The sequence below is a fragment of the Etheostoma cragini genome, chromosome 9 (assembly GCF_013103735.1).
Source record: "Etheostoma cragini isolate CJK2018 chromosome 9, CSU_Ecrag_1.0, whole genome shotgun sequence".
NCBI lineage: Eukaryota > Metazoa > Chordata > Actinopteri > Perciformes > Percidae > Etheostoma > Etheostoma cragini.
In genome coordinates, this window is record NC_048415.1 from 12,382,845 (window position 1) to 12,454,933 (window position 72,089).

The 72,089-nt window shown below is 39.5% G+C and overlaps 2 protein-coding genes and 1 long non-coding RNA gene across 3 annotated transcripts; 1 reads left to right on the forward strand and 2 right to left on the reverse strand.

Annotated features, from left to right (window-relative positions):
- Positions 1–8,511: 8,511 nt before the first annotated feature.
- Positions 8,512–11,360, reverse strand: ptger3 (prostaglandin E receptor 3 (subtype EP3)). The gene is made up of 2 exons (XM_034882434.1): positions 10,509–11,360; positions 8,512–9,658 (listed from the first exon to the last, which is right to left on the reverse strand). The coding sequence occupies exons 1-2, from the start codon at positions 11,358–11,360 to the stop codon at positions 9,332–9,334; spliced, it is 1,179 nt and encodes a 392-aa protein (XP_034738325.1). The 3' UTR covers positions 8,512–9,331.
- Positions 11,361–13,293: 1,933 nt separating this feature from the next.
- zranb2 (zinc finger, RAN-binding domain containing 2) lies at positions 13,294–18,497 on the reverse strand. The gene is made up of 10 exons (XM_034882188.1): positions 18,276–18,497; positions 17,557–17,609; positions 17,354–17,462; positions 17,069–17,151; positions 16,908–16,984; positions 16,656–16,805; positions 16,387–16,565; positions 15,083–15,142; positions 14,417–14,566; positions 13,294–14,191 (listed from the first exon to the last, which is right to left on the reverse strand). The coding sequence occupies exons 1-10, from the start codon at positions 18,329–18,331 to the stop codon at positions 14,134–14,136; spliced, it is 975 nt and encodes a 324-aa protein (XP_034738079.1). The 5' UTR covers positions 18,332–18,497; the 3' UTR covers positions 13,294–14,133.
- A 29,398-nt stretch (positions 18,498–47,895) lies between these two features.
- LOC117950581 lies at positions 47,896–51,563 on the forward strand. The gene is made up of 3 exons (XR_004657947.1): positions 47,896–47,905; positions 48,303–48,308; positions 51,388–51,563. It is a non-coding gene; the product is annotated as an uncharacterized LOC117950581 (long non-coding RNA).
- The last annotated feature ends 20,526 nt before the right edge of the window (positions 51,564–72,089 follow it).

The following is a 72,089-nucleotide window of genomic DNA, read 5'->3' on the forward strand; positions in this document are numbered from 1 at the left end:
TTGGTAACTCCTTAGAAGTTACTGACGTCAACACGCAACAGTGTTACCACCGCAACATATCGGGGCTGTGAAATCGATATCTACCTGTTGTGCTTACTATGTGCAGCAAAGTGAGTGTTGGTGTTACACTGATTTTATTAGATGCCACACTGAGAAATAACATTGAGAGGGTGTATTGAATCCCATCCGATTCGTGTCTTCATTCCAGGTTTGTTTGGTGTCGCTGTTATCTTGATATTAAATGACAAAAAGTCATTAAAAGCTTAACTGGCAGGCTAAGAAAAAAAAAAACAGCCTTTTAAGCACAACCTTGCAAGTTTCCCTTTTATAATTCTGAATGAACACACACATATAGGCTACACATCCCTGGTTACAGTTTGCCATTCTAAACACTGACACGTTCCAACCAAAACCATTTAATTGCCATTTTAGTGGCCTTCCAAAATTACCTTTTATGTTGTTTATCATCATGGCTTTCTATTGCAGCCATGTAAACAAAAATACAAAATGCACACAATATGCTATTGAATTTCCTAGAAAAAGGAAATCTTCAAGATGTCTAAGGGTTGCTAAATTCTCAGCATCTGTCCTTTTCCTGAAAAGAAGCAAGTGCCACTTCTATTTGTCATATTCATCTTATGTATTATTACATTACCATTCAGTATCACTGATGCTATGTTACAGGGTGATAACTTGTTTGTTTTTTTGTTTTTGGGATACAGATTTGACTGCAAAAATGAGAGAACTGTTGGCCATAGATTAGTGTTTTTGCTGGACTGGATGTTCAAAGCATGTAGGCGTGGGATAGATTTACGGCCTCATTAGTTTGTGTTTGAACAACAGAGAGCACCAGTCACAGTCTCGCAAAGACTGACCACAACTCTCCCTATGTTAATAAAACACATAAATCAGTTGAGAGATTGAGAGTTGCAATGGCGTAGTGATTACAAATACGGCAGTATATATATATCAAATCGTGACAGTGTTGAGGGGATTTAAATGTGCTAAATGATCTACAGCACCTGTTGACAATTCATGTTGGACACGTGCATGTGTTAGGTAACGTCTCCATTTACTGACGATTGAGTATACAAGCATTACATCTGTCATACTTATAGTCATTTAGTAGACCATACACCACCATCACATACTAACCACTATGTTTGGAGCCATAATGGATAATTGTCTGAGGACATACAGCCAAACCTATTCCACAGCAGAATAACTGCGTTCAGAGGCAGGGAGGCTGCTGGATCCTCTCTGCAGCCAGCAAGTGAGCTGTTGACTCACCCTCTTTGTTTATCTGACCTGAGGATACTTTGTCCCAACACAAAGCCCAGCAGCATTGTCTTGACTTATTCCCACAGTTTGTGAAAAAAAACACCTTGTCCATACATTTAAATTATACATTAAAAGCATTAGCAAGGTAAAGTAGAAGCATTTATCGCCAACCTGATTGATTCAGTTAAAGGCATGCCTCTACTTCTCTGACAGGCCCTAGCAGAGCAATTATGTCATTTAGAGCAAACAGACATTTATGTTTCTTAGCATAATGATCCATGGAAGGAGAGCTTTCAAGAAGCAATGACAGTAGTCCTTCAGGCCACAGTCCAAACATCAGAACATTTTGCCACATATTTCTATGAATCAAAGAACCCCTTGATGATGATAAAATTAATAAAACCAATGTTTTTGCTGTGTGAGTGTTTTGCTGCTGAGAGCCATGAGACTTACTGAATCATTGAAACAGACCTTGCCATCAAGACGCTTTAGGGAAATTAACTAAATTTAAAACACTTGGTGGTAACAGAGAAACGATTATGGTCCTCAATATTTCTTGTTATCATCACAGAGAGCAACTTCTGCTTCGCAAAAAAATGATAGACTACAATTTAAGGACACATTTGGAGCACCACACCAGCATGGTTTATTCTGACAAACTGAAAATTGCCATTTCAAATTGCATCCCATTCACCTTCACAAGCTAAATATACAACTGGCGCAGTTACCTGTAAATATGGATTTTTGTTTATTATTTAAAGAGCCTTTGCAACACTTCACAGTGAGCTTTATATCTATAATTCATTTTAACACACACATAAGGCACAATATGTTTCTTCTCTCTGTTCTGTCTACATATGTAATGTACATCCTCAGTCAAGTCAGTCCTCTAGCTAGATCTTAACAGCGATAAATAATGGGAGGATAAAGCCTTTAATGGACCACTAGAATTGATCAGATGCAGACAGTGCCCTTACTCAGCAATAAAATGACTACATGGTGTGCAGAGCCAGAAGACCGAGCCAAGTAATTTACACAATTAATGACTTACTGAATTAAAGCCTCAAAATAAGTCACAAATTTCATCTATAAGGCAATATAAGGGCATTTTACCTTTGATTTACTGAGTGTACTGTATGTTCAATGAGCACTTCAGGTTTACCACATTTTAGTGTGCTACTGAGCAGATTAACCATTTCAGTACTTAATATTTCAAATTTTGACTCATCAGTCCAGAATACCTGCTGCCATTTTTCTGCACCCCAGTTCCTATGTTTACGTGCATAGTTTAGTTGCTTAGCCTTGTTTCCATGTCTGAGGTCTGGCTTTTTGGCTGCAACTCTCCAATGAAGACCACTTCTGGACAGACGTCTCCGGACAGTAGATGGGTATGCCTGGGTCCCACTGGTTTCTGCCAGTCACTCTAAAAGTCACTGCTGGACATCTTCCGATTTCGAAGGGAAATAAGCTTGTTTCCTTGGCCAACCACTGCGTCTACGATCCTCTACGTTGCCCTACTTTTTACAAGTGTACCTATAAGAATTAATGCTCGTTTGAAGGCAAAGGTTAGTAACACCAAATATTGATGTGATTTAGATTTCTTTTGTTTGCTCACTTTGCATTTAGTAAATTAATGGTAATAATAATTAACTAAATTTATAGTTTTGAAAGCATTCTTAGTTTGCAGCATTTTTTTCCACACCTGCCTAAGACGTTTGCACAGTTTAGGTACTGTGTAGCATAAAGCATAGAACCATGCATCACACCTCAACAAAATCTACATATTTCAGACCACTTTGTTCAATTTATTAGCCAATGGGAAACACTGTCCAAGGTCAATATAAGACTATGCATGCTTGGAAATGGTGACCAGTATTTAACAAGATTCAGTGATCAAAACATTCACCAGTAAAAAACAATGAAATCCTTCTCAGTTAAATCGTTCTCATATGACGAAGCCGACCGCGGCATGATTGATTACATGGTATGAGTCTTAGAACATTGGACACCAGAATCATTCCTCAGTTTTTCAAAATGTATTTATTGGCGCAGCCTCACCAGAGTTCATTTATGATGCACAATAGAAACTAAATATTAATGGGAAGCACACTCCTTGTAAAAACACTGTGTGCTCCACTTACATTAGTCATAAATTAGCATGATAGTGAAGCGGTATTAATATTTAATTAGAAAACATGCTTGAGCAGCCACAAAAGCCCAAACACCTACTGAAAAAAATATATAGCATGTTCATATCCTCTAAGGGAATTTCAACATTACACCTCCACACAAGCCACAGAATAAACAGTATTAAGATACAAATGAATCAAAAGTGCATTGCATGTTACAAGTCAAGTAAAGGACTAAGATACAAAGTACCAAAAGGACACTGACAGGTAAATCAAAAGATAAGATATCTCATCTCAGCAACATGTTGCATAAGCCTATCTATGACAGATCAAAATATCTCAAATAAAAGAACATTACAGCATTCCTCACCTGAACACAGGGTGAAGAAACAAGGGCAGTGTGTAGAAGGCCCTCATTTGAGAATTGTGTCTCAGAGTTCAGAGCTTGGAGACATTCAATAGCAGAGGCGTAATGTGAGCAAAGGATATGATCTGATAGACATGTGGTATGTATTTACATTCAGTCGAGCCTTGGATGGTTGGCCTATTGTACTTTGTGCACACGTGACACCATCATATGCCTGAGACATGGCACTTGAGACACTTCCATGGCGTCAGGTTCATGTCATATCTCCGGGGTTCGACAAAACATCCTCACAAGCAAATTATGTAATTTCACACATGCAGATATGACTATTTACGCAAAAATTCAACAATCGAGAGTTATACAGTCAGCTGCGAGCAAAAAAACAAAATTAGGGAGAGAAAAAGTAAACTAAGCATCACGTGCACAGAGCAGTCACAACATGCTTGCAAGTGTTTGCTTTGCAGAAGGTAAGGTCTGCTCTTGAACTTGATTTCTGCTCGCTTGAATTAAACTGACTTTGTACACTTGGGGGCAGAAACCAAAGAGGCACTGGCCTTCCTATTATTGGTCACTTTCAAGGCAATCTCAGACACAGACCCCCTTAGTTTACCTTGATTAACAGCTATTGTTCAGGAAGCCCGGAGTGTACCTGGCGGAAAACTGTTTGTGTTGTTAAATAAGGCTCTATAAGTGTCTAATTCGTTCTAATACTGGGATGTGTGCGATGCTTTTAAAATGTTAGTAAATCCTTGCCGATGTATGTAACATACTGTACCTCCAACATTAGAGCCAACGTAAGCCTTAATCACTGCTGTAAGACATTATAATGTTATTATAATGTGATGAGTGGGACTTTATTGATGTGGAGCGCCCTTTTGGCCCGCTCAACGACCAGACCCAAGGCAGACACCGGCAACGCCACCCGGGAAATTTCACCCCGAGAATAGGATTGAACTAGCTCGATAGTTAATCCACCAAAATACAGAAAACAAATAGGTTTGATTTATGCATGAAGCCGCCAGGGACACCAACACCACCACCATCAGCACTCAATAACTGTGGGAAACAGAGCACTAGATTATTGGGGGGGGGGGGGGGGGGGGGGGGCGATAGTCGCTGATAGCTGCCTAGAACCAAACACAAATGAACTAAACAAACCAGAAAGTTTAAACAGAAATAAAAGTCGTCAAAATTTAAAAAGAAATAAACCACAAAAATAAAAATCACTTAACTCTAATTTACCAAAAGAAACCCATTAATAGAGACACCAATCTCCACACACATTAATTAACACGGGCAGGCCAATGAAAAGCAAAACTATGCCTGTGTCACAATCAGTCAGTCAAGCTGATAGGCTACAGTCCTGTAGGGCATCCAATTGGGCAACAGCTTCCGACGCTAAAAAGCGCGTGGATGTGGCGCGTGGGGGCCCTCAAAGCCTAGAGGGAGTTTATGCACACAATTGGACGGCCGGTTAACTAAACATGCAGGGAAATAACCAAGAAGGTGAAAGTGTGGCTCAACCTACCAGCAGCAAAACTCAACCGGTTCAGTTGCAGGAGTAGTCTGTTTTATGACAGGGAGACCCTGCAAGAAGACAATGCACGCCAATTCTAACACATACGGTATCGGTATAGGTATCAAACAATTTAGCAACACTGCATTACCTGCCGAATTACTGTGACCGCAGACGCAAGGAGAGCCTGAGCAGAACAGTGGCTCTCACGACAAAGAGTAAAGAGGGTCAAGAGGGCAAAACCCCCTGCCCATATAGCATCCAGTTACTTCCTAATTGGTCCAGAGAGTGAGTGAGATTGAAGACATAGCAACCAATCAACCTGCTGCAATCAGTTACTCTAAGTGGTCATTGAGTGCTTTAAAGGTCCAACATGTAATATACCATATTTACTGTACATAATCAATAAATTAACTATGTCATCAGAAAGGAAACATGCAAAGTTGAAATACAATCTTCTCTGACAACATTTTTAAAGCCTGTGTATTGTAGTCAACTGCCCATTTTGTCACCCCGGTTGCCAGACATGAAACAAAAACATGCAAGGACAACGGGCTGCAGCCATAGTAGCAGCATTAACAGGATTAACAGAGATACTCAACTTAAACAGTTGCATGACCAGAGAAGTGGTAAAACACTGGTAAATATTGGAGATGCATTGAAAAGATTGAGACAGCTAAGAGCTCAAAAGGAAGCAGAGTTTGCTAATTTCCTTCTAAACAAGTGAGAGTTGAGTTTTATTCATTATAACTGTGTTTATAATGAATTTTAGACCAACAATTATAATGATATGTTACTTTACCTTATAAGTAGTTATTAAAATGCTTTATAATGTGTCATGATTATAGTTGTAATGCATTGTGATTATTTATGAGTGTGTATTACTATACTTATAGAGCTTTATAAGCAGATTAAAACACATTATAACTGTTTATAATGCATATTACAGACAGGCTTCATAGAAAATGTTACCCAAAATTGTGAAATGCATAGGTCTAAAAGTTGAGCACAAATGCAAGATGAACATGACATTTAAAAAAAAAAATTGAAATAACCTCTATTTGCTTTGTCATCATAAGGCATCACATGATTCCTCAGCTTATGTATTAGTGACTTGAGTGACTAGAGAAATAGTGCCAGCTGACAAAATCTGATTCACCAGATCTCGTACACTCCCCTCCATGGCTGTTGCAGGACTCTCGTGTGTAATTACCTGCTGAAATAGCCTGCTCCATATAAAAATGAAACACATTTAGGCACATAAGCAAACATTCACAGGCCGGACAATCAAAGCTTGACACTTAATTAGCAACAGTGTGTTTGTGGCAGAGAGCAAACAGTATCCTGACAAACCTCTTAATGAAGCTATCTTCTACCATTGCATTTGAAGATTACACCCTGTGGATCAATAACTGGAGTCTGCAGATATTTAAATCTAATATTACTCTGTATTTCCCCTGGTTCTGATAAACATTCGTATTTAAACTGTACTGCAGAAGCACAGAAAGCCCTCTTTGTCAACATTGTGCCTTTACTAGGTCCATTAAAGAGGGTGGAAATGCATCATGTTTTCTTTAAGAAAGAGGAACTGTTTTTCTTCCATTTTCCAATCCAGTGTGGGGTTTGGGTGGAATGTAACACACTGGAAAATTCTCAACCAAATATAGGGCCAGTTGGCTTTAAGGGGGTATTCCTTTGCGTAATTATCTTGTATTAACTGAAGAACAGGAAGCTTCAGAGTCTCCTGGACAGAGAACTGAGATAATTACATGACGCAGATTGAAGTGGAACTTGGAAGTTGAGAAGTTAATGATTTTGGTGCAACACACTCCTCCAACTCCTGAACAAAACAGATCCTGAGCTGTTTGCCCATTAATCTCAGAGCAAGGTTGCTGTTTTTCTCATCTGTTTTTGTCCTGCTTTGCTCCTATTCTTTTATACCTTTTTTGCTCATATCCTATGCAAATAACTTTGGCACTTTGTTAAGGTGTATTGCAGAAAGTGATATAATGGAAAACTTGAGCTAATTGTGCCGCTTGGGCTTGACTCCAAGAGATCTGTCAGATGTTGTTGAGGAAACCATGTACCAGTTAGACTTGACAGAGTTTTAAAGGCGGGGAGGTTGAGGTGAGGACAGAAGGAGGTGGCGAGGATAGAAAACACTACATAAAGGGAAAGGTGGATGAAAAATATCAAAACAGAGACTTACACTGGAGGCTATGTTAGAGATAGTTATCATGAGAAATAAGTACAACCATTATCTTTCAGAATGTTTAGTTCACTAAATTTGGAACATGTTGGGTAAGCAATTATATCACATTTAACTCTTCATAATCTGATTTTTTTAATCCAGTATTGTATTTTCTTCATTCTGATGTCAATGTTCTCTATATTGCAGCAAGTTGTGTACTCGTTACAGTTTCTTTCTACATTTTTGCTTTTGTTAACCAACCAAGGTTAATCCTTTAAGTGCTACAAAGACAGAGGTTCACAATCAATACAAGATAAACTCTTCCATCTGGAAATAGAAAGTGTTCATCTTTCACATGGCTTTTTTCAGTTAACAGTTTCCTTTAGGGTCATTATCACTGAGCATGTATTCTCACATTTGAAAGGCAAAAGCAATACTGGCAAAGCAGAGTGTACATGAGCCTCTTTTTGTTGATGCGCTGAGAAGGCAGAGTTGTGTTGGTGTGAGAAATTTCCCATAACCTGAAGGCTACTATGACAGCAAATATGTCCATCCTTGAGATGTCTTTGACTGAGATGCTGGACCTTTTTAAATACATTTACAGTGCTATACATGACAACGTTAGATTATATTTGCATCATTGCCCTTGCCTGTAAACGTCACTGTTGGTTAATAACATTTAGTCATTTGGCACTCAGATTTCAACGAACAAAAAAGCTTTTTGCTCTTTTTTTGTGTTTTGGACAGGACTTCATTTCATCACATTTCTGCTCATCAATCTTTTATCAAAAGAGCATACCTACATCTACATCTACTTACAATGACATAACTGATCAAAAGCCTGCACAAACTATTATAATTTTTTATTAAATAAAGATTTTGTTGGTGAAATTAGGTTCACGTTTCATCATACACTTTTAATATGATGAAAAGGCAAGGCTTGCTCAATGACACCTTGACACCATATTAGGCACTCATGCCATCCATAATCTCTTATTGTTGAACACCACAAATCTACAGTTATTGCCCCTCACACTTCATTCATGACAGGCCTCAAAGTTATTCTGAAGAGAAAATTGCTGAAAAAATAATTGCACAATACACAAGTGCATTCATATTCAGGAGGGAAAATGGCAACAAACTTAAAATTTCACATTTTATAGTCCTGGCTGCTAGCCAAGGCGCACCACGCACGGTATATCATAAAATCTACAACTGATACCCAGCAGGTAGCATTATTATCAGCATTTAGCCAACAAACTACTAACTTCATGTTACCACAGACACCAATAAATACTTTTACAATCAACAATTGGCTCCAGTTTAGGATTTGCATTTTTCTTTTGAATGACCGCCATGATTACATTTCATGTAAAATATAGCAACACTATTTATAACTTCACATAAGCAAATTTACAGTTTCTTTCTTAATTTAATAAAATTGTCTTTTAGCTGGCTTATGGCTTTAAGTTGTTGAAAGGATGCTTCCGTTCTGGTCTGGGAGATGTTATCAAAACTGACTTACAAAATAAACTGGAATTGAGGGAGTTCCTGTCAACCAAGCTGAAGCCAAATGTGAGTAGTGACACGGTCATGCATCCACATGCTGGTTAGGTGACTTTGAATGGAATGTGTTTTAAGCAAACCAAATGTTCCCAGAGCAGACATGGCTAACACAGAGACAACTTGTGTGTCCAATAGCACAACATTCTGAGTAGCATTTGGAGAAAAACATTTTCTCCATATTTCCCACGACACCTCCATGACAAAAGCGTATACCTATTTTCACGTGTCCAATTTATCCCAAGCTCAAAGCCACAAGATAGAAATTCCTGTCAAAGGTTGACTTAGCTACATTGTAGTTTATGAAGGTTGTTGCCATCTTGGTTCTGCTTGTTAAGGGCTGCCAATGCTGCTTGGGTCTCATTCTGTTCCTCTATGGAGCAGTTGGACACTGCAGTCGCCATGATGCAGAACTTGCGGAGGAGGATCTCCCTAAAGAGCAGATAGACCCATGGGTCCAGGATCTGGTTGAGGGAGGCCAAGCGGATCGCTGTTAGAAAAAAGTTACAGTCTAACTGGACGTCCCGGGTTGAGGTGTGATTGGAGGTCACTGCTGTTGAATTGCAGTCGTGGGAGGATACCTGATTGGAGATCATCCTCAGCATCAGCACCTGAAGGAGGGAGGCAGGCACACGCTGTTTGTACCAATAGAGGTTAATGGAGATACATTATGTTCTTTAGTGTGTTCATTAGTGATTCACTTTTTTTTAAACTTTCATAGGCTGATGTTATTGGCTGAGGGGCAATAGTTTAACAAGTAATTTCACTAGTCTTCAGACAATCCTGAGTAGCTATACTGTCTCAAATTACTAAAGGAGAAAAGCATAATGTTTACGCTCTAACTACTCACTCTCTGACATCTTTTCTACCACAGTGCTGTGGCTTCTATTAATATCCTTGGTGGGAGTATTTAATATGTGCCTGACAACGCATTACCTCATAGCACAATAAGCAGACCCCCTAAACAGGACTCGGATAAGTGGATTGCTTCTTAATGGAAAATGGTAGCAGGATTTCAAAGGAATCATACACGTCAGCATGTATATGACTGGCAAGTAGGATTTGTGTGTGTTTGTGTGTGCATATGTGCACGTGCGAGGCTGAGAGAAAATGAATAAAAGAGGGTGAATGACTTAATGAGTGATTGAGGAAGACAGAAAAGTGTGGTGTGTGCGGCGTCTGTTCTTGCTTCCTTTCGTTATCCTGCCAACAGGAGATGAAGCATCTCCAGAGATTAAAAGATCTGCAGCTGTTTGTGAGAGGCAGCTGACAATAAAATCCAATTAAACTGGGAAATGTGACACTGAACAATTTATCATATTAGTAGATGGGTTTATGACACTATAAGGGAAAATAATTAAGCATAGCCTACCTATTTTGTATGATAGCCTCACTTTATTCGACCATAATGGATGTATGCTGTAAGAAAAGTAAAGGCTGAAGACGCCCGTAGTAACATACCAGCAGAGGAGACCAGCATATAAGGAGGACGCACATAATCCCTAACAGTTGAATGACGGTCTCCGTGGTGAGCCGTTCCCACTGCTTTGAAGACTGAGACGTGCCAGACTTTGTTTTACACCGCATAATTAAGCCCCGGATCGTCATAACATTGCAGGAAAGCGTAACAAGCAGAGAGAAAATCCCAAGTACAGCGAAAGTAATAGCAAAAAACATATTGCCTGGGACTTTCCTGTCCCCCGTGCTGATAAAGCACCAGGTGCCCGGCCACTGGCGTGTGTATTCCCCGACCCCGGCAATGGGCAGCAGCGCAAAGAGCAAAACAAGACACCATACGGCAACCAAAGTCTGTTTTGTCACACTTGTCTTCATGTGGCTGGAGTACCAGTGGGGATTTGTTATCGCCATAGCCCTTTCAAGTGCCATGGCACTGGCCAAGAAGAGAGAGCACAGGCCAAACGTTGTCATGCACACACCGAAAAAAGCGCACAATTTACCCGATGAATCTATATGCTCCCATTTCAGATCAGCTCGGTAAACTGATATCACAATGGGACTTGTCAAAAGCTGTCCGAACAGGTCAGTAAACGCCAGCGACCCGATGCAAAGCAAGAACGATTTTTTCCTTTTATTTTCCTTCTTTTTGTAAGAGATGTATACCAGAATAAGAGCTAATGAGTTGCCCACTATGCCAGTGATCATCATGGATATAGGGAAACCAACTGAAACGTATCCACAACTGGAATTGTTGGTGGCATTGTCTTCGCGTAATGACTTGGAGACGTTAAAGTCCAGCATCTTTCCACTGTTGGTTTGCAAGTCCAGAAAATCACAACTCTCCGCAGTCATCATTTCGGAAAGGATAAGCCTACATGCATTAGATTGCCCATGTGGTCCGGCATAGGTTACTGTTGCGCTCCAACTGAATGCAGTGCGTAAAAGCGCGTCGGGTTCTTTGCGAGCGGGAGGCGGGACTACCTAGAAAAGCGCCCGGAGGAAAAAGAACAAGAAAAAAAAACAGCAGAGGCGCGTGGGTTTCAACTACACGTAGGCTACTAAATATAAACCGGATTTTTCAAAATGTACATGGCATCTACAATGACGATCTCAGTTCATTAACTTCCTATTTATAACTAGGTCTACGGCACTTTAGATAAGTTTAACACTACAGCAGACGCACCTGCTTTGGACCCACATGCCACAGATTATCATCTCATTTTGATGAAGTGAGCACACGGGCGGACTCGTCTGATGAGATAAGGGAATAAACAAGTCCTTCCCTGCGCATTTTAAGCAGAGAAAACACTGAAACATTGTCATTAAGTACCTGAAATCAGAGCTAGGGTTTACTGATTAAAAATAAAAGTGGGATGTATTAAATAATTCGGTGACCTCCGGTTGGTGAGGATTATGGGGAAATTCAAATTTGGAAATAGGTATACATTGCCGAAACAAATGTAAGCCACTTGAGTTTAGACTCATATAAGGGAAAATTGCAAAATTATATAATTAGGCCTAGGTACCTACAAATAGACTACACAGACAGCATGTGGTGTTATTTTTCCCAGCACCTTGAGCCAACCCATACAACCTAGAATTGGTTTTATTGCAAAGATTTGCAGTAAAAGAATAGCCAACATTTCACCCCTTTCGAACGCGGTAGCTTTATCAGACGGTGTAGTTCTGTGTTTCTAAAACTTTTTTTGAATATTGTACCCTCTTTGAATGTTTTTTTTTTGTTGCAAAGTACCCCCGCCAGCGCAAAACATTCGTAGAACAAATATGAGGAACAATACAGCGATTGATTTACTAATAAACTTTTTTTTTTTTTTTAAATACAAAAACCATTTAAATACTACATTTCAAATGTTTAGAATCTATCACTTTACTCATTCATTATTATAGTATACTTATTTTAGGAATTATGCATGCAAGAGATATTTTTAAATTAGCATTTTTGCAAAACCTTCACGTAACCCCATTTGAGAAACACTACTCTAACAGGTGAGCGTGACAATACTTGATCAACGTGACTTCTTGCCTGATATATCCCACGATATATTAATTATATTACACACCAATGTATCGCTCACTCCGTTCAACTCAGCATAGGCTACCAGTAGGAACAGTGCCATCTGTTGACCACGGTGAAAATGACAACACTGAAGTGTGGCGCACAATGTTCAGTAATCAACGACCAAGTGCCCTAACTTAGTCGTTGAATACTGAACATTGTTTAAACAAACATTGTTAGTTTCGACCTTATGTTCATTATTTAAAGCCTACATAACGTCGAAACTAACCAGGCCATAGCTGTTAACATGTCGTCAGTCAGATAGGGAATGTGTATCTCTGGTGCTGCGAGCTAGTTTTTATAACCGCAGCTAAACCTTTAGTTTAAGGCATGCAAATAAAGATACTATATTAATACTGTAATAAACTAAATAGTAACCGGCTACATCATTAGGTTGTCACTGAAAAGCTAACGTTACTTGAGAGAACGGTAACTTGGTAACGGTTCACGACAGGTTACGTGGCAAAGACCTCATTCCATGGACTACTGGCAAATTGACCATCAACCAAACCCTGAAGACATCTTATAGCACTGTTACGTAACATTCATGTTACCGTTACCATACTTGATTCAAGAAGTTATATTTAACGGCTAAATAGTGATACGGGGATTAATCAAACACACCTGTCGGATTTAGCAAATATTTATACAGTGCTAGATGTGACGTCTCCAGTCTTGGATTAATCAAACGAACAACTAAGGAACAGGAAACAATGTCGACAAGAGTTTATTTACACGTGTACATTAGAGTTGTTTCACCAATAAAAAGCCTGTACTGCCACATTTTACCATGAACGGGATTTACTACTGTATGGTTATATTTCTGGATATACTAAACTGGATTATGAATATCAGTCTTTTCTTTATGTCATTGGTTTTCCAAATGAAGAGGAGTAACTTGGTGACAGGTGACAATTGTGTAATAATTAACTAACAAACAACTAAACCAAAGAATGTTGAATTTACTGCAACTTAGTTAAAACAGGCAATATAAAAAAATAAAAAATACTTACCGTGAAAATAAAAAGCAAAGTATGTATTTATCAAGAAGAAGAAAAAATTCATAACTACATCCCTGTTATTTTAAATTGGTGCTTAAGTACTTCACCTTTATTTTAAAAATAATCTCAGATGGTTCCTAGGGGTAAAAAAAAGTAATCAAAAATGTTTACTTCAATTTCCCTACAGATGAGTAGACTAAAATGTATTGCCACGAAGAAAAATCAGCAGAAAGGGTTTAAGACGGCATACAGCCTCTTCACAGTATATTTGACTTTCTCTTGGGAATATGTATGTTTACTGGACACCTGCGGTTACAGACACTTTGACACTTTGTCACAGATTGGCGTGTATGTGGTTTTAAAATGGGAGCTTGTAATGATGGGTACGGCAGAGAGGAGTCATGTTGACGTTGGCCCTCCCTTTTTTAAGGGAAATGAGACTTTTCTATGAAAATGGACAGCTTATTGAAATGATGTGGTTGTTTTCCTTGCAACACAACATGCACTTTCTACTTATGTTCCTATTCTTGTTTTAAAGGCTGTGATTAATTTATTTCTTTTTTGAACTCGAGTCAGAATGGGAGGATCCGGAGGAATTGCCGCGGCCCCTGAAATCACACAAACACCATGGGAAGAAGAACAAGGTCAGCAGGCTTAGCTATTAACATTCACTTATACATACTTAAAACAAGTACAAGGTCAAAGTATATAAAACAAAAACAAGTTAACGAGGCAAAATGTAAACATATTTCATATTTCTAAATTCCAATAAGCGAGGCGACAGATGGCTAATAATAATAAGTGCCATTGTGGTATTCCACAGAAACCCAAACCTTTCGGACGAACGTGATCTAGAACGCCTCCGCTTTCTCTCTCCAGATGAGGACCTGGAGCGACTGCGCTTCTGTCCCCTCTCAGGTGAGGAGGAGGGTGAGCAGGACCTCTTCCGGGGAGAGGAACCCTTTCCAGACTTGGAACTGGATCTTTTGGAGGAATAAACCAAGCACTGAGGTCAGTAAGGTCAAGACAGAGTTTTATCAGCGTGGGTATTTATCAAGCTTCTCTGATTAAGAGCATTTAACTTTGGATTAACGGAACTGAAAAAGCAATTAAGAAAATGTTTGGATTCCTTCTGAATATAATAAAAGCCAGCACCACTGCTGAGAGATGCTTGATGAAGACCCCAGATGTCTTTTCTGTGTTCTGAGCCACAATAAAACTCAGTTCAGGTAGTCAGACTAAGTACCTTTGATAGTCTCTGCCCTAAATTAAACTTTAAATAGCCGTGAATAAAATAAAACAATTTCAATAACAGTTGAGGCAGTTTATTAATTTCAAACCAAAATTACTATCTGCAGATTGAGAAAGAAGCAGAGTAAGCACTATCCAATCTTTGTTCAAACTTAAGATAGGGAATAGGACTGTTTTGCAGCCTTCAGCCCCATATACACACACACACACACTCCCTAAAGGGAGAGAGTGCATGTCACCTCATTCACCTGGAATGGGACCTCGAGCGAGATCCAGACCTGGAACTGGATGAGCTTCTAGAGCGGGACCTAAAAGATAAAAAAACAGAACCTTTCCAATATTTTCTGAACAAGAAGAATAGTTTAATGGTTCACAGGACACATATATTTAACTGACTTTAAATCTTGAGTGTTTGAGAAAACTATTCTTGCCTTGCTGTATAACTGATAACAAAATACTTATAAGGGGGTTTGAAGAAATAACCCAGAAGAAAGACAATTAAAACCTGTAAAAGGTAATAAGTTTAAACAGAGAACCGGAGTGCTTTTCAAGACTACAATATGAAGACTGCATTGCTTCTAGGGTTGGGTACCAACCAAATTACGTCAAATTCACTTAAAATCAAACAGTACCAAATTTTGGTACCTGAGAGGGTGTAAGCACATGCTTTTCTGTCCGCTCTGCATATTGACAGAGAGCGGAGATCCTACACACACATGTGCAGCGCAAACTGCGTAGGCTCCGCAGTTTTGTTAAAGTCACAGTGAGTCACGGCAATGCTGATAAAGTCAATTTCAAGTATGGTTAAAGTTTTTCAAAACACTATTCACTGTGACACGTTAATGGCGAGGCTGTTGATGTTACACTTACTCTGACACAATCAGGCCCACCAGTGGTTTCTATGGGCTGGTGACTGACTGAGGTTGTAAGGCAAGGCAACTTAATTTCTACAGTACCTTTTAGCAAGAAGGCAATACAAAGCGCGTTACATAAAACATTAAAGACCAGTTAAAACTCGCTCATGACGACACTAAAACATGCTAAATAAGACTAGTATACAAATACAAGACTAAAAGTTACAGTAAGTTAGAAATAATTATTTAATAGGTTGTAGGGACGAGTTTGGGAGGAGAGAGGGAGTTTTATTTTTGTTAAATTAAAAATTTGTTTATTTTGTTTTGAGTGTAAAATGTTTAAACTATATAACAAAATGTTAATTGTGAAGATAGGTTTGGAATGTTTTTTTTGGTAATTACAGAGGGAAAATACCAAAAAAGGTACTGTTGGGTACAAGAACAGAATTTCAGGTACTGGTACCGATGCAAATGTATGGTACCCAACCCTAATTGCTTCCATCTAAAGTCATAGGCGTTTTTAAAACAAAAACATGAAAAGATATTACCCAGAAATATAATTCCGTCTGCACATTTAATTTCTAACAGAAAACAACAAATCAGCAGAACAGGACATGAAATTGATCAGTAAATCAGAAGGAAGATTGAGCGGATACTGACATTTTGCCTGGAGTTACCCTTGACCTGTACCCTTTTACCTGGACCTCGACCGTGAACTGGAGCTTGAGGAGCGCGAGGATGAACGGGACGAACCCGAGTGGCTGCCCTTTTTCTTAGCTGGCTTGTCCTCATCATCACTTGCGTCAAGGTTGTACTTCGACAGGTCGCCCTCATCTTCTTCTTCATCATCATCATTATTATTATCATCATCATCATCCTGGAGAAAAAGTGTTTAATATTACATTGTTATTGGCTAGCATTATAAAATTTGATCTTTTTAATTGCCAGCTCCAGCCACCAATCTTACATCCAGTTTGTATTTGGAAAGGTCACCCTCTTCCTCATCTTCCTCATCTTCCTCATCATCTTCAACTTTTGCTACTTCTTTCTTTTCAGTTTCTTTTGAGGAAGGTGTGCTGTTACTCGTTCCACGGAACTTTTTCTTTTTCCTACCAAACTGTAACATTGGGGGGAAAAAAATAAATCAAGATTCTATCTGCCAAACATGTGTACGCTTTCAGTTGAATGTGTTGCCAAAATACTTGCAGGTATGCCTCACTTCATCATATTCACCATCAGATTCCTCCCGTTCAATGTATTCCACATTCTCCCTTTCATTGAAACCTCCACCATAACCTTAAAGATGGAAAAAAGGCAATCAATACCTGTTTTTTTTAAAACACACAAAAAATGGCAAACTATATTTATTTGTAGGGATACCTGTTCTCTCCTCAAGCTTGGCGTATTTCGGTGTGTTACACATGTTACACTCTGACCTCCTAGCCCAATTGACATTGCCACATCTGTATAAGAACAGGAGGAAAGGTAAATAAAACAATCTGTAAAATCTCAACACACTTAAAATCTAAAAAAAAAAGGCCTTTGGCCTATTAAAATGCATAGTTTTCTGATGTAATCCACTCATAAGGAAACATCTTTTTTCTACTTGCTCCAGTGTCTGGTTAATCAAACATTCTGTCAATCCCTTATTTACAATCCCCGTACGTTTTGCATTGCCAATCATTTGCACTGAATAGGCCTCTACTCTTCTCAGCCAGAGTTTTCCCAATCTCTGTTCCACCAGCTTTCATCATCTTTGCCTCTGTGGTTTTCTCTGTGGAAGCAGACCAATGTTTTTTTTAGTACAGCGGAATTTTGTTAACATTAGTATGCTTCAGCAAGATGTATTATTTGCATAAATGACTCACCCCGCCCACATCGGTTACAACTAGTTCTTCTAGCAAAGTTCACGTTTCCACACCTGCAAAAGTATAAACAAATTATGACATTGCAGATAAAGCTTAACTTATTTAATCATTTAGGCATAACCTGAATGTGCTACAAGCATGAGTAGTAGTGTAATTGTATTTATTTTTCATGTGGCAAACCATTAGCTTGTAACGCCTTTCGTTGCACAACTTGTGTCAAAAGCCTTTAAAGTGCGCAATTAAGAAATGCAGCTGGCCTGTCCGTCACTTAATACGACTTGATATTACAGACTACTTAAGTTAGACTCTACGCACATGACAACTTGGCTTCTACAACATTGTAAACACCTCCCCTATACCAAGTGTGGCCTCTCACTCGACCCACAGAAGCTAACTTTAGCTAGCTTGATATCTTATAAGTCTGCACACACTGACAACCTTTATTAAAACTTCCTGACACGTAGCTAAACCAAAACACGTCCCCTTAAAGGAACACTTTATATGGCGTTTATTTTGCATACAGTGAAGATAATGACGTAAAGATAAGGTAAAAGTGACCTGGTTTCCTTAGCTAACGTTAGCGTGAAATGCTAGAAGGCCTGTGCTAATGTTTGCACGTTAGCAAGACCAGCAAATTCAGCAAACATGCAGTTACATTTAAACAGCTAGCTAACTAGTTTGTAAAATGGTATTGTATTAAAAATGTCAGGAACACTTACTTTTTATCAGGACAAATCCAATCCCCGTCGCTAACTCGAAAACTCTTCCCCGACATGTTAGGCCTGTTAACACTGGCTCGTTGGCAGGGTGGTGTATCGTGTGGTCAGTGTTCATGCGTCTCCTCCCTCTCATGATGCGTTCAGGAGCTTTTCGGTAGAACGTTGAACTCTCAATTCTCTGCTCGTAATTTAGATACACGTCTTGTGACATACATAGTATGTGCATGGTTACAATGCCCCACCACAAGTAGGTTTTGGAATACCAAAACCACTTTGTGCAGCAGTATAAGCCCACATGTAGCCTAGTATTCTGTAAATAACCGAACGAATAAGGATCACACTACAGCCACTTTTTGCCTTCCGTGTTCTAAATCAATTCAATTTGGGTATAAAATGATCCCTTTAATAGAAGTTTTTAATGAAACTATTGTCACAACATGTTTTTAAAGTTCCACATTGCTCCCATCGACAACTGAATGCAACATTGAAAAAGGGACAAACCATGTATATTATCTCTATGGGATAAACTTGTTTTTCTTGACAAAAGTTGTACCATGCAAACAGAGTATAATAATCCCAAGACACTCGTTTCCTGCAAATGTGGTGGTATACTATTAGGTTTACATGGTTCAGTTCTTCTCAATCAATTAAAGATAACATTAATAAGTTAAATATAATACAAATGTCCCAGCAAATGCCCAAGTTCTTGGGAATGCAGAGATGATATACAGTAGGAATGTTACTATAAACCTGCTTGTAGATACCAGACACAAGTTACATCCCTTTAGGAATAGCCCGCCAAAAAAACGTCTCTATCAAACTTACTACTTTTATTTAATTATTTAAAAAGAGGACATGATACACTTTATTTTACAATAGACAAGTTTACAGTTTACAGTAAAAGACTAAATGACAAAAATATACTAAGGCAACTATCACAGTGTGTGTGTGTGTGTTTGTGTGTGTGTTTGTGTGTGTGTGTGTGTGTGTGTGTGTGTGTGTGTGTGTGTGTGTGTGTGTGTGTGTGTGTGAGTGAGCTGCAGCATTCTGGACCAACTGCAAGCGTATAAGGGAGGCCTGGTTGTTGATTCACAATCTAAACCTTTAAATATAAAGATATAGAAGACATTGAGACTGAGGCCGTGGATGTCCCCATGACAGTAATTTCGTTATCACATTCAATCATGAACATTGTTTACTCAGACTCCAAATTTAGCATAGGCACAAGGGTTAAATTTGCCTTCAGGGCTTTCCGAAAGAAAAGGGTTTATTTTAATCCTAACCAATATATTTTACTAAACTTAACCAAGTAGTCCCTTTGCAGGAAAATGTTCTCCCACGTTTCTAAATTCAGGGGTTTAAAATTCTGTTTTCTTGCAATACCAGTATTAGCCACTAGATGGCAGTTAATGCCAACGTTTAACATGAGACACGTTCATGCACTCTCCTGTTTTGTTTTGGTCTGTGTTGTCTCCTCAAAGGTTGCCAATGATAATGATTTTTTAAAATCTAAATCAGGGTGTGTAAGGTTATGGTGTGGGAAAAAAAGTAACTTCAAGAGGGCCGGAATGTGTGTGCTTATACATACTCTCTGAATTCCACATAAAAATGTATCTCATAAATATATACCGCAGGAGTCTGTTGAATAATAGCTACCTAAAGCAGGAGTAAATATGATAGCATTTTGCTTAAACTACATTTTTTTATATTGTTATTTTAGTTTTTGTAGCATGTGCTCTTCTTTTACTGTCACTGTCACAGAAAAAAAGAGAGATCGTTACTATTTATTCGCTAGTAAATTTTAGAGAAAATCAAACGTACCGGACATCTACCGTTAAGCCTTTAGGACGACTGTTTCAGTACAGTAGCTTACATGTCAGTGGTGTTGTTGCCTTGTAAGTGAGCCACTGTGGTTGAGTGTTCCCTAAGTCAAACTTGGAGACAAAAAACCCTAATCATCTGAAGTTTATTCCCCTTTATTCTTTAGTCTCAAATTATAATATCATAAGATAGCTTTTTTACATTTTTTGTGTGCAACAGAACTGTCAATCCAATTTGACCTTTCAAAACCAGGGTCAGACACATAAAGTTTCATAATTCATTGTGAGATAATTTTACTGCCTTTAACATCAGGGTAGTTAAGATGCAGGAAATAAAACGCCACATGTTGTTGATGTGTAAATATTATTAATAAAGGAAGAAGGAAAGGCTTTAAGTTGGAGTTATTTCTTCTGTGATAGTACTTCGCAAAGGCTAAAATGTAGGTACAAAGCAGCGCTTAAGCTGCTAGAGAAGCGTCCTTGTCCACCCAATCTGCTGTCGGTTAACGTCAAAGACTCTTGGAGGTCACCGTCACAGCTGGTCCATGAACCAGAGGCCACACAAGCAGCCGTTTAAATTTTTCAGCTCAAGATGAGGCATCCCCTTAGTTTTCTTTACTTAATGGAAGTCATTTTTAACAACGGAAGCCTATTTTTTTCTCAATGATGCAGGAGCCATCGTTATTCACAGGTTTTAGCTAAGGATGGACTTTCTGCTCACTTTCAATGTTGCACAGAAAAGAGTGAGCAGAGATATGAACCAAATGAAGCCACAAACAACTAACAAGGACACATTGCCAATGCTGTGGTATGTTTGTTGTCGACACAGAGTTGCATGAAAAATTCAGCGAAGCCCAGGCAATTAAATAGCACTCAGGCAAACAATGTCCAATTACATTAAAGTAACTTCACTGGTGGTAATGCTTTTTTAACTTTACTGTGTCCTTTTCTGGCCATTGTACAGCCCACCAGCTGATTTTGTCCTGGGTCAATAACACTTCTAAGGGAGATTTTTCATGGGTGTCAACGAGGCTTTGGCTAGGCCGACACCTTTTTGTAGCTGAGTGGCTGGTTACGGCTGAACGTTCATGCACAGCAGAGTCTCTGACAGGGAAAAGCAGCCATGTATGTAGGTTTGGAAAAACCTGCTGCAAGCCACCAGGGCTTTCCAATACTGACAGATGGCAGGGAGCTGTTCCCGAGAAAAGGGGTACTGCGAGGGCGAGGAATTGGAGGCTGGTGAACATCAGCACTCTCCACCCACCACTCTTATTTCAATTCTATGATTCAGTATTAATCAGGAGGGTGACATGTATTTCCCACGTGCCAAACACGAGTCAAATGTGGGGCTGTTTGTTAACTGAATGTAATTTAATACTGTGCCCTTATGAGGTATGTCTGTTTGTTTCTGCACATTTGGGAGGACAACAAGGCCAGAGAGCTGGCCCTGTCGTCAAACTTTAGCGGTGGGAGGTGAACTGTAAGATGCCAGCAAACCCCACCAGAATTATATAATGCAGACTACTGCACAGTGAAACAGCTCGTTCTGGGAGCTGCTCCGCTGCAATGTGCCGTATCTCCCGTCCTCTCATCCGGTCCTTATCTCAAAAGCACTTTCATTTTGGGAGCCAGAGAGCACACATTTTACAATCCAGTCTCACCACTTGCTGTAAAAGCAATCTACAAAGCATGATATGATGTGAGAGTAATAAATCTACTGTTTAGCAAATTCCACTGGATCATTAGTTTTAAATGTGTAAGTGCACTAAAGCATTGTACGTTATGCATTCATCTGCTGGTGTTGATAGTTTGAAGCCAATTTAATTTTTGTAATCACTACAGATAGTGCTTGTGGTCTTAAGTTCATTGTGGATTCTCCATGAAGAACAACTTCATCAACATACATGCCAACTTCCTAAAGCCAAGTGGAGTGTTATTTGTACGCATTATGGGCTATCCGCGTGGTTGTCTACGCTGTGCGTAGACATACACAACACTTGCCGTGTTATTGCCACTTGCTAATCAACAGTTGAGTTTAGGTAAACGTGACACGTGGGTTGGGATTAGGAGAAGAAGAACGGGGTTGGCTATAGTAAAAAAACAAAAACAAAGGCGACGGTTGAGTTAAGGAAATGTGACACGCGGGACACAAAGGAAAGGTGACACGAACCCTGGTCTCCTGGGTGAAAGTCCTGTGTTTTACCCATCCATCACCCCCCCCGACCACCCTCTCTAAGCAGATTTTTGCCCTTTCATGGCCTAAATTCACACGCTTTCACAAAGTAATGTAAATCAATGGAGGCCAAACAGCGTTGATAACACCCCAATGGCAGACAAATTGGTGTGTCATTTCATGACATCAGTCTGGACAATCATACTTTGAGCTTGCAGGGGATCTCAAGCATTCCACACTGACAATATCAATGTGTCCAGTCCAGCCGATCTTGACAGATCCGAGAATTGAAGGAGTGATGTTGGCACAAAGTCTGAGACAAGACACAGTTCTTTAAATGGAATCAGAGAACCCCTCAGATAAAGAGTTTACGGGGCGAGAGGCGTTTTCACTTGATGATTCCCGATGATGTCTGTACAAAATGCAATAGCTATACCCTTTGCTTCCATTAAGGTGAGGCCAGAGGGACGTTCTCCAATATCATTTCTCAAATGGTTTTGTCAGGTCTGTCTCGCAGACTCTTGTTTAATGGCTGCACATCACTTTTGGGGACCACTTGAAAAGGAAAGAAATCAATGTCCCTCCTGCTCCAACTCCACAGGCAAAATATAGTAAGTCACTCAACCTGCACCCCTTTGTGTCAACAGAATACTAGTTCCATCCTGAAATATCATTTAACACTTTCATTAATGAGTGTAATTAGAGATATTTTAACATGCAATTTCTTTTGTGCCATAGCTGTTCACATTTATTTGAGAATAATAGTATGAAGCATTTTCACTGTTCTAAACGCAGCCTTGAATTTGTTATCAAACATAATTCATGAAATCATCTTCATACATTTAAAAATATTAACAGTGTTCTGTTTTTTGGATGTTTATATAGATATTCATGTGGCAGGAGAGATTAAATTAAACTACATAGAGGTAGATTGAGGGGAAATTGACTGCTGGACAAGGAACAATGAAGAGGAAATGGGTTCACAGTAAACAATACTCAGACTGTAATTAAGGGACCTGACTTCAATTAGAAGTATTATGTGTGGTAAATTGTTTTTGTGATTTGACGCACTCAACCTTGCATTTGATTCCACAATTCTTCTCCTGTTATCTTTTAACTCCTTAAATTCATTGCTCTTTGTTTGCTTCAAGTTTCACGTCACCAGCTCACTGCCGGGGTGACAGTAACTGAGTAGGTTATCTGTTGGCAATATAATAATGGCTAATGCTCAAAAAGGGGAAGCAGCTTCAGCGCAGCCTTGGCCTATGCGTCATCTGGCTCTGCTCTTGGTAGTGACACAGTCCTGGCAGTGGGTGATTAATGTGATAGGTGGAATTTGTCTCGTTATGTTGACACCGGCTAATAAATGCCTTGTAAACAGCCAGTCGCAGCTGTTAATGCATCATCATAATCCAGGATTAGGAGGTGCCAGGCATGGCCAATAAATGCAATTAGGCACTGACAAAATGAATTCGCCCATACTCTGACTTTCCTGGACCCTGTCCATTCTGAGGGAAAGTCAAGTGTGTCGTGTGATTCTTCACAGGGTTGCCAGACGATAAGCGTGCTGAAAATCTTCCCATTAAATAAAGAATTTCCAACTCAATTTGTGTTCACTGCAATGCATAATTTGTAGAATATTAACTCCAAGTTAGATTGAAATAAAAACAAATACCCTTGCTTTGCTCCTCTAATCTATTTGGAATTATGGAATTATGAACAAGGGAGTCTGCTTGGAGGGGGGAATAGAAGGAGAAAACCGTACCTAAAATGTATATTATGTATAATATTAGTCTGAAAATGTCATCAAACTGAAACTCATCATGCAAATGCTGTATTTTATTCTTAAATTTCTCGGGAATGACAAGACAGGTGACTTTTAAAAGTGAGGTCACCAAGACCTTAAGGCCATTAACTCCCTGTCACTCATCTCAGTCACGCCTCATTGGTGGAAGTTGTGATGCATTTCTTCGTGTTTTTACTCACCTCGCTTATTTTTAGCACCTGGGACTTTGGTCTGATGTTTTTCTTAAGATTTAAAAAGACACTTGCCCCTCACACCCAGTCAGCCCGTCCTATTACCAGAGTGATGGTCAATTGAGATGATCAATTTGCATAATGGAGCATTAAATTGGGCCCATCACAACCCACCTCTCAGCAGCTTGCTCCCATGGAGGGCTCACTGAAAGTGGCAATTGCTCTTGAAAGGGTAGCATGTATCCTCCTTGCTGGAGTATTCTTCCACTATGCAGGCTGGTGAATAAAGCACCAGTCACTGAATAGGCTCTTATTCATGAGTAATCTGGTGCCAGATTAAAAGTTCACGCTAAGGGAATACCCGAGTTGAAGAATGAGATTTAAAATATGAATGTAGCTAGAATCTAAACTCAGATTGAAATTTTTCACTAAATTTTTTTCTTTGCCCTATTGTCCTGTCTGCTTTGCTAGAAAAGGAAAACAGAGCTCCATAAATTATTCCCAATGTAATATTACTCTTTAAAAAAAAAATGTCAAAGTGTAAACAATCATTCCACCCTGTGCTCATCCATTCTCATTAGGGTGTACTTAACTGCCATGTCAATCCTAATAGTGACCATTGGTCATTTCTTGGACAATGAGCAGATCGTTTTGATTACCACCCACTAAGGAAATCAACAACCGTTATCTTAGGCAGTTTAGTTGAGCTTTTAAAAAGCATGCCAGAGCCTAAAGACCTATGACAAATTGCATCCAAAAAGCCTCTCAGATCTGAGGCCGGCAGGCTGTGATTGATGTGTGTGCAGCGTGAGTGGCAGGGAGGAATGAGATAGAGCCGTCACGGCCTTCCTCTACTCCGTGTTGCCTTTGTTTGAGGGGTTTCCGCTGGGGAGAGTGCTGTCCAGTGAACAATATGGCAGAAACTCCTTGGTGTGCTGGTTTTGTTAACTGGCCATTTGTAAGTGCCCATTTGGCTGGTGAACCGGTCTCTGGCAGCTAAAGCATATTTCATGAAATTGAGTGCAGCACTAAGATGGGCTCAGATGTTCATACACATTTGTTACACCAAAAAGGAAGCCTTTTATTACATTCACTACATTTTACAACAAGCACTCTTCATGGAGAGGGCAATGGACGTACAAGTGATTTGTGTCATGCATAGTAACTGAAAAACTTTAATTCCCATGAGTAAGTGCTACCTTTTCCTGCCACAGGCAGCCTGCTGGGCTTCTGGCAGTCTATAAGCCGTGGCATGACAGGTGATTGACATTAAAGAACTATGGGATTTATCGGTAGTTGTGAGGCATCGGTCTGAAATGTTTTTATGAAGCTCTTGTCAGATATTTTTGTAACATTGCAAGCAAGCAACAAGTCAGTTTGGTTCCGTCTAATGAGTCTGTGTTTGGAGCCTCACACAGCCTGGTTGTTGGGGGGATTAATTGGTAAGGCTCTTCATGCATCAGTGCAATCTAACTTACCTCCATCAGTTAATACACAGTAGTAAGGTCCCTCAACAGGCATTGGTAAAATCTGAAAGTCTCGTTGCCATTCAATGTCTGGTCTTGTTAGTAGAAGTGCAACCTGGCGCCTCTACTCAAGGCTGTCACTGAAGCCGGAGCAAAAACACAGTGCAGTCTGACTGGAATATAAGACTTTTTAAATGTCACACCCAAAAGACAACATGGCTGAGTATTTGCTCCGGTATGCTCCAGATCCATACCATTAGCATAAATGGAGAATCAATTATTTCAGCCCTGATGGAGCTGATTATGCACAGACAATAAAGGCACAAGGAAGTCATAATTACAAGATGACCTATGTAGCCTTTCCACCATCGCCAGTGTAACACCACCATGTTGGTATTTCAATGGTGAGCCGGTAATTGCCTGATAAGAACTGCTTGAAAAGTGGGGGAAGCAGATTGGCCCTTTTTGCACATCTCTTTGAATGCAGCTGACTGCCATTACAACATGGACAAACTCGTAACTGCTGCAACGTTACCTCTGCTACCCACTCACATGCCCGCTGTCAACACACAAACAAGACCCACTCATCGAACACATCCACAGCAAAAATGTTAACTCTTCAATTTACATTAGACGTCAAATTCAACCAGTGTGTCAGATTCTTTGTACTGCTGCCCATTTGATAATATCCAGTGCAGCCCTCTGTGGGCTGAGCACTAACATATAAATGACTCTATCTCCTGAGGCAGAGGTGCTATGATGTGCTAGCCACTCAGTAGCATAGCCAAAACCAGCTAATGCACATAAGTGGGTCTTACCTCTTCCATGTCATGCCAGTCAGACTGAGAGAGGCAGTAACAGAGAGGCAGATAGAGCGAGGAAGGCCAAAATGTGTGAAAGAGAAGGAGAAGGGGAGGGGCACAAGGTTAATCTCCACTGTTGAATAAAAAAAAACAGCTCATAAAATAATTTCTGCTGGATACAGGGGAAATGTCATAGAGGTAATATTAAAGAGAGACAAGTGACTAATTGCTAAATGAGAATTGGGCCCACATCTTTTATACAGATCAGGGCCAGTAGAACCCTCAGAGCTATTAACCCTTTTACTAAAAATCCTCCATAAAATCAGCCCACAGTCCTGTGCCTCATCTATGAATCAGAACTTTCTATAAGTCCACCAAACATTTAAAGCAGAATCCTACTTTTTGCGCTGACTTTAAGAGATCCACAGCCTGCTGTAGTCATGCTGCGAAAAGCACTGTGTAGCCCACTAAATTACGAGTGATATTAGCAAATGCATTGCAAGATTTTATAAATTATTTACATTGCAACACAGCATCCTCTTTTCAGGACGTATTTAAAGGCTCTCCTCTCCCAACCCCAACCCTATTAATGTTGATATTAGCGTGAGCAAGCAGCATTCACATATGTATCAGTCAGAGCAGGAAATATATGTGAGATCAGACTCCTCTTCTTCATTTCCATTCTGCCGTCCCACAGTTTGGCCTGGCCACAGGGAAAAATTAGGATGCAAGGTCAGATGAGGTGACTCGGGTACCAGCCCATCCACAATTACACCCCCCTCCCACAGACACACATACACACACACACACACACACACACACAGATAAATGGTAAGAGGAGGTGAAGTTTAAGGAAGCGTTGAGGAGCTACAGAAAAGGATAGAAAGTTATATGTCGAGACAGATGCAGAGAGCAGGCAGAGTCAAATAAAAATGTGCTGTATCCTGACTGTTATTTGACATAATCACAATTATGGGTCAAAGAAAGAAATTTATGAAAACATGGTGCTCTGACTGCTTAGGTATCACTCTTGAATGAATAGTTAGATCCAAGTACAGGAATGAGGTTGCTGAGCAATTGTGTGAAATTTGTTGGGTTTTGCTGAATAGAAAAGATACTGTTAGGAAGATCTCGTTGGTAATACAGTATATGTTACGCGGAATGAAGGAGGACCCAAAAGCAAATGAGAATCACAGGAATAACAGAAATAATGGAGGCTGCGCACACACACACAGATAAACCAAAGAGAAATAAGAATCTGACACAGGGTAAGGAAAGCACAAAGACTAAATACAAAGGGTAATTAGGAAACAAGTGACAAGTGACAAGAGGGCTGGGAAACAGGTGGAAAACATCAGGTAATCACAGAGGTGGGAAAACACAGGATGTAGAACTAACTACAAGACGAGACGGAGACCAGACTACAAAATAAAACAGGAAACAGAACATATGCAAGACCCGACCAAAAAACGCAAGACAAGACAGAACCAGGCTAAGGAACATATACAGGAAAACAGACTAAACAATAACACAAGACATAAACACCAAACCACAACAGTATAATGTTTTAAAATCAACTAGAGGTTATGCAAAATGAAGGTGACGTGCTTTTTTCCTTGACCGACATAAGAATAAATATGACCTAATGGTGTACCGTTCGATTGTCGAGAGACTGAATTTCTGTCTTGCACATCCGAGATCCAAACTTCCTTGCAAATCATGTCACATTACTGCCACCTTTTGAGACAGCTGGGCTCAATTGTGTCTGGCAGATGTCAAGGCCTCCTTGCAAAGCAACACAAATCAGGGACAGTTGGTCTCAGGCACCAAGCAGACAGGACATCTTCTAAATCCATGCAACCGCGAGAGTACATTGTTGATATCAGCCCAGAGGCTTGTTAGTTAATATTGACCTTTTTATAATTTCAAACAACTTGAGTTTAACATAACACATTTAAGATGAAAAGATAAGTGGGAATATGCTTTCATCATCATCGGTAAATGGGTTATAGTTATTAAATAGAGGCCCCTTCAAACTCCATCTGAGAGCGGGTGTGTGCGTGGAATATAGTAAAGGGGCTATATGGCTAGCTATTTCACTCTCTAATAACCTCTGTTGAAATGAGAGTTTTGGGGATTGAGATAACAGCCGATTATCACTCTGTGTTATTGTGATAAGCATGCAAATAAAACTACACAGAGACACAGGGCATATGAAATATGAAAACCTATTCATTGAGCCAAGTCCTATTCTTTTCAGACTGTAACAGCTTGACACAATAGATATCCTCTGGTGATTCCCAAATGACTTTCTGTCATGTTGATACAGATACAGGTTTAGTTGAAGTCCATGGGTGTGGTGAATTATAAATGTGGATGCCTAATCATTGAGCAAACACTATAAGGCTACAAGGCATTATTTTCCCATTCCCACAGTCATATTCATGGTCATTCATGCTGCATGAATGCCCATGAGGGTGTATAATTTTCAATGAGGACACCTAGCTAATGGTGAAAGTATACAGATTTCTCTGTTAAAGCTTTCTTATTTGTGCTGACACCTTGTCTCTCTGTATTCCACTCAACACACACACACAGCAACATAATATATTTCAGCTGTGTCATTTTAGGAATGTGATGGCTGAAAACAACGATTTATTCCCTAAGTATCCTATCATGTTGATACAAAAGGGGGTTCAGTTGATGACTGTGATTGTGGTGAGTTTTCAGTGTGAACACTTAAAGGCAGTGTCTTTTCCCAGCAGTCCTATTAACTCACATTTATGTCAATGCATACACAGGTTTTAGGACATCGGTGGTTGAGGTGAGCTATCAATATAGACAGTTAAATACAGTTCTTTTCTGTCTCTCCTGTTGATACAGAGTGGGGTGTTCACTTTCACTATTGACACCAATCAAAAACCCCTCTTCCATACAACATACTAGTTATGTTTATATTTTTTATGATTCTTTTAGCCTAATGATTCCACATTAGTGTACCAAATTTCTATGAACTTAACTGTTTTGTACTAACAGGACAACATACATCAATCAGACGGCAACTATGGGAACCCACTGACCAATGGAGTCTCTGCCTGGCAACCTTTTATTTTTATAGATTATTTTTTGGGGTTTGACCCTTATTTGACAGCAACAGTGGCTAGACAGGAAAGGGGGCGTGAAAGAGAGGGGATAACACGCAGCAAAGGGCTGCAGGTCGGATTTGAACCTGGGCAAAGGACTCAACCCACATGGTGCGCATGCTCTTACTGGGTGAGCTAGAGTTCACCCCTCTGCCTGGCACCCTTACGTCAACTACAAGACTGGGGAGACACTCTTTACAAATGAAATGAGATATTATGTGTTTAATTTGTGAATTAGTGTTCATTAATGTTAATTAAGTAGTAGTGTTAAATAGTGAACGTACAGGCACTGGTAAAAACATTTTGTTACCTTTGGACAGAGCAAAGCTAGCTGTTTCCCCTTGCTCTCAGTCTTTGTGTTAAACTAAGCTAACCGACTGCTGCTGTAGCCTTACATACAACAAACAGATGTGAGGGGGGTATCAATCAAACTGCAAAATACATCTCAAAGCATACACATCTCATAAATTACAACCAAGCAAACACACAACTGGTTTAAAACCTGCAGTAGTGCCTCCCTTCCCTTCTGTCTTTTCTCCAGGAGTTGCCCATTGATAAGTGTAACTGACATAGGGACAAATGAATGCTTGCAATGAGTCTGTGATTTGACAAGGGGACCCTAACCTCCTTCAGATCAAATCATGTTGGCCTGCTGAAAAGTAGACTTCTCAAAAATGTCTTGGGAGGTGAGGGGTGTGTGCGTTTCCGTAATCTTCCCTGACATCATACGTAACTGCTGGTAATACCTGGCTGTAAAATAGATGGTAGCTCTATAAAGAATGAGCACAATGTTCCTGCAGACACTAAAAACTCAGAGTCTCTGACGTGTGGATTCTCCCTCAAACACTTGCAAAAATGTGCCACTGTCCAATGGCATGACTGTGTGGCAACCCAACTATCTCCAATTGATCAGGAACACATTTCTTTTACATATTCATGTGCAAATAATGCTTGTCACACTAGTCCTTGAACCTGTCCACTTCAGCTTTATAGCTGGTAATGTTAGAGTTGCTTGTAAGTAAATTGAGAATAGCTGAGTCACAAGAAACTGATTAGGTTAGGAGCTGACACAATCATTCGTACACGGAGGAAACAAAAAGGGAGAACTGACACATCCTTGAGGAGCCACTGTGCTGATTTGCTTTTTACAGCAAGATGTGTGGATGAATAGAGTTGAAAGCAGAACAAAAAATCAATTAAAAACGGTCTGATATATGCAACATAACTTTCTAAGTGCTTTGAAACAAGGCAGCATTTGGGCTGCCTTTTCTTATTATTTCTTATTATTTTCTTATTATTTTCTTATATTATTGCACTCAGTCTACCATAGTATCTTACCGTATCATGGTCATTACATTTCTGTGAGTGATTTTTGTTTTTATTCTCATGTATGTGATATTCTTACATATGTGTGATATATTTATGTATACGTGTTTGTTGTGTTATGGTTGTCATGCTACTGAATGCCTAAAATTTCCTTCGGGATGATTAAAGTATCTATCTATCTATCTATCTATCTATCTATCTATCTATCTCATGTAAGCAAATTGGCACTGATGTCAGGATGGCTGCATCTCACTATGTAGGGTCTCTGTCATGAGCCTCTCTAAGGATTTTATGTCATTGAAAGTTAAAGCCACTGGCCTGTAATCACTGGCTTTACCAACCCAATCAAGACACTGTGCTTTCTCCCCTGCATTCCCATCAACCTCCACTCACATTAATGCTGATCCTGAAATTAAATGTCAAGATTCACCAGATATCTATTGCCGTCTCCACTGAGGGAAAATAGTCAAAATTGTTACACAGTTGCTCTTTAACATCTGTATAATACTCCACATGCCTCCAATATGCTTTCTGCAAGTGCTCCCAGCTTGCTTTATCTTCATCATAGAGCATATTCCAATGAATGAATGCTGACCCCGCATGCCTCCTCAGTACGCTGAAGATTTGTGTGTGTATGTGTGTGTGTGTGTGTGCGTGTGTGTGTGTGTGTGTGTGTGTGTGTGTGTGTGTGTGTGTGTGTGTGTGTGTGTGTGTGTAGGAGTGTTGGTGTGTACACAGCAGTCAGGGTGGCAAAGCAGAGAACATGTTGTATCCCTAGATGGGTCTTTGTTTGTTAAAGACTTTCTGAAGGCTGCGTAATGTGATATTTTTAAGCTGAAGCTGCAGATAGCTAATACTTGTGGCTGTAAACAAAATAATTAAAGATGAACACTTGTCAGTGCTTCTTCCAAACTTCCATTGTTTGGAAGAAGCACAAATATATATATATATATATATATATATATATATATGTATATATATATATATATATTATATATATTATATATATATATATAAGCGTCTGCAGTACAGAGCAACTGACATGGCTGTCAACTTGGCCCAGGCCCAGGAAGCCACATCCAAACATTTACAGACTGTCCTCTGTGGCAATCCTGACAAACTTTCATTCTGAAATACACACTCATGATTAATTCTGATTCCATTATAGGCTAACTCAATATCATGTTGGTTATGTGGGGGAAGAGCAGTAAATGCTGAACGTTGCATAGTGGTGGTTCCTCACATCTCCATCACATTACGATACCTTTCATGAGTTCATCATGTCAGAGTCGGCTAATGAGTTTGAAAGGCGAGTGTCTGCTTTTCTCAGGGCTCGCTGACAGCCATAAAAGCCTGTGAGACCTCTGTGGTGAGGCCTTACATGTGGAGTGGCCTTGTCATGGGTTGACATCTCTGCACAGTAGAAAAGCCATGCCAAAAACTGCTCTTTGTTATGAGCTAATCAATCTGAAATAGATCAATAATTTAGCTTCAGTCATTTTTGCTGGTCCGATGCCTCTTTTTTTTTTACCTCTCTTTTGTCCTCTGTGTGAGTCTGGGTACATTATTTACACACTTAAATGTCTCTTCATACCTCCCAACTGCTCTCTGTTTTTCTATTCTTTCCTTGCTTTGGTTTGTTTTGCCACGTCTTTCTACTTGTGTTGGTTTTCCATAATGTGATGCTCCAACATGCAAAATGTCCTCCCCATCCTACAGTATTAGTTTCAAATAGTGTCCATAAAAGCTGCCATGTATCATATTTACTATTCTGAGACATTTGACTAGAGATGGCCAGTCCTCATTGCTCATCTGAAATAAATGGCACATGTCAAATCTCAGGTCTTAGTCCAGAGAGGTGGTTAGGTCACTTACTTTTTAATCTGGGGCACTGGATTGCAGTGTACCAAGCAATCTACATGGAAGTAATCTAGGATTATCCCTTTGCGGTCCTATTGCCCACAAATCTGAGAAACATTTCCCCAAGACATCAACAAGCACATGGCGGCAGACTGCATTGACTGCACTACCTGTCGTCTGTGAAGCCATTCTTTTCCATGTGTAAGAATGAGATCGAGGATTGCTTTATGCCACTGAAACAAATCCAACTTCTGACAGCTTCCCTCAGACACTGGACCATGCCAGACAGACATTGCCAGTTAGTACCTCTGTTGCTAGGCTCAAGGAGTGCAACACTGAACTCCTGTGTTCTGCTGACATTGGCTCTATGACCTCGCTCTTTGGGGTTCCACAGATCCCACTCCTGCATGTGTGAAAATCATACTAATCAACCAATTTATTTCCTTCAACTCTATCTATCTATCTAACTAGAACAATTCTTAAAGTATCAAACAGAACGTCTCAGCCTTTCTGTTTCTGTTCCAAGTGGTGTGAGTACAATCCCACGGTGTTACTGTTTATGCTGCCCCTTGAATGACAAGTCAGAGTCAAGAGACCAGGGGGAAGAGATGGATTAGGTTTAGAGGGGGCCTTGATGAACTTTGGCATGGTCCCCATCGCCCATAGTGTTGCGTTGTCCTGACAATCGTGTGGGATTTGTTTGACATGTGTCACTGATTCCACGTGGAGTAAAGGGCTGTCAATGTGGATGTAAACCCACCTGATTCTCTACAGTAGTAAATGTCTGACCTGTGTGGGTTCTGTCGGAGTGAATGGAGTTATCGGCTACCTCTCACAAACCCGTTGGCGATGGGCCTTTTTACAATCTTGCAAAGTATCAGGCTTCTCTGCCTGTCACAGATGAGCTCTGGAGCCTGGCCCAGGTAGAAGATGATGTAGGCTAGCCACAGGCCATCGATGAGCAGCTTTTGCTCCCAGTTCGCTCTTGCATTCCATTTTTTTCTCCCTCCCTCTCTCCTGTACCCACCTCCCTCCAAGTCTCCTAGGCATGCTGCAGCTGTTTCTGCACCAAAAATACTCAGGGATGCCAGCAACCCTGCAATCTGTCACCTCCAGGGTCTCAATGACATTTTTAATCAGAAAGTGATACGATCACTGGTATAGACAATATTTACCCCCTTAGCAAACACACTTCCCCTACTCAAGGGTTACCCAGGAGTGTGATTTGTGGGGATAGTCATTGTGAGAGTGGTACACACTGGTTTTGGAGAAAGGTAACAAACAAATAGACGTGTTTCCATCTGAAAGCTTTTTTTCTGTGGGTTAGACCCAGTTTGTGGTTACCAAGACCGAAATACATCAAAAGGATACATGCAATGGAGTCCAATTATTGTAGTGTCGGGATTAAAAGCCAATATGTAAAACACTCTTTGCACTTCCCAACCCTTTCATGCTTTCTTAGTCTCACACCAAGGGGGATAATGATTTCTCCACAGCAAAAAAACAGAGAGGTTGTTTATGGGTAATGCTGTGAAACCAACACAACAAACGCAGCATATGAGTGCATTTATTAAAGCTAGTAGATTTGATGCTTAATCGGGCTCCAACATTGTTTGTGAGAGTGCCTCATGAAGTCTGATGAGAAATGTTTTGTTCACACCCAATATAATGTATCTTCCTCTGCCAAAAAGTTTGTTACATCCCATTGGCAGTTTTTAAAAATGTACTGGGGGCACATTTCCCTGGCCCTCACTTTAAAAAAATTCTTTTGAATCTTGAGCAAAATATCCTAAACAAATCCCAAACGGAAAATGCATTATGTTTCCTACCTCAGCGATGCTAATGGATAATTAATGCAAGAATGAAGAGTAGAAAATGTTAAGACCCTGCTGAGGAGAAGAACTCACACACAGGCAGATGTTACCCTTAGGCAAGGATCTACTTCAGAATTTTGTCTCTTCTGCCATCTTGCATGGTTCCCTATCGAACTGTGCCCAACGGATTATTTTTTTATCAGCACTCTCAGGGCCTTGGGCCAGGGTGGAGGACTCGCTGTGGTTTTCAGTAACTGCTTTCCAAATCGGACAGTGAGCATTGGGGCTTTCTCCTTATTTGAATTTTTTTTTTTTTTTATTTACCGACCCCCTGGTTTGAACAGTTCTTTTATGTCTGAATTCAGTGTTTTTTATCCACTATCATTAGGTTAGTCAGAGTGGTTTTGGTTGGTGATTTCTTCCAATAAACACATAAATGTAAATGCTTCCCTTAGGTCACATTAGTAGCACATTTAAAGGTCATTTTAAAGTGCCCTTGACATTAAAGAATCACTTATTCTGGGATTTGGGGTGTTGTTTTGTGTCTTGAGTGCTTCCACACGCATACAAACTTTGAAAAAAACACTATCCATGCTGTTTTGAGTGAAATACAGATTTCTGAATGTCCTCGGACTTTCATGTTGGTGAGCTATTCAAAATCTCCACGGCTTTCTACGTCACTAGCCTAGCTAACGGGCTAACCGTAGCACATGCTAGCGCTAGCACGTTAGCTCGTTCTATATGGCAAAACACTTCTACAACACACACTAGTTCACCTTAATCCACAAAAGAACTACTTCCATGTCCCTGTTCTCCAGGTATTCTCAAGGTGCCTCTCATCTAGAAGAAGTCTCCCAGCAAATCCTACCTTGTACTGACCAAAGTTGGAGAAAGAGTTATCTAGCTGATGTGATCTTACCTAGCTACTGCGCAAGTGTGACTCCCAACAAAGATAGTATAGAAGTGGGATGTCTCACTCTGGAGCTAAAACAAGTGAGATGTCTCACTGAAAACAGGATCTGCAGTAATGAGCGGTACAACAAACATATAGTGTTTTTTGAAAATAAAACCATGTAAACCTATTCTGGTACAACCTCAAAATACAATTGTGAACCTGCAAATGAGCATAATATGGACGCTTTAAGATTCTTGTTCTGACACATAGAGCCTTACGAAGTCAGGCACATGTGTACATCTCTGGGCTGCTGTTACCAGTACCAGTCAATTAGGTCTTCTGATCAGCACTTGACTAAAAGCCAAACGTGACCATGCCTTCGAAGTGGTGGCACTTTCCCATTGTCATACATTCTGTGGTCTCTGTTGAGACTTTTAAAAAGCAGCTGAAAAGTATTTACATCAGCCTTTGTCACATGTTTGTAATTTTGTGTGTTTTATTTATTTTCAACAATTAAACACTTGTGAAGCACTTCATGACTAGTATTCTGTAAAAGGTTCTATAATTAATACAAATTATTTTAAATTTCTTACTGTAGACAATAAGAGGCAAAATGATAAAATCATCTCTGTATCTGTAAGAGAAACAGTGTGCACCTTCATTAGTGCAGCTGTGGGCTGTTGAGGCAGACAGGTGAACAGGGCAAGTCATCAAATGAGAAGTTCAAAAATCCACCAACCCCACCAGAGAGATAAGCTGCGCTCCTCCGTTGACTTAGCTGCTGTATAATTAAGGGTTAGGGAGTGTCTCTCATCTCACTATTTTCTATTGCTCTTTGTCAGAAGCAGCCTATATAGTAAGCTGTGGCTGTGTCCCATTTTCCAGATAAAAAATGCCCTGGTAAGAGAATGGCTGCCATCCCCTCTATGGTTGAATAATGGTGCGATGCCCTTGCTGTGCAGCCCCTTGGGGATTATGTTTCAACAGTAACCTGCCAGAGTAAAGGTTGTGGCAGTAATTAAAACCAAATATTTAAGAGTTGGCCAGCAGTCCAATGCTAAATTTTCAGATCAATGTGGGCCAAGCCGAAGGACCTTGTTGCCTGCCCAGGGCTCCATGTGCCCCACAGAGAAAGCCAAACAGATTGAGTCAGCTCAACTGCTGGCTAACTCACTGAGTTGTAAGGCTGCAGGCCTGCTGGGACCTCTTGTTACAGAGCTGGATTCTTTCTCTGAATGTTTACAAAGGAGAGGAATAGGATGCACGGCTGACTGCTCTGAGCACTGGGCATGCTCACTGTGCTCAGTTTTTCAACATTTTACATTCAACAAAAAAAGCATTCTGCTTCATGTCAGTTATTTCCCAGGAACAGCAAGCAAATTTAAAGAAGTTACAGAAAGATGCACCACAAGCCGTGGTCTCAGGGTCTTAAGGGCCTCAAAAGGCGATAACCCACGAACACCCTGATGGACACTGGTGGTCAGGGAAGCCGTCCGATCGAAGAAGGAGTCTTTCTGGAATATGTTATCCCGTTGGACTCCGGAGGCAGTTGCAAGGTGCAAACGGGCCCAAAGGGCTGCACCCTCTGCTGTGACAGAGGCAAAGCAGAGGGTGTGGGAGAAGTTTGGAGAAGACATGGAGAAGGACTTTCGGTCGGCACCAAGGTACTTCTGGAAAACCGCTCACCACCTCAGGAGGGGGAAGCGAGGAATCATCCAAGCTGTATACAGTAAGGATGGGACGTTGTTGACCTCAACTGAGGAAGTAATAGAGCGGTGGAAGGAGCACTTTGAGGAACTCCTAAATCAAGCTGACACGTCCTCTGTGGTAGAGGCAGAACTGAAGGATGATGGGGGATTGTTGTCTTTTACCCTGGTGGAAGTTACTGAGGTAGTCAAACAACTCCAAAATGGCAAAGTTCCAGGGATTGATGAGATCTGTCCAGAAATGCTCTGTGTGGAGGGCTGTCTTGGTTGACACGCCTCTTTAACATTGCTTGGAAGTTTGGGGCAGTGCCTAAGGAGTGGCAGACCGGGGTGGTGGTTCCCCTCTTCAAGAAGGAGGACGAGAGGGTGTGTGCCAATTACAGGGGTATCACACTTCTCAGCCTCACTGGTAAAGTCTACTCCAATGTGTTGGAAAGGAGGGTTCGAACCTCGGATTGAAGAGGAACAATGCAGATTCCGTCCTGGTTGTGGAACAAGACCTTTACTCTCGCAAGGATCTTGGAGGGAGCCTGGGGGTATGCCCCACCAGTCTGCATGTGTTTTGCGGATCTGGAGAAGGCGTATGACCGGGTCCCCCAGGAGACACTGTGGGAGGTGCTGCGGGGGTACGGGGTGAGGGGGTCTCTTCTCAAGGCTATCCAATCTCTGTATGACCATAGCGAGAGCCGTGTCCTGGTTCTCTGCAGTAAGTCAGACTCGTTCCAGGTGAGGGTTGGCCTCCACCAGTGCTGCGCTTTGTCAATGATCCTGTTTGTAATATTTATCGACAGGATATTGAGGTGTAGTCGGGGTGGGGAGGGGTTGCAGTTCGGTGGGCTCAGGATCTCATCGCTGCTTTTTGGAGATGATGTGGTCCTGATGAAGTGGATGAAGATGGATGGAAGGATGGATGGATACTAGTCAAACTAGAAAATAAAAGAAAAGATAAAAGATGACATTTGTTCTCTCCGTTCGTGACTTATACACATCCAGAGTCAGGACACGGACAGGAACCATCACTGCAGACCCATCTCAACCACGCCAAAACCAACAGATTCAGGAACAACTTCTACCCACAAGCCGTCTCTCTGATAAACAGCTGACTTCTCACCGTCAGTGTCAGGTTCAATTCTGGTCAATAACCCAGTAACACAGTCTCTACAGCACCTGTTCACTGGTTCCACTATTATTCCACTTATTTAGTGTTATTCATCTTTCCCATTTTCAAATCTCTCTTATTATTTATTATTTACTATTTACTCATCATTCCCATTTTCACATCTCTCTTATTTGTTATTCATTCATCGTTCTCTTCTTCTATTTCAGAACTGTCCATAATATTCATACTGTTCATATTGTAATATAATAACATAATACTATTTATCCCAGTATCCTAGCACTATGCTCCACATTTAAATAATTTTATTGATCTCTTCATTGCACTCATGCCTCTCTAATGTTCTGTTTAGAGTATGTTTATACTGTGTGTATATATTAGTGTGTATATTTTTGTTTTGGTTGTTTTGTGTGTAAGCACAGTGTAAGCAACAATGCTCCAAAGAAAAATTCCTCGTATGTCCTCATACCTGGCGAATAAAGCTGATTCTGATTCTATGTTTTTGTTCATGTTTTACAAAGGGATTAACCTGAGCAAGACCTTACAACAATGATAGCAATCATATCACATCCATACTGTTAGTAGTTTACAGCTAACACACCGGCATCAGATCTGCACTCAGTACCGGCCGATACAAAAGTGAAGGTATCAGAATCAGTATTGGCAGGGAAAAAGGGGTATTGGAACATCTCTACATTTTAGTAGTTTGTAGCGACTGAATTTAAGCCAATCCCTGATATTTTCCAAAAACTAGTTAACTATGGGTATAAAACTATGACCATGCAGTTGCATCACAGCATTAAATACAACACTTGCATATGTTGTTTTACAAGCGACCTGGTTACTGTGCATGCTACAAAACAACGGGTCGATTCCATCCAGAGAACTGTGTTGCTTCCTGCTTCCTGTATGACTCTCCACTGTTGATGGTCCAATAAAGTTAAAAACACCACAATAATTATTAAAGGAAAAAAAAACATTGTATGCTTTAGCTCTAGGGGCACACAAATCCAGGTCTTGCAGTGCCTTTTGAATTGAGTCTGTCTTTTGATTCACTTACATTACAGTCAAGAAATTCAAAAACCAAAATCACAGGACGAGTGCCAACTCCACTCCCTGGCAGCCTTTTCCTGGAGGCAGTTAGTTGGCTGCTAAATAACATCCTTTGAGAATCATCTCATCCTCTACACTATTTCTTGTAGACGCTTCCCTTAGGCCAAATACTTACACCTGCAACATTTTTTTTAGGCCATTTATACCCTCTGACTTCAAACATCTCAACGCCTACAAGTGAAGAATAATGAAAGTTACAGCAAACCAGCATTATCACATACGTTTTTTAACACTTTTGAAAGAGACCAATGATCACACACCATTTAACACCATTCTCAGATGTTGCAGAACACACAGTGATTTCCACCATTGCTCGGTGGCCTATGGCCTTTCAGCCACGTGTCTCCTGCCTTTGGCCAGATTGAAATCAGCCTCATCCACAAACGTAAAGGTCTGATGGATTTCACTTACTTGCAGCTCCATCCTTCTCTCTTATACAATAAAGAAAACATGTTTTGTTGTATAATCAAACAGTTACCACAAAATGAAAATGCTCTGTGTTCTTCTTTGCAACTTCAATAGATAAATACAGGCCTATGTACTGGACCCATGGCATGAACATTTCACTTTCTGAAATTTTTTAACATTAATATGAGTTCCCCCAGCCTGCCTATAGTCACGCAATGGCTAGAAGTTTTGAGGTCATAAGGAGAAAGGTTACCTTCCCTTTCTCTGCTTTGCCGGCCCAGAGAATTTGGCCCCCCCATGAGAAAGAGAGAGAGACTGCTTGCAAACAAGCAAAGCATGGTATTTGGTCAAGGCCACACCCCCACCCTCCATATAGAAGCATCCAATAAGCAGCATGTCATAGGACCTTCAATATATTCAGCCGCCATGAAGGAAAACTGTAGGATATACAAGGCGTAGTGCACACCACTGCCTTACCAGCTCAGGGGAGTGGTTTCAGCAAAAGCAGAAGTACGGCAATGGGACAATGATGTCAAGGACCTACTATGCTATTCAAAACTGTTTTAACAGACATTTCTCTCACATTCACAATGCCTAATGTTTGCATTTAATGTTAGAGAGAGCAGTGAGAATGCTTTTCATTATATCTATTTTGGCGCATATTTTGGCTGATTTCAGTCTTAAGTACCATGTTTGAATTAATTTGTTACCTGAAAAAACACCTACACTTATTTGCACAGGTTGTTTGTATCTAAAGCAACTGGGCAAAGTGACACACACATTCACCATTGGACCTATGCAAGATCTATTTTGTTCTCATAAACAAATGTGTAATATTGTGTATATTGTCCATATTGTGCATACAATAGATTGCAATACTACATGCATTTAATGACCTTACATTGCCACACTATCAATAAGTAGGCTATTACCTAAAGTCCAAGTGCCCTTTAAAAGGTCGCTCCTTCTGTGGGGCACCGCACCGGTGGTTACACAGTTCAAAGATACATAATATGTTCCCACAAACAAACATAGATATGCAAACACTCAAGCTTGTTGAGCAAAAAATATAACTTTAAAGACAACACAAGTGCAAATATGTTTATAATTTTAACTTTATAAAAAATTTAGCAAGTTTCTTTTTTATTAAGTCGTTCGTTCACTCTGTCACAGTTTCTCTCAAATGGTACGTGTAGTGTTTCACGGTCCAGTCTTTACAACACAATTTATTGTAGAGATACTGACAAAGTTTATGTTTTGAACGATGCCATTGTCCTCTAAGGTTGCACTCTATGTCAGTACAATACCATTATTTGCTGCCACCATGTTGCAGATCTTTACTTGTTGAATTGTAAATAAAAAGGTCTCTTCCGCCACTAGCACAAGGTAGTTGTCTAGTCCTACTAATAGATCATGTTACTGTTCATAACTGGAATAGTGTAACGCATAGTGTCACAATAATTCCAGCATTGACTGAGTACATAATACCTAATTTACCTGTTTTGATAATTTAACACATTGTTACACGGTTTACATTGCACTTGACGACAGCCTCTGCCAATGTACGATCATGGTTCGTTACTTAATCCAAAATTGTGGCCCGTGTTTAATCTGTGAGGGCTTTATGTCTTTGTACTCTTCAGCATCTTCCTCTACTCTGCTGTCGTCCCTCACTACATCCCCACAGATCCTTACTCCTCTTCCTCCAGCAGGTAGTTGCCTTTGTTCATTATTTATCTGGCCAGGTTCTTTCATGTTCAGAAACTGTAGCAATTCTGTGGTGTTAAGCTCTATAAATACATTATGTTAGGATAATCCATATTAATGAATAACACCTGTAAGCTAACTTAACTAACACAAGAGAACAAGTGATTGGTTGATAAGTTAATGAGACACTCCGCATTTCTTAGTAAAGTTCAGATTTCACCTGACATGTAATTGTTATTGTTAACCATATCACTGTTATATTATTCATGATATACTGAACATGCCTGACAGCTTTTAAAACTTGAATAGACTGTTGTGCCTGTGCTGACATACACAATGAAAGAATTTATATGTTTTTTGGAAATTACAACGATACTAAGCAACATAATCAGTTTTGTTTAGCAAAAAATAATCCATTGGTAATTGTGCAAATTGTAGACAATTGTACAAACCATTTGCATAGATGTGCTAAAAAATTTGCAATATGTTTAAAAGAATGAGAAATTGAAATCTGCTGTGAACAAGTGCCCAGTGGTTTGGAGGTTTGCACGGTGTTTTGAAAATATTTATTGTCATTTGAGAATTTATTCAAAGCAACTAACTGTAATAGGCTAAAGTTACATTAATTGTTTGGTCATTCTTTTGGTAATTTTACCTGATTGTTTCAATTTTCTTCACATGTCAAATTGCACAAGTGTGAGTACCAGAGAAGCAGAAAAAATGTTGCAACCAGCATCGTACCTGCTGCATCTTCATGCTGCCACAAATAGAGGCTTACATCTTGTTAAATTGGGTTTTACAAAATGTTTTTATTTATTCATTAAAGGTCAGGTGATCACCTTTGCTGAATACTGTCTGGGCAAAGCACTGCACTGAGTCATCTTAGATGTGCCAAAAACTTTTTAAGGGCAATCAAAAGGTTCTCTCTTTTTGGCTTCCTCCCACACCAGAGGTTTTGCTTCTTTACCCATGAAGGTAGTTTTTCAAAGACTGTGTGACACCCACTTCGTCTTAAAACACTTCAGTGCATTTCTAAATGCACGAAAAGACAGGCATGGTGCTTCAGCCATCCAGCCTTTATCAAATCCTTGGCCAAAGAAACCCGTTCAGCTACTGTAAAATGTATTGTGTCCAATTCCATTGGGGAAATTCTTTTAAGACACTTTCTATAACCCAGTCCCCGAGATTATTAACCAGTGGTATCCATAGCATCAAGGACCATAAATTGAGCAGCACTGCTACATCTCCATTTAACATTAGCAGAGCTTGAAGTTACCCACCAGAAGACCAAACAAGCCAACATGACCTGTTTGATCTTCTTGTGTTTCTAGACTGGTGGTCTTTCTTTTCCTTCATACGGTGACTCACGCTTTCAAGATGCAACTCCAGACAGAAGCCATTGGCTGGTGGGTTTGGTTCTGTAAACCAGCACTAAACAGCATTTAGCTAACCAGAGAGATCAGCAGGGCAACTGAACTGACTAGAGGGGCACTTTGTCGGGACCAAGGGCTGTAGTTTGAAGCATTTGAATTGGCCAAGGGCAAAAAATACAGCATATGAGTGTCCCACACACATATAATCAGAATGTTGGCAAACATGAAATCGTGGTTTAACAACACTAACTCAAGTGTGTTTTCAGAGCATTCTGTACTGTTTGAGCCTAATTTTGTTACTTGACATTATTAATATAAAATCTGGGTCACTGTCATAAATATGGGGCAATTCATTGGTTTGAATTAGGTCCCTTAGAGGAGACCGGATCTGAGAAAAACAGGATGTACTGTATGTATTCCACTGGGGTGAACCAAATAGAAAGAAATTAACCACAGTGGTAGCAGACGCATCAAGATGCACTTCAGTCTTGGATGAAAGGACAATATCACTATTCATTTATACAGCAAGCAGCTTGATCAATTTAAGCTCATAGGAGGTCCATTGTTTTTCTATCAGGGGTACAACTCACATCTGTATCATTTATTGTAGTCAATATGCCATTTATCCTTCAATGTTTGCATCTGTGAAAGCATTTATCAATTATAAACCAAATTTACAAATGTGTCAATCATGGGACATGATGCAATCTGCTAACTCTCTTGTGCAATTCTTGTGCATAATAAAACTAGCGAAAAGCAACTCTGCATATGTAAATGTTTTGTAGTTGGTCACATCTTTCTCTCGTTATAGTTGCCACTGCTGTTGTTTACTTGTTCCACAGTGCTAAACTTTAGAGCAATATTTTGGGCCACGTTCAATTACAAACTAGTACTGCTACATAGCTTGCCTATTGCATGCACTTTAAAGGATTTAATTGCAGTATTGATTAGCCATTGGCCAGTAGAATGTCAATGTTGTGACTGGTGTTGTGATTAAATGTAGTCTGGTAGTGTTGTTGAATCACCTGCTCTAAATATTGGTGGGTAAATGGTTTGGTGATTTATTACCTACATCATTGTATTTTTCTAATTTATGTCATTAAGCTAATTCTCAATTGCAGCTAAGATTTCTTTTAGTATATTACCCCAAATTACATATTTTGCCAGTTATTTTACATTTTTTTGACAAACTGTAGTTATTAAACACATTATATACATTTGTAGTAGTATACAGTAAAGTATTAGAAAGGTTGAATGTCTTTATTTAATTAAAGGCAGGCAAGTATCTAATGTAGGAGAGCACTAATTAGAGTAACATTTTCAAGGTAATACAGGAGCTATTTTTGCATTCATGCAATAGTTTTTTATAATTTGTGTACATGTAACATTTGAACATAAAATACTTATAATAATACATCTAATAACTCTGCTTGTGGCTTTATGGCCACGGTGCATCCAGTTTGCCAGTAGAATATATACGCTGCATCATTACTGCATATAAATGAAGCAAACGTTTTATTGCTAATTGCTAACTCTGTTTGTGTTGATTATTTCCACTCTCATTGAACTGATAACAGCTATCTTCCATTAGAAAAATAATAAGGATTGTGAGTTGTGGGGTGGTTTGGGGAGGGGAGCAAATAAAAAGAAGAAAGAATGCAGACTGTCTTGTGAATACAAAGCCTGAACCAACTATAAACAACACGTGGATATAAGCCTTGGCAGCGTTTATTGGCAGCTTATGTCATGCATGGACGGTTATATGAAAACAGCATAATTTGAAAAATGTCTGGGACAGGAGCACAGAAAGCAAACACAACAGGCTAATAGCTTACATTTAAAGTATGAGGCTGAAAATGATACCATTTCGGACTTTAAAGCTTTATATAACATCACATAAAGATTACAGAATGATTTTAAGACGTGACATTCTTCATTTTCCATAAAGCATGAGAAAATCTGTGACTTGCTTTTAAAAAAAAAAAAATCTCAAATACTCACCTTCTGAAGGCTTAAAAGTTGAGTGTTCGTAGATCTGGAATACTAAACATTTACTAATAGTGACAGGTTTTATGGCAAACAAATGGAGACTATGGAGTGTCACTGTGTTTGAGTGGTTAAGACACATTAATTATGAATGTTCCCAATTCAGTTCCTGCAGGGGACATTTGTTGCACACCCCACGTCTCTCTCTCTCTCTCTCTCTCTCTCTCTGTTTACTGTTTGCATCTCTACTGGGACCTATAGTAAAACAATGAAAAATGTTTTTAAATAAGTAATCACCATAGTAACCCATCATTGAGTATTCTTACTTTATTCAAAATGCTCAAACATTCACAAAAACATTCAAACAATAGATAGGGGACCCCTTACAGGTCTGTAAGGTCCTCTTGTTTGTGGAACACCCCACCAACGGAAATAAGAAACTGCACCAAACACCATCTTCACACAAGGTTTCAAGGCTTGGCTATTGAAATGTCAGACTTTTAATCAAATGGTAATTTTGTTATTATTGTTGTGATTACTGGCTAACCAGATGCTAATGTCTTGCCCGTTGTCAGATATAGTTTACTCTGTGTGGCCTGGGTATGTATGAAATATTCACTAGTACTTTACAATTTGGTACACTCTTCTGACATTGTGTCTTACAACTCTGCTGCATATTTTATGTGTCTTTCATGTCATATCACTATTTTACTAAGTTGGACTGCGTCTTTTAACATTTTATCAAGTTCTCCACCATGACTGTTGTATTTTATTAATGTATCATTGCTTATTGCTGCTCTGCGTGATTTCATGTGTCAAGAAATGGCTATAATCAATTTTGCTTGGCTGGGTTGTTGCTTAATATGGCCTGCATGTATTACTGTAGTAATGTTTAGCTGTTTCACATACACACACATAACCAAAGGACTACAGTTGAAAATTAGCCAACTGGCCAACACTGGCATGTTTGCAGTAATGTTGATTAATGTTTCTTGCCCTTATAAATGAATACATGAAATAAAATGATGTCAGGTTTTCAGTCAACCATTATCAGAGCTGCAGCCAGGTGATGGCTAATTGATATTGTTTGACCGGCTGGATATGAATAATAATTTGTGATTGTGCCTGTGGCTTGTAGCCATCCAAGATGCCTGTGTGAGGAAAGTCTTTTTATTTACACAAACTCTATGGAAGTGCAGGAAATATAGCAGAATGTGCAGAAGTGGATATACAATGTGTCTTCAAGAACAGTATTTTGAAATATTGAGTGCCGTGGTCTTGAGTGGTAAAGTTCATGTTAGTAAACCTATAAAAACAAATCTAAGATAAAACTGTCTAGAGGCTTTATAGTTGAGGCAGAGACTTGTTTCAAGTGCACTCTGGAAATCAACTGACCCAAAGAAATAAATAGAAATCAAAATGATTTGGTACATGATCATCTTGGCAAGGCCCAAAATTACTATCAGCTATTTCTTTCTCATACACTTCAGGGGAGCACTATAGTTGGATTCTCACTGTATGCTGCAGTCTGGTCACTACATATCCTCTTTGGAGGAGTCAGGAAATCAAGGGCAAATCAGCCCCTCAGCTGATGAGTCAACAGGAGGGGACATCATGGCCTGATAAGACCAACAACCTAGGAGAACCAATAATTTACTGAGCCATCACAGACACCTTATTCCTTTGAGTACCTACTCTAGTCTACATTATCCCATACTAGCAGGAAACATTTTTCTCCCCCTCTTTTAGTTGTGCACTTTTGTGTTTCTATTCTGCAACAAAACTAATGGTTGATGATAGCAGATTTGAAATGAAGGGGCAGAGCTTTGATCATGCCAAGTATTTTAGGTAGAAAACATGCCTGGAGTGTGTTGTGATTCATTCTGGAAAATCACACCGGCTTTGTGCGAGGGCTTAGCAGATTGCTGTGCTGGTGATTTTCTTTGTCTGATAATATGCATGGGCACTGGGACTGGAGGTGGAGCACAGCAACGGTCTGCTGAAAGGACTTACTTCATATGCACAGAGGTAATTAGGAACAGCAACAGCTCAAACAGTGGGTTAGGTTGTTCTTCAGCCAGTGATAAGCTCTCCATATCGTCCCAGTTTTATCTCCAACTTTAGGCCATTTCCTGTTGGGTTCAATGAGAGGAGTGTTAAACAAATACTGCTATGGTGAAAATTATGACTTCCCCTGAGGACAGCAAAATTATACCTTTTTTATGGCACTGGGAGTTTTTTATCAAGTAAAACAGAGTTTTGTGTTTGCTACTGGAGGAACTAAACACTCCACAGTCTTTCGGCTTATGAAGATATGAATAAGTGGTGGAATAATTATAGAGATAGTTTACTTACACTTGCACTAGTTTTTCTTTACACTCTTTTTTTATCTGTTTTAGGTCTCCACCAACTTCTGAAGGAAATGTCTGACTCTTTAGCTGCTAAATGCTCCCCTACGTTCACCAGCTAGTCACTGACTTTGATGTCTGTTGTTTGGTGAGGAAAATATTTAACAGTGGGTTCATCAGAGGTTTTTGCAGGAAAAAGCTGTCTGTTGCATCTGGAAAAATTAGAACATTGAGTGTAAAACACAACAGTAAAGTTGCAGGTTACAAAACCAAAACAATCAATTAAAAGATGTCAGAAATGCTCTGCAGAGCTGAGGAAATCATATGTAGAAATCATGAAATCAGGAATAGCATCTGACCAGAATGTGTGGCAGTGACAGGAGACAGTAGGGTCCTTTGCTCTAGCCCTTGCTTCCTGCCACCAACTCTGCAGACCGGAGGGTGCGGGAGAGTCCTGTTGCTAGGATACGGAGCATGGCTCTTGAAAGGGACCAAGAAGAAAACAGTGAAGCAAACGATTTTCCCCACAAACAAACCTGTCTTTTCAGGCATTGCAGATATGTCACTGATCAATGACACCATCCATTTTAAATGCGTATTGTCAGTCCTTCTCGTGGCCACATTGCCGGCATCATCTTAGACAAGAGGAGCAAATGATCCATAGAAATTAAGGAATTAATTTATGATTCAAAAGGCATCAGTGATATTGACACATAGGGCCTATTGGAGGCACAGCCATTAATTCTCCATTTTGTATTCTTACATTGAATGCATTAAAAAAGCATTAAGCTTTGTCTCGGTGAATCAAACAACACCCTTTATGCTGCAGCCAGGTGGTTGAAGTTCAAGGCATTTTGTTAAAATGACTTTTTCTTCCCATCAATCAACAGCACTACTGACCCTAAAACCCCACACCGTAATTGCCTTCAGGATTAAAATGGATTGGAGCCTTAGCTGAAATCCTGCATGCATTTTCCATTAGTTTTCATGAGCAGGAAGTCAGCAGATGCAGGCTGAAAGTAGAGACGCAAGGAAAATCTTGGATTTGTTTTTTTCCCTCTTTTTTATCTTTATGAATATTCAAAATACTTGTCAGGTTGCGTAAATAAAGAAGTAAAAGCTCATATAAGTTGTTTAATATGCAGAGTAGATAGTGCAGCTTTTAGCTTATTTAAATTTTTGTACATGTACATAATATTGCAATAGGCAATATAAAGAGAAATGATTGTTTCAGTGTTTGTGTTGTCTAGAGCATAGATGTAATCTATAGCTTGGTCCCTTCTATGCAGAGAAATAACTCACTAGACTGCCTGTTATATGATTACACTTGAGTCAATGGATGATAAGAATCCATGAAAGAAGAATTATGTTATCAAATGCATGTCACAGAAGCAGCGGGTTGTTGATGTGAAAGCCAGTTTAAGATGTAAAAACAAGCAGAATCAAAAGACATCGTCATTTGCATATTTATGATACAAAGAACCCGAAGAACACAGTTCACACAATAATTGGGGCTGAGCTTGCTTGGCCATAAATAGAACACACAAATTACATGCAGCAACTACACATGCTCCACCCTTACATTAATGAATGTTTACTTCCCTTCCACCGCCACATGCATTGATTATTTATTTCCTCTCTGTGTGTAAAGAAAGTCTTCTAGCAGCGATGAGGAGGCCATGCATCCTGCTCTTATTAGGAGACAATGATGTGCTGAGCTGTGTTATCCTCCAGTGAAAGCTGCAGTTAACCTTGTGTGTGTGTGTGTGTGTGTGTGTGTGTGTGTGCTCATTACAGTCAGGCTTTAGCACATGCCCTCAATCTAATAGTTTACAGTGTGAGGGTTTATGCTAAAAGAAAGCAGAAATGCAACCCTGTCCATCTATTACTCCACTCTGTCCTTTCATTTTGGCTAATACAATCTCTTTACTTGTCCTCTAAAGAAGGATCATCCCCTCTTTTTTTTTAAATCGCCATCAGCCACACAAGATCGATAGATGTACGGAACCAGGAGGTACCACATTTCTACAAGAAAACAGTTGAGTGCATTAAAAAACTTGCTTGTTAGTCAAATGTTCCACCCTGCTGCCCTTTCCAGCTGATTCAGTCTTGTTTTTGTGTCTCCCTCTCTGTCTTTCTCTTCTGTCTTGCATTAGCACGTTGAATCGATGTTCCTTTATTCAGAGAAAGAGAGGAAAAAAACGCTAATGTATCAGATCACTGTGTGGCGGAATTTCTTTGCTCCATAAAAGAATATCGTTACTTCAACACTCTCAGTGGAGTCGCGTCCTTTTCTTAATATTTGTTATTGACGTATATATAACGTTTATGTAAAACTGTCTGCTGGGCTGAAAACCGCCTGGTTTAGTGACACAAGCGTGCATCAGTTTCTCTCCAGTATCATTCCCCAGTCTGACAGGAAACATGAAAATACATTTTCTGCCTGTAATCACATATCTTGGTCAGATTGTGCTGGAGTGTGTTTGTGCCTAGTGGATGGTTGTGGTAAGGTGAAAGAAACAAGCTGAAAAAAGCAATTTTAACCCATCGTCAGTTAGCTCTGTGCATATTGCTCCTGTGGGAAACAACTGAAACAATTTGTTTTTGTGTTATCGAGCGCCTGCTGTAATGCCTCCATTTCTCTGCTCGTTTGACACTGAAAATTGTGTGTGGCAGTTCAGCAGCAGATTGCTGATCCAAGTTGTTTTCATCCATAAAGCAACATGCAAGACATTTTGAACCCAAAGACATTTCAAAATCAGCATTTGTTTATACCACTGTTGACACAAACCAGGTGGAGTCCAGGGAGATTTCTACATTGGATTGTGATTGATGCATTTTTAGCCAACAGCAGGGCTCTAGGGGTGCTGTGTGTTGGTCATTCGGTCCACCACTTTGTTTCAGACTGAAATATCTCAACCATTCTTGGATGGATTGCCATGACATTTTGTACAGACATCAATGGTGCCAAGAGGATAATTTGTAAGGACATTTTTGATCTTCTAACTTTTCCTCAAGTGCCATCATCAGGTCCAAATGTAATTTTATCAAATATGTTGGTTTATGACCAAATGTTTAAAGAATTACATCAGAATTACCTATGTGTCGCTTTCATGCTCATTAGTGTCAAGGCAAAGGTAGTGCTGGTTTTGTTTTAATTACCATTGAGCCTTATGGCTGTACCAGCTACTAACAGGCCACAGTATATTTAATTGCCTTGGTTGTCAACACAAGAAAGGATGCAGGCCATATAAATATTTACATACAAATCAAAACATAAAGTAAATAAATACATCTAATGCATGAGTGAGAGAAACACAGTGACCCTCATTTATCAACCTAACGTAGAAACCAGCGTTGATATGAGCGCAGAAATCCTCTTACAACAGGCTTCACGTGGGATTCATGAAACGTTCCTATCACACAAATCAGAGCGTAAGAACGGTCATAAATGCAGCAGCTGGAAACTATCTGAATTTAAATATCAACATATCTGACATCTCAGTTTAATTTTCACTAACGTGTGTCCTATTTGGCAGTCTAAAAACAAGGGCATTAGGCTGTAAGAAGAATGCAGAACAGTAAGAGATCACTGATGCGGTCAACAGTGTTGTCGTAGTAAATCGGACTCCAGCTGAAGTTTATTTAATTTGTTCATCCTTGACATATTTATGCTATACTCCTAATAGTCATATAAGGCTTATATTGCGATCTCTTAGGCCTACATGTAGGTGTACTTATATTTAAATAAACACAGTAGTGGAGTTTATGCAATTTCTTTCGCGTTTTTTTCATGAGTCCGAGCCAGGCAACCATAAGTTGTGAGGAAGAGCGTATGTCCTCCAACCTTCATGCTGGACCACCAACCTGTTTACCTGACAGTAGAGGGGCTGGAAAAACAAGCTGAAAATTCCTGGTCAGTACCAGAAAGAAACTGGTCACTTGTGGCCATTAACGATACTATGAAAGACAAACGAAAACCTGAAGAATAAATAAAAATGTTGTGCATCGTTACGTTTCCTGTATTGAATATCATTGCCAAACATAACACTAATAACACTAACATAACACTAACAGTAATATCCTGTCTCCTTCGTATAGCCCCAGTTGGGTCTGTGCTGAACACTGCTCTCTGGGCATCAGGTCATCTGGCTCCATCACTGTAATTATGGCACCCTGTTTTCCTGTGCGATGTTGTGCAGAACCCCACAGGCTAAAACTATGTTGCAGACTTTTTCTGGCGTTTATAGTAGGGTCGCAGCCTACGCTCACGTTCAAATTGATAAATGCCAAGCCTTGCGTAGGAATCGGCATACGCCAGTCCAACACGTGTTTTAGGTCATTCGCACATTTCATAATGAGTGCCATTGTCTTAAGATTGATAGATAGATTCGTAGTTGATCTTTTATACAGTAGCTGAGATGCCAGTTGTCTTGGAGAAGTCAATGTTTAGAGCAATTTAAGGACTTCCTGTCCGTGTTGGATTAAAATGGACCTTAGAAACCATGGTGGACAAAAAGCTTGACATACTGTACGTGGCTCAAGTTACCTTCTGCACTCAGTGTGTTGCCATTCTCAATATCCCTTCATATGCTTAAAAATTCCAAGCTTTCAAGAAAATGTTGATCATGTCTGCTTGGTTCTTTAAGGGAATGATTGTAAAGATGTACAACGAATATGTTAACGGCTTTTACTATCTAACTGAGACATCTTGGGACCAGTTGGTGGGACTACTGTGGAGCAAGATCTGGCAATGCGGGACTAGTCAGAAACAAATGTCATGTTTTGCTGTCTACAGTGTGCCACCACTTAGTGTCAGTGGAATAAGGTTTTGAAGTTTTTTAGTATACAGTCTTTCATGTTTGACTTGTCTCATGGAGTGTAAGTGAATGTCCCAATCAACTGCCTGTAAATGCCAAAGAATGTCCCCAAAGGAACTCAAAGTAATGGGCTTTCCTTTATTCTGTACAAATGGCAACTAAAACAATGGCTGTGCTCACACTAGTCAATATATCATACAATGACACTTAGGCCTACTGTATAGGACAGTGCACCTATTAGCGTGCACCTAATGTGTCTAATCTATCATGGTGGACGTTCAATCGTTTTCTCTTCTGCTGTAGACAAAAGATCACCTTAGTTAGCCATCTTTTCCCCTTTCCCCTCTTTTTAGTTATCTTACTTTGACAGGAGCATGTCTTTCTTTTAGTCACATTTGATGACATTGGAGTTAATGTGGCAGGTGCCAATTCATGCTTTCCTAAAAAAACATGAAGGCAGGCAGCTAGGCGGACCAAAGTGATTTAATTGGAATAATCTATGAAATGAGTCAGAGTCGCATGCAGGGAGTCTCTCTCTCAGCTGTGCCAGCTTCGACAGAGATCAATGCACCTAACCTCAATTCAGGAAAACATTCTTTAATGGATCCCCCCGGGATCTGCACAGAGCCTCTTCCCTTCTCCTCACTTATTTATTTTAATAATTTTTTTTCTCCCTTTCCTGTAGCACACACTTTTTAATTATCCGCCTGAGGATTACCAGGCCAGTGGGAGAGGATGATTTTTTATCCCGTCACAGTATTATTTATATATACAGTATATACATATGTATACTCACGAGTTTCACCTGACAGCATGTTAAGGTTTGAGCCTCTGCTGGTTAAAGCTTGACATCACGTTTTAGGACAAAAGTAACGGAAATATAATATACTTTTTTCTACAGAAGATATGGTCAATTTCTAAAGTAAGTCAGTTTACTTCTTTACTTTTTCTCTCAAGGGAGTTATCCATTATTCATTGGAGTGTTCCTAGTCATGGAATAGATTGCCAGGAATGCCTGGATTTAACAAATCTCCACTACGCAGTCACATTGCATCAGTGCTTGTTTTTTTTTTAAATTAGCTCTGGTGTCTTTGATCATCAACACATTTTTAGTGAAAAGCCTCAATCAACCATTCAGGAATTGGCGTGTCTCCTTATTGCCTTTTTTCATTACCATACTTTTAGGAGAAAAAAATGATTACAAGACTTTTGACATTTACAACAATTAAAGGCCTGTGGCTGTCAGAGATTGAAACTAGAAAACTATTTAATAGTCTGACAGGTTTTATAAATTTCTTTCTCAGACGTAATTGTATTGTTGTTAGATACGATCCACCCTATTTTAAATAATAGATTGAACCATTTCAGCTAATACAATTTGACACTTTAAACAAAATATTAATGACATGCTTTTCACTTGAATGTTGGATTTTTCCATTCCAGTGTTCCTCAAGAAACATGGAATGGAATGGAAACATAGTTGAGGCCTGACAGATCTGTCGAATTTCCTTCCTCACAGAACAAGGGAAAAAATTAAATTAGAAATTTTGAAACATCCATTGTTTACATCCATGTTTGCTCACTAGCACTACTTTTCTTTATACCTGTACTGTAGGTCTAATAAAGACTAGTCACTTTGTCATGACTGTTTTGAGGCATGTCGGATGGTAGAAAAAGTTTTGGGTAATAATAACTCCACTAAAAGAAATATGTATTCACAATGCATTCAACAATAACATTGGCACATAAAATGTAGCATACATGTAGTTATAAATGGTGTATAGTCCACAAAAGTAAGTGCAAAATGTGTCAGTGACGTGTTCCAGGAAAAAACCTAAAGAGCCAACAGACTCAAGAAGACGGACATCAACAGCGGTTTTAAACTTTGGTTCAAGTAAAGTGGCAAACTTTTTGAAGTCAATCGACTCACACAGTTGGGTAGATATCCCAGTATTAATCCACATGTTAACCCCGTTCCCAGCCTCTTTTGGTGTTCCTGCATATTTACTAACCAGCAGCTATCAGGTCGCCAGTGAAAGCAGCCTGTAGTGTTCTCTGTCCTGCAGTTGTCTCGGGGGAGGGGCGCTTTGCATTCTCCTTTAACTTGTTAAAGTAAGCTAGGTTAGCATCCTTGTGCGCGCTTCTCAAATGTACTTTAAAATTCGTGGGATTTTTCCCTGAAATAAGTTGTTACCCTTTTATCTGAAACAGTCATAATCAAATACGACTCTGCTGCTTTCTTCCAACTTTTGGCACAGACATGTTGTGTTTGATTTGACATGAAATGTCAGAATTTCTGGGTTCCCAGCCAGAAACTATACACGTCTACGGGAAATGTCATGTTCAGAAAGATAACGTTATTAGCTCTATAAAAGACATTGACAAAGACGAAAACTAAGGACATTCACTTGATTATTTTATTTTATTTTAGTAAACAGACATTACAGTTTTTTTTAGTTATCAATTTTTTGTAATGCCTCGTTTTTTTAAAGATAATTACCTCTCCTGAAGAGTCCATTATTTTTTTTATCATCGTACTACTTGGATACTAGCAACTGCTTGGAGGAGGAGTGGGGGCCGTGAGCGATCATCAAGGCTTGTATCAGGTGTTGTCATCATTACTTAGAATTCCTCATGGGGGGGACAGAAACATGCAATTCCCAAATCAAAAAATGGGGATGTGTCCATCCACTAGTGGTCAAAAACTCCTCAACGTACCATCATTTGGAATCAGTGTTCTTTTTTTGACAACTACCTGCACTTAGTTGTACTGTAGAATTTTCTTATGGAGATTGATAAGGTATGGGATTACAGAAGGCTGCAGGAATGAGTCATGAAACCCAGAGAGTAGTCAGCATTTTTGCACTTCCTGTTCCTTTGTCTCAGAGTCAAAGGTTGGTGGGATGCCTGTAATAAGGTCATTGTCTACGGGATGAAATTCATCAGTAAATACCACACTAAGGTGTTATGAAGCATTATGTTTTACATTACCATTTTACTTCTGGCAAGTGCATTTACCCATCTTAAATCATCATGTTGGTGCTCATTTGTGATAAATCATCTTTCTGAACAAAAATTGTAAATATCATTATCTTTATTTTCTGAAATAATCCAAAATCCAATGGTAAAATCCGATGCTCTTTTTGCCCAGGGAACCAGCGATGCTGACTTTCGGTTCAGTCTACAAAAATACGGCATCCCTGCATGACTTTTATTGCCAAAGCACCACTATTGTCATTGTTGGTTGTCATGATTGGCTGTCAGGTTAGAAGGTGAAGGCACGTCTTGGGAATTGACTCAGTGGTTGCTTGTTGAAGTGACAGTGTGTCCAGCCTTTTGTGATGAACGTGTTTGTGACAGTAAAGGTGTTTCTTTCACACTCAGAGGAAAGTTTGTATGTGGAGCTGTTAGGTGGTGTAATCGGACCAGCAGTATGTCCAAGCGGCAAACAGAAGGCAAACTCTGTGGAGACTCTTTTTCAGCCCGACAGATGATCACTGCATGAATACATTACACAGGACGTCACATGAACATCATGTTTCACATCCTTAAATTTGTCTGCCTGGATACTGTACCATCATATATTGTTATAAACATCACATTACTGCTGTTTTCTTGTAAGTTATAATGTATGGCTCATATTTACTGTTGCCACATTAAATAAATATATAAATACCAAACAATTGTTACATTTTCAATGTATTCATGCACTAGTGTACAGCCAGTGAATATCTTGACAGGGGGGCTGTAAGTAACAGATGTGACAAAGCCTTTCCTCGCGCTTCCTGTATGCATGGATCTCTTCCTGTCACTCCAGTCCCACATCATCCCCTGGCCACAACATGTCACACTGAGATGAGCTGATCAAAAGCCTAAGCTGTCTCCACAACCTGACTTTCTCATTCCTGTCCCCCCCACTCCCCCTATAGTGGCTTGTTAAAAAGGAAACAATTAATTCCCTCCTACTGCTTCCTTCCTTCCAGTAATAATACTACTGATAATAAATAAATATAATTTCCCCTCAAACCTTCTGCCATACTCATTGTTTTACTTAAATCAAAACAAATACCCATATACTGTACATAACTGAGAAAAGAAAGGACACCAAAGTAGTCTCCTTAAATTGGTGCTGCTAAGCATAACTTAGTATCCACTACAATACCCATAATTCTATTCAGGTAACGTCTCATTGCTTAAGTCAGATTCACCCTCTGCGGAACAAAGCATAAATGGCTGCTTTGTCCTCAAAAATTGAGGAGCTGAACTTCTCTCACATCTTCTGCTACACGTGGCTGATTCTATTGTTGCTCAATTGTGATTTTGTGAATAACGTGATTACACCAGTCTTGCCTGCAGAGGTATCTGCCCCCTCTATTACAGTAGTGCGTATCCATAATGGGACTTTTATTATAGTGTGACTGAACTTTTAGCTTGGTTTCTCTTTCTCAATTTTTTTTCTCTTCATTTTTAATCATACAGTAGGCATGGTATGCAAGAGGGGAATGGAAGTGACATCATGTGCAGAAGTGCAATTATCGCAACACTTTGGATAATTTAAGGAGAAACAATTTTTAGATCTACAAGAAAACATAGCCCAGTATTCTTATGAATGATGTTCATACTAAGTCATGATTTATGTCCAATGCCACTGTTAAGTTCAGCAAGAAGTAGTGGAAAGTGAGGGTGTGGTAATGTTGGTAGATGAGTTTGGAGCACATTTGACTTTCCTGTTAGAGACCTGCACTCTCAGTTTTTATTTTTTTATTATTATTTTTTTTTTTTTTAACCTTCTCCTTATCTTATCTGTCCATTACCAAATATTGTTGCTGAATGTTATTTAGAGTTTTGCTTGATAGTAAGCAAAAACATTTTTGAGCAAAGAGGGACTATAAGGTTGGCTGTATACCAATACGCACAATTTTACAGTTTATTCGTTTATTTATTTATTTGGTTTTAGAGTTACGGTTCAGCACATTTTTGGGAGGTCAAAAGAAATGCAGAAGATTACATTCTGTCATTTATTTTGGAAAATATGAACATTAAACAGTGGTCTGTTGGCTTTAATTGAATTAAAACACCTAAAATAAGAGCTATAATTAATGACTGGATACAATTGTCTTAATTAAACCAAAAATAGAAATAAAACATTGCTATTTAACTTTACTTATTGAGAACCAAAAAACCCTAAGATTAGCACCCCTGCGCCTATTGTGGCTAAACAAGTGAAATTCTGTGTGTAATACGTAATCAGTTCTTAAGTCTAAACCTGGCTCAGTCCCCAGGTAACTTACGAGAACTTCAGTTCAACATGCACACAAATGCCACAATTCAAATCAACTAGTTCTGATCAACAGGGTCACATCCATCTCAAAACAGTTGCTAAGGATTTTGTGTTGAATGGCATGTTTGCTCAGAACTAGAGCCCCACCAACATATAGGCATTTATAATGGCCAATCATTTTATTAACATTTGTATATTCATTTATAACAAATGATTCTGATAAATAAGTATTTAAAAATTAAAAACAGACATCAACCAATTTATGAGTGTTGGTGTTACATTGTTTGTTGGCAACACTGATTATTCATTTTTGTTAATGTTTTTGTTCAAAGGGACTTTAAGTTTCATATCTTAAGTTTGTATTCTTATACATTTTCTTTATCAGAACTTTAATACATTTTAATGTTCCTCTGTTCTGTTGTGACAAATAACTCAAAATAATAAAACTCAATATTCAGTAGATAATGCAGTAGGCAATTTCGAAAACAACCACAGTGTAAAGAGCTTGTGTTTCACTGTCCCAGCCAGTGGTGTGGTTGACGTGATACGCATGCATATGCAGTATACCCAAAAGAAAGCTCCAGGATTTCCATATAGCAGTATGCCAAGGTTAGATGGCTTTATATTATATTATTTACAAATAATTAATGTTAGGGGCATGTTTGTTTTGTTACACATTGACGTGGATGTAAACTCATGGTTATAAAAGGCAGAGTACCTGCGCACACAACAGAATGTTCCAACAACCCCCTTTTTAGTTTAAAAAATAAAAATCTCTTTCAAAAGAGTGAGCTGCTGGTAAGTAAATCCAAGATAAACATGAAAGGTCTTTCACACAAGTAAGCAGCTGGTGAGTGAGTCCAACCAAACAAAGAAATTTCCTAACGACTAAGAAGCAGGTGAGTAAATCCAGTGACACAGGGAACAAGGGAATCCAGAGACACAAGAAACACGGAGCAAGGAGCACGAATGATACCTGACACACAAGAACACTAAAAGGATCTGACAACGGACAAGAGAAACACAAGAACTAAATACAGAGGATAATGAGACAACTAGAGGCTGGTCACACAAGGGCTGGCGAACAGGTGGAAGACATCAGGTAATCACAAGAATGGGAAAACACAGGAAGTAAAACTAAAGGCAATACAGCACAGAAAACCAGACTATCAAAATAAAACAGGAAACAGAACATGCAGATACTCACATGAGACCACAAGAAAGAAACTACAATCTACACTAGAGAAGAGAAGAGAGTGACCAAGGACTCAACTATGGCACAATGAACTGACATGTGAAGTTTAAATTTCTCTAGTAGATTCGAATGGTGTCACAAATTGTTTCACATAGTTTGGATGTGTTCCTTTCACACCACACGTATACTGTAAACCAAGTATTTAAAAGTGTGTGTTGCATGGCTATATCCGTATCATTGATACCAGTTTTCCATTCATTAAGAGGGACTGGGTACACTGTTAGTAATGAGGTAGATGCAGTGTCTCTGTTCTGAAATGATATATTTTGAATGTACTCTGTGCACAATGTATCATTTCAATCATTTCAAAGTTTGACACAAATAGATAGTGTTATTCATGAGTAGAGCAGAAAGATGGACAGCAGTGTGTGCACTGATACATTTCTGTCCAACGTCTATTGTGCTGCATGCCTCATTCATTAGGCTGCATTGTTTTGGCTTTCCACTTAGCATCCACAGAGAAAACTATTATATATAACACCTTGTGATTATTTACTGTCTGAGACCCCAACGGAGGAGGCTTAAAAAGGCAGCACGGGCCTGGAGATCATTTGTAGCTTTTCTTTCTCCTCTAATTAAAAAGCAATGAGAAGCATGAGTAATATACACCCAGGACACCCAGGTACCTCCTGGAATAAGCAAAACACTTTACAGTGTTTCATACTTACACGTTTATATATAGTTTGCAATCTGTTACTGAAGATGGAGATGTGTTGTGAATATTTTGATAGCGGCGCAGGAGATAAGTGAGAAGGACGATGCTCCAACAACCTATATTAAGACAGAGCACATTGCTTGGGCAAAAGAGCATTTTTGGGACTCTCACCCTTTGAAATGCTGTGAGTGTGACGTAATTGGCCTTAATGCCTCTCATGAAAACATCTGGGAAACTTGTCTAGACAGATGTGCAGGATGAGGGGGGCAAAATGTCAGACTTTCTAGTACATTTGCATGTGCACTGTTATTGTTTTCACTCACACCTACAAACATTGACCATTGTCTTCTGTGTTTTCCACTGGCCAGAGCTCAACCAATTATCATGGGAAACTATGATTAATGCTGTCAGTCAGCATCTTTCTGCCAGGTTCTACAGGTCAGCCCATCCTGGGGTTAAAATATAGTACGGGAAAGCTTGAAAGAGAGTGGTAAAGTGTGATTAACTGCTTATTATTTAAAGGCACTGTGGAAGAGCCGAGGTGAGGCCAAGAGGTCACCATTTATTTTACGCACCCGCCCTGAAATCATTAATGGGCCTCTGATGCCACAAACTGCAGAATAACAAACAAAAAAATCACACAAGGCATGAAATGGTGAGAGCAGCAGCAAGCTCAGTGATAACTGTCCATTTAATAACACAGCCATCAGAGGTTTTATTATGACTCTATCAAACTGAAACCCTGTGTCTGCACTGGTTCTGGTTCCACATGTAAATGTTGAGTTTATAGGAAATCTTGTTCTTCTCTAAGCAGTGTCCTGTGAATGTTCCTATCAGGGTGAAATGATCTGTAAATAGATAGTTGATCCAATCCCACAATTTCCTGCTTCATCAGCCCAGCTGTTTTCTATTAGTTCAGTGAATATGTTAACATCTTTTTAATGATTGGTTTTACACCAAGTTATCTGTAAACTAGTGGAACATTTTATAACAATTAATGATTAACCATATTGTTTATGTGTGTCAACAAGTAAGAGTTATCACTGTATTAATATAATTAAATCATTTATTTGTGATTCTGTATTAATAATACTCAAAGGTTCAGTCCACTCCAGGCAATAGAGGGTTATTATATATATATATAACAATAGATTGTTATTATAGACATTTATATTTATATATTTGTAGCAGATCAATGTCAAAAAGCTTGCAATAGAGACTTTGACCTAAGGGACAAAGACCTCTCTTGTGGGCAACTATTTGTAACTTCTTTAGGAACCCGAACCATTAGTTTTTTCATTAATCACCATCATTGTCACCAATTTTAGCTTGAAACAAATACAGAGGTTGGACTGTAACATGGTGCAGCCAGTGCAACGTGCTAGAAAGCAACAACAAATTGGTGTGAGACAGCTTTTGGTTTAGGGTCTCTAAAATAGAAGTGACAGGAAAAGCCTCACCATAAAAATGCACTTTGATAAGACTAAATGAGGACTCTCTTTTATGACATGGTACTGCTTGAATTGTCTACTGCCTGATGAGGCAAACTCTTCCACTATGGCAATTTAGTTACATGTACTGGTGCAATTTTTGTGGGTCATTGAAAGCATAGGAGTCCAAAGGAGATCTCACAAGATCAATGGGTGAATCCGTTAAAGAGGGATGCCGCCAGCTTTCACTCATGCCTTGTAATTTTGTTTTCAATTGCTCTTGTATAGTTTCTATTTTTCAAGTGTATTTAATTTTTTATGTAAGCCCAGATAAAGGCTAATTCTTATCTTTTCTTAATAAAGGAAAAGAAAAGTCCCTCCTCTTTCTCTGAGCTTTGGGAATACCCATACGGAAGGTCTGATCTTAGTGGGGATCACAAATGACCCATATTAATTGGACCAGAGTAAACCTAAGTTAATCTAACTTTTCCATATGCTAGTTTTCAGTTCCGGTGCACATACAGTATGGCTCAGCGCTGTGCATGAAAAAACAGAAATATGATTAAGATCTTGTAAATAAGAGAACCCCATTACCTTTTTTGGTGGGGAGAAATGTCTAAAAACACTGATTCTTGGAATAAACTCAACTAAAAGCTAACAATGTGCAAGAAGCATGACCCCTCCATTTGTATAATGAGAAGCTCTACTTGGCAAGAAGTAAACCCTGACCCAAGCTGTTTCCTTACATAATTTCAATGAAATGATTGTCACAGCATTTTGACTGATCACTTTATGTTAAGCCAAAGCTCTATTTCTCATAATCATATAGTACTAGTGTTTTGCCCCTTCAAAACAAGTTCGTTGGGGCAGATCTCTTGGCTTCCGGTAATGGTCCTTGCAGCTTTCTCAAGAACCGCTCATTCAAACAACTTCACACTCAAGACTGCACCTTGCCATGACATAGTTGCGTCCCATTAGCAATGCTATAGCACAGGCATCATTTGCTTACAGCTGTTTGTGACCAGGCTATTTCCACAAAGCGTTCATTCAGAATGTTACAATGCTAATGCCTGAAATGTTTGAGTTTGGTACAATGAAACATCTTTCTTCATCTGTTCTTGCATAACACGTAGACCACACCACTGGGTGGGACAGTAAAACACAAGCTCTTTACACTGTGGTCTACTGCATACCACAGATTACTTCGTTTTGCAGTATGCATTATCTACTGAACGTTATTTGAGTATTAAAAAACATAAATGAAATTTGAATGGTATTTGAGGAAGACTGACAGCTCTAATATACAGTACATGTTATAATTTATTTTCAAGACTGAGAAATGGAGAAGGGTATCCTTCTTCCCTGTCAGAATAGTCTGTGGCCGGTGTGTGAGTCAGCCCTGTCAGCGAGCTTGTTACGTCATGCCCCCAATCTCTTGTGGAGCATTATAACTTTGAAAAACCACAAGTTTCAGTTTATCTTATAATAGATATGTGTGTTGAGTTATTTAAACAAACGATTGGGGAAATAAACGCCTCTCGTTGCCAATTTTTGTAAAACTCCCCATATTTGAGTTCTACATAGTTGATTTCTCGAATAAAATAGTCTCAGAAGTGAATTTAGTGATGAACTAGCAGACGAACAATGCATATAGTTCCAGTTGGCCACTACAGCAATCCATGGCGATTGTTACAGCGCTTTGCACACCAGCACACTTAACTTTGAAATTCTGATTGAGTGGGTAAGCTTTCAATGTGGGCGGGCCCAGGTCCGTCCAGGCCCGCCGACAGCTCCACAACTGCTTAATACACTACACAGTGTGAACTGTAGCTCTCAAGAGCTCACACTTTCCTTGGGTCCTCAGCAATACATAAGAATATGCCAAGTGTAAAGTCGATCGGATAGTAAGGACAGACAGACAGACAAAGTGTGACGATGATGTGGAATGAGGACCCAAAAGCACAGAAGGGCAGGCAGGCAAGAGAGAGTGTCCGAGGTTTTATTTAACAAAAACGAACAAAAACACAGGATACAACAAAGGCCACACAAAAACAGGGCACAATGGCATGGAAAAACTCACGAAAAAAAAAGAAGAGGTACAGGCACGGGAACAACACATAGAAACTCCTGACAGGACAACGAAGCACAAAGGATAACGAGAGGAACCAAAATGATCTGACAAGAGACGAGGGACACACAGACATTAAATGTACAAGGTAACGAGAGGCAGGTGACAAGAGGCCAGGGAAGCAGGTGGAAAACATCAGGTAATCACAAGAGCAAGAAGACACAGGAAGTAAAAACTAAAGACAGGATGAAACAAAAACAAGACTTCCAAATAAAACAGGAAACAGAACCTACAGACAGTCAGAGGAACACAAGACCGGGGAGGAACAAGACACAAACACAAGACCAGGAAAGGAACACGAAGAAGGAAAAGAAAGCAGGACAAAAAACAAACCAAACCATAACATTTGATTTTATTGTTTCTATTTACCTTACATTCCTTTAAACATCAAATGAGCAACATCTCTTTACTAGTTAATCCTGACAAAGTAGTTTCTCCATGGTCTTCTCCATTTATACTGTAACCTTAATTTCACACTGTCCTTGCCCCCATGTGTACGTCTAGGCATGACTGACAAAGCAGTTTTAATTTGATCAGCCCAGCAGAACCGCTTTCACTCTGAGACTTTCTGCACTTTGCCATTTTTACGTGTCTGTCCTCAGGGAGCATTTGTCAAGACAGCCAATTTATCAGATAATAAAATAAGCATAATGGTAATTATATTAATTCTCCTGATCATGACCCGTGCACTATGAATGCCGATTACCATGTAAACACAATCTCTGAGTGATTTTCCAGGCTGATAGCTGTGTGCCCAAATCAGAGCACCACACGTGTATCCCAGGTTCTCATGAAAAAATAACTTCAGCTGCTCAAGCATAGTCAAGTTTTACTTCCTCCTTTTCATGCCAATGCACAACTAACAACAACTCTCCTGTCTGCTACAAAAGATTAGCCATCAATTATGTTGTAATTAAGAAATATCTAGGCACCTAGGACCACATTATGAATTCTTGATTTCAGGGTATTGAAAAGCAAATTGGTTTTCATTCTGGAAAAGGGATGAAGGCTAATTGAGTTAATGCTAAAATTGTGTTTTATTCTAAATTAACACCAGAATATGAAGCAGTGACTATTTTTGTAAATAACTACATTTGTTAAATATGCAGCTACACTTAACCACAGCACTGACTTCTGCAAGCTAGTCTTAACACAAACGTTTTTTTTTCATGTCATGGCAAATAAACCACACGAGTAGACTAAACTGACATAATATTTGTTGCTCTGTCAGTTTTTGTTTGTGTCTTACAGCGCTGCCCTAATGCTGGAAAATATCAATCTGAACAATTTCTGTATGCAAATGCACATTTGTACCACACCGTTTTCAAGTAGTGTGTGTGTATTATAGAAGTTGACAGCAGGATCGTGAATGCACAGCCCACTTCATGAGTTGGTTTATCACCATTGGCCACAGAAACATCACACACCTTAATGCCAGAGAGAGTTCGTCATCTGAAGCAAGAAGGCACATACACGCATGGTCTCACACTGAGTAGTGTCCCAGCCTAACCGCATTAGCTAAGCTGTTTGTGCATTTAATGCCAGCTACAGTTATACATGCAGCAAGCCATGAATCACCCAGAGGACTTTTGGGTGATATAAATCATTTATATTGTTAAGCTTTCAAGACGACACTGTCATTTATCCTCGGTTCAAGGAGACACAGGCAGCTTAAGACACTTGTCAATGACGTGTTTGGAGAGAGCTCATAACAGGCTGTCAGGCAGAGATGAGATGTATGGCTTGTACCAAGACAGTTCTAAGACCAACTTCCTCTTGCTTATCTGTGCCATAAAGGGATGCACACACACACACAGATGTAGTCATTGGAGACTGTTCCAGCACTCTGTCCTCTGCCCTGCAGCTGCCATTATAAATTATCACTTGTCATATCTGGGACATTTCCACAAAGACATTTGATGTGGTGATGCTGGAGATACAAACTTTGGGGGAGTTTTGCAGCTATAGACCTCAATGCTAGCGTCTCCAATTTTAGGCGTCTCTCACTGTTATCAGTTTATCTTAGAAAGATAGATTAAAACATGAAAACATTGGCAGCATGTTGCCTGAACAGAGATCAGATCTAGGATGGGTTCATTTGTAATTTACCATGCCTAATCTGCACTAGACGAGGTGCATTTGTTGAAAACAGCTCTTGGTTTTTTAAGACATAAATGCTATTACCACTACACACAGGCCCATTTGTCCAGGTGGGAAGTTAAAACATGAGCATATCCACGCAGGCGACACATGAAAGTCACAAAGTAATTAAATGATGCTTTATCTTTAAATACATGCCAGTGTCAAGAGAAAATAGCCCTAATTCAAACAGCCAACAATGAGAAAAACCTGTAATTACTTGGAAATGTAACTTTCTGTGACAAAGCGAGCAAACACATGTGTTAGAGACAACGGAGAGTTACAGCTGGTATGAAAGCTCATGTCTGGAGGTAAACTGCATGGTGAGTCATTTTGTATTGCGGGTTGCTTCTCTAATCGTCTTGTTTTTCTGTTAAAGAGTCTCCTGAGGGAGAGCTGGCCAAGTTCTGAGATAGAAACGATAGAGGGGGAGGACACACTATCCCCATTTGGGATTGTTCTGTTGGTAGCATGGAACCTTTCAGCCCACCAGCTCCGCACATTTCCACACAATCAGAGGCTGCCCACAAAATGCCAGTTAGCACTCTGAGGAAAGCAATCAAGCGAGATCATTCTGTGCGTTTTAGAAACACTGAGTTTCATAATGAAAGGCAACACTTGCAGGAACTTTGAATAAAAACAACTATTAATAAAAGCTGCAAGCAGTGTTAGACGGGCCCTCGTTAATCTCCGCATGTCGAGGGTTACTGGCGCATGCCGCTCCTTGTGACCGTGCGTTAATCGGTGTGTGTCGGGGTTACTGGCCCACACCGCTCCTTGTGACCATGCATTTGTGCAGCACTCAGACACTGAAAATTGTTACCAATGAAAAGGAAAATCCCTGCTGAGTTCAATGATACCTCACACAAGACTATACCTTAAATGAACTACCAGTTATGAAAGGGGGTGTAGAATAAGAATAGGGTAGCTGGCAAAACTATCACTAATGAAGAAGGAATTCTCTGCTGAGTTCAATGACACCTCACACAAGAGGTGTTAAATTAAATTAAACGGTTCAAATCTTATGAAAGGGGAAGTGGCCTGAGTAAGTGGCAAGGTTGAAGTATGTGTGGCGGCTCAGTATCACATGTAGACCATACATCATAAGTTTCTCGTAAATCGGATGATGTTTGTCATATAAGGCTGCTTTCCTGTTGCCAAAGGGTGACACTATAACTAAAAGTCAATATTGGCCTGTAGATGTCCTCAGGCCTGGACAATTGTTGATATTGGGAAATTTCAAGCAGATGAAACAATGTACATTGCCACAGTTGATCTGATGAAATCACTAGGAGGAGTTTGTTAAAGTATAGCACCTTGACCTTTAGGCCTACTTCCTGTTGCCACTAGGGGGCATTATGACTTTGAGCCAACATTGGCGTGTATATGTTGTCAAGGTCGGACACTGATGAATCGTGAAAGGTTTTGAGCCAATTGGACAATGTACACTCAAGTTACATCCACTTCCTGTTTTGATGGGAAAACGCACAAAATGGCCATGTCCTATGACAATTTTTTTTGTTTTAATACATTTTCATATTTATAATGGCCAAAAACAAATTTGAAGTTGATCGGAAGAAATCTCTCGGAGGAGTTTGTTAAAGTACAACAGGTGGAAATGGCCACAATCACACTCATTTTGAACTTTCAATTAAAAATGGCGGACTTCCTGTTGGGTTATGATATGGCTCCAATGGCGTTTTATGTACGTCTTGACATGCTACCAAGGGGGTAAGCGTCTCCTCTCTAAGCAAAGCTCCCTTGGTAGTGCCATTTTGACGCTATCAAGCCATCACATGCCGTTAGCATTCCATTGACTGCCATTCATTTTGGCGCCACTTTCACAGCAAATAACTTTACATCTGAATCATTTAAATACTCTATTTGTCCATTGTTTATTTCAAAAGAAACACGAAATGTATAAAAGGCTCCATTACCTTGTAGCTCACGTTAAAGTTATATTTTCCATTGTCTGCTCAACAAGTTCCCATACCACAATCACAAAATAGGGCACTTGTCAGTGTCTTCAAAAATTATCCAAATTACTTTGACTAAGAATTACTTCTGGTTATCCTCTTCTATGGTTAAGTTTTGATTAAGATTAGGAAACAAAAACTATTTGGTTAATCAGGAAACCCGTCATGGTTAAAAGGAACCAGAGTTCACTGTTGGTACAAAACAGGATGTGAAATGTCTGTCTGGAGAAGTATTCTTTAGTTTCTAAATAGTTTTGCTGAATGTTTGGGATGTCACAAGGACAGCTCCTATGTTGAGAGAGCCATCTAGTTTTTTTTGGTTGATAAAAGTAGATAATGGATTTGTTTAGAAAGTGCTGCTCCTTTAGATTCTTCACCAAAATGAGTTTTGAAGGCCATTCAACCCCCAGATTGATCTGGTATATTCGGTCAGTTTTGAAACAATTATAAGCAACTAATAACTATTAAAAGCTAGACAGACATCTGTCTTGTCCATTGGTACATGGACAAGACAGATGTGTGTTGCCCTGAAAGATGGACAACAAAACAGAATTAAATCCAAAAATGAGTTGTTTATCACAAAAGGTCTGTTGTATCAGAGCAGCATAATCAGAGTTAAAAATAAATAAATACTTAATACAAGCAGCATGCTGAGAATGCAAATCTCCATGTCTCAAACCTTTATAAGTCTTCTTTTGTTTTGCTACTTTGAGCTGTTATTTCCCCTTTAATAGCTAACCATTCATTTGGGTCCCATTTTCTTGTACAGAGATGTGCCTCGTTAACAAAAGGAGAATAAAAGCCATTAAAATGGATGGCTTTCTTATCAAGACAAAGATACCATGGCACTGAGTCACAAGTTAGTCGTAAGTCATAAGTTACTCTCTGAAACCGTCTTAATCATCCAACAGACATCATTATCACCATTGTTTCCCTGTTGGCTGAACTCGGTCCGTGTTGTTTGACATTTGAAGTCATGTTTTTGCAAACCTTAATGGATTAATTTAAAGTAGGACACTAACAAGATAAATCTATACAAAAAGCTTTCAAAGTGTGGAGCAGGTCAGTTTGATCAATGATAAGAAGGATTGTCTCATATTTTTACTTCCACTTGTCTGAATTAAAGTCATATGGTTGTTTTGTTTTTGCCACATGGCTTTTATGAAAGACAAAAACAAAGGATATCATGACAGGGAAACTTGTGTTATCTCAGCAGGACGTTGTGCAGCAAGCTTCTTCTCTGTCACATTTCTTCTCAGACCAATACGCTCAGTAGATTCCATTTAGTACATATGCATTTAGAAATCTGGATGCTTGCTGAAAACGCAGTATGTCTCCGAGCCAGAGAGAGGATGGTGTTTTATTATTTTTAATTCTTAGGTGTTTATAGGAGATTATACATCAATGTCAAACCAGAAATCTGCAGCGGCACATAGCTGGAAGCTGTTGCTAAATGAAAGCTTTCTCGTATTTGTGGAGGGGAGTGTTGTAAAGGTGAACAAAAAAACTGAACGTTATTATATATTCAACACGTTTGAAATGTATGAAGCTCTAGCTGTGCTTTTACTATATGATGCTGTGTGCATGCAGAGCCAGGATTCATCAAATTACTCCCTTTCATGGGCTGCCAGTTTAAGGAGACATTTGACAGATCTGAATCTATTCAGCGAAGTCCAACCACTAGCTTTTGAGGACCAAAAAAAGACTGGATTGGTGATGCCTCTGCAGGGATTCTGCGCTGTTGTACTGACAGCTAAGGTATCAGCAAGATTCAAGCCATCAACAAGAAACAAGAAACTAAATAGAGGGACGGCATAACAAGCAAACAAGCTCAGCTGCACTCTTGTGCAGACAATAGTTCTGCAGCTCCCTTGACAGCTACATTAGTGTTAATGACATGCTGTGTGGCACAGATGCACCTGGGCTGCAGGACAGAAGGACTGCTGGATCAGTGTGAAAGCATGTTAATTCATGGGGCACAATGAAGCCCTTTCATAGGGAAATAATACAGTAAAAATAGACTACATCCAATAGGTCAGAAAAAATGATCAGTGAAAAGTCTGATCTCCAGCCATTTCAGAGTATTTTCAAGTAGCAATTAGCAATTACGACTCATATTTACATTTACGTCTCACATATACATTTGTGGCAACACCATCTTGTGGTGTCCCTTAATCGTTACGGGAGGACATCTCCAAGTAAAGAGACAAAGTATAAGAGTGAAATATTCCACCTAAGAAGGAAGTTTGTTGGGATGCAGTTGGGGTGATGGGTTGGATATTCAAACGCAACACTACCAAGGAGATCAGGGCTAGTGTCCCAACACTGAGTTTTTGCTGAGCTTTTTTTAAATGTAATTCGACAAACTTAACTAACGGATTTTTATCACGTTCTGCGTCAGGTGTGTGACCAGAAGCAACGTAACGGATGATTTAACCTTTGTGTTTTCTTCTAGGGCTGTAGTCAACCAAAGAAAATCTTGGTTGACTAAAGTCATGGAATTTTGACTAAAAATCAACTTTGGGGGGGCTGTGGTTCTGCGGAGGGTCGAAAAAAAAACGTTAGATGAATTAACTGTACTGTCCCGCAGTACTTGTCCTTGTAGGCTATTTGGAGTAGATTAAATTGTTTTTGACCTAATTAATTTGCACTGAAATGCCACTCGTCTGTCAGCTCTGACAGCGCTGCATCAGCGTTCTGTGCATGTCCTCGCACTTAGCGGTTGAACATCGGAACTGAGCTCCGTGGCCGAAACACGAATAGACTATTAATTTAAAGCTTTTACTCTTAAACACAAAAGGCACGTCTACTTTAATATATACTGTATATTTAAACATATCTGTGGTCAAGCTCAGTGCCTCGCTGTGTTGTATTAACTCTGAAACTCTTTGGGACCCTTAAATGTTAGTCCATAGTTTGGCGTGCTGGCGCTGTATATAACATATTCTTAAAACCTCAACCCTCCACAACAGCAATTGGCCTCATATCCTGAGCAATTAAGTCGACAATTCCTTCCGTAATATTATTTTTGCGTTTGGATGGTAAAGGCTTAACATCCAGCGGGGTCTGGGGAACGCTACTGTAGTTGCGGGTGGGTGCGCCGGTAGTTATAAAATGATTATTAGACTTTGAAATATGCCAATTCTGATATGTTCATATAGCCTTCTTAAAACAGACAGGGCAACCTAACGCAGAAAAGTTAGCTTACCGTTTTTAGGTGATATGCCATCTTTGTAGTCGAGTTGCGATATGCAAACTGTTTTCCGTTATCTATTTTTGTAAAATGCTGCCAAACTGGCGATGTCTTTGACATGGTTGAGGAGGACTGACTGTAAATTATACACTTACAATTAAATAAATATTCATCAAACCACTAAAACAAGGCTTTCTAGTTCTTTCTTAAATCTATCCCCAGTGGGTTGGGCTAATCCAAAAAAAGGGAAAACAAGGGGGGTGTTCTAAAGACAGACTGTTACCTGTGAAACAGGGGTGCTCTGAAAACACCCCCATTGGCAATAAGTGCTTTCCACCCATAGACCGTAACGGTCTATGCTTCCACCAGGTTAACTTAAACCACAATCTTTTCTAAATGTAACTAGGTAGTTTTTGTGCGGAAGCCTACCAAATTGCGACCACTTCACAATGTCTATGGTGTGTTTAACACCGCATCGGTTACGTTTTTTGGTTGAGATATGAGGACAGAATACGCTCCTGTGGGTTGTATTAGAGTATAGGAATACAACAATCTCATCACAAGTAATTAGACTAATTAGTAGTTGGTTCACATGATAACCACTGTCGGGAGACAATTCAGATTTTCATGAAACCAATGCCTGCTCTAGACATGTCTGCATAGGTTGGCAATGTTTAAGCAATACGCATTGAATGCATTTTCCTTGTTAGTTGCAAACTCCGCCATTCAAACTGCCTCTGTACCAAACTCCATCTGCTGATCAGGATCATGAGATATGATGGAAGGCTTACTCGTGGTGAGATTATTTTGTCAACTGCTGTTTCCAACGTAAGGAAGGTTTAAACTCAACTTTCAATAAAGATTCTGCTACTTTCAATTCTTCTGTCAAATCTTAATTTTAGGTGCTGCAGTTGTGACAAACATGTAAATAAAATAATTTTGAAATTAAAACTTTTGTATGTAATGTATGTCAATAAACTCTACACATGACCAACCAAGGAATGCGGTGTGAAGCTAACTGTGAATGGATATTTGGGACTTAAAACAGCATTTAGTCCCTTGATAGATTTGTAAAACAATTTTCAATTTTTGCTTAGATAAAGAGTGGGATTATGTTGAGATAAAATACTGAATCTGCGTCATGTGCACATTATTTAGTTGCTCGATTCCTTGCAGAAAAATGTCATTCCATAAACATTTTCAAAGAAATAAAATAATGTAAATCCATGTCGTCGGAGGCACAGCTTGTAGAGTAGTCAGGTCTATTGGCTCTAAGTACAAACTTCGTTAATACTACAGGAGAGCACAAAAGGAACAATTTTGACTTAAAACATGTGGACATGCTTGGAATTTTCAAGTTCTGTTGGTTTGTAATGACTGCAGAAATTGACATTGCTCTTTATTAATTTAGGCCTTCTGCCACGGTGCTCGAACACCAGTGACAAGATACATTCAGAAAAAAATGAAAACATTTCTATGAATAACACAATTTATTCCATAAATGATAGGCTGTGAAATATGGTGCATACCACTTCGGAGCCATCAAAAGGAAGCTTCAGGGGGAAACTGCATGAGGAGGCATTATAAGGCTTGTCAGCCCGGCCTGTCTAAAATAAATACATTTGCATCTTTCTTCTATTTATCATCTGTTGCATTATGCCTGCTGTCCTCTCTTGCTGCTGATTAAATTTCCATTAGCCATGCTTACTAGTGCTTGGGAGGGAGCTCCTAAAAAATGCTCTTTGGATGTGCTTTCTCCGTGAGAGTCGAGGTTGGGTAATGACACGGTGGCATGATTATTTTTTTGGGGGGATATGCACCGTGTGACAGAGTGTCTTTATCCAGTGCATTTCTGGCTTCTGTCTTGGAGGCTGGCAGGAGAATGGAAATGCAAAAAAGACA

Excerpts from the sequence above, each read along its gene's own strand:
- ptger3 (XM_034882434.1), bottom strand. The coding sequence starts at position 11,360 with ATGATGACTGCGGAGAGTTGTGATTTTCTGGACTTGCAAACCAACAGT. Across the intron at positions 9,659-10,508 it reads TATGCTGGTCTCCTCTGCTG|GTGCTGATGCTGAGGATGAT; the intron begins GTATGTTACTAC and ends TCCCTCCTTCAG.
- zranb2 (XM_034882188.1), bottom strand. The coding sequence starts at position 18,331 with ATGTCGGGGAAGAGTTTTCGAGTTAGCGACGGGGATTGGATTTGTCCT. Across the intron at positions 17,463-17,556 it reads TTGTAACCGATGTGGGCGGG|AGAAAACCACAGAGGCAAAG; the intron begins GTGAGTCATTTA and ends CTGCTTCCACAG. Across the intron at positions 14,567-15,082 it reads CGCTCGAGGTCCCATTCCAG|ATCCAGTTCCAAGTCTGGAA; the intron begins GTGAATGAGGTG and ends TTCCTCCAAAAG.